This window comes from Diplotaxodon limnothrissa, linkage group LG14 (genome assembly GCF_057381915.1).
Source record: "Diplotaxodon limnothrissa isolate DT_005_m linkage group LG14, D_limnothrissa_male_GT1.1, whole genome shotgun sequence".
Lineage (NCBI taxonomy): Eukaryota > Metazoa > Chordata > Actinopteri > Cichliformes > Cichlidae > Diplotaxodon > Diplotaxodon limnothrissa.
The window spans coordinates 37,389,945-37,460,919 of record NC_140609.1 but is presented as its reverse complement, the minus strand read 5'-3'; the positions used below and the strand labels follow the sequence as shown (position 1 = coordinate 37,460,919).

At 42.8% G+C, this 70,975-nt stretch overlaps 4 protein-coding genes across 5 annotated transcripts in view; all 4 read left to right on the top strand.

Moving 5' to 3' along the window:
* Window positions 1–7,174, top strand: part of map4k1 (mitogen-activated protein kinase kinase kinase kinase 1) — a 51,575-nt gene extending 44,401 nt beyond the window's left edge. Inside the window, exons 24-33 of the mRNA XM_085370448.1 lie at window positions 52–128; window positions 903–963; window positions 2,593–2,695; window positions 2,796–2,854; window positions 4,043–4,146; window positions 5,008–5,185; window positions 5,294–5,362; window positions 6,254–6,346; window positions 6,430–6,556; window positions 7,078–7,174. Coding sequence (XP_085226574.1) covers window positions 52–128; window positions 903–963; window positions 2,593–2,695; window positions 2,796–2,854; window positions 4,043–4,146; window positions 5,008–5,185; window positions 5,294–5,362; window positions 6,254–6,346; window positions 6,430–6,556; window positions 7,078–7,174 — 968 coding nt within the window. The remainder of the gene's footprint in view (window positions 1–51; window positions 129–902; window positions 964–2,592; window positions 2,696–2,795; window positions 2,855–4,042; window positions 4,147–5,007; window positions 5,186–5,293; window positions 5,363–6,253; window positions 6,347–6,429; window positions 6,557–7,077) is intronic.
* A 3,344-nt stretch (window positions 7,175–10,518) lies between these two features.
* On the top strand, window positions 10,519–20,991 carry LOC146619367 (WD repeat-containing protein 20). The gene is made up of 5 exons (XM_085370616.1): window positions 10,519–10,535; window positions 10,706–11,147; window positions 14,646–14,828; window positions 16,159–17,568; window positions 20,910–20,991. Exons 1-5 carry the CDS (start codon window positions 10,519–10,521, stop codon window positions 20,955–20,957), a joined length of 2,100 nt encoding a protein of 699 aa, XP_085226742.1. The 3' UTR covers window positions 20,958–20,991.
* Window positions 20,992–34,143: 13,152 nt separating this feature from the next.
* On the top strand, window positions 34,144–66,748 carry hif1al (hypoxia inducible factor 1 subunit alpha, like). Of its 2 annotated transcripts, none has more exons than XM_085371202.1 (15): window positions 34,144–34,260; window positions 50,284–50,474; window positions 52,045–52,232; window positions 58,801–58,885; window positions 59,191–59,306; window positions 61,310–61,494; window positions 61,642–61,748; window positions 62,420–62,567; window positions 62,674–62,936; window positions 63,074–63,258; window positions 63,341–63,430; window positions 63,537–63,667; window positions 63,969–64,077; window positions 64,331–64,454; window positions 65,014–66,748. In XM_085371202.1, exons 1-15 carry the CDS (start codon window positions 34,226–34,228, stop codon window positions 65,079–65,081), a joined length of 2,025 nt encoding a protein of 674 aa, XP_085227328.1. In that variant the 5' UTR covers window positions 34,144–34,225; the 3' UTR covers window positions 65,082–66,748. The 2 variants fall into 2 exon arrangements, with proteins under 2 accessions (XP_085227328.1, XP_085227327.1); XM_085371201.1 differs by having other exon boundaries at window positions 63,534–63,667.
* Window positions 53,347–55,152, top strand: LOC146619366 (uncharacterized). Its single transcript, XM_085371203.1, has 2 exons — window positions 53,347–53,688; window positions 54,573–55,152. The coding sequence occupies exons 1-2, from the start codon at window positions 53,429–53,431 to the stop codon at window positions 54,841–54,843; spliced, it is 531 nt and encodes a 176-aa protein (XP_085227329.1). The 5' UTR covers window positions 53,347–53,428; the 3' UTR covers window positions 54,844–55,152.
* Window positions 66,749–70,975: the final 4,227 nt, after the last annotated feature.

Below are 70,975 nucleotides of genomic sequence, written 5' to 3'. Positions count from 1 at the left end.
GCCACCTTAAACTTCTGTCTGACCTGCCTGTGCTTGCTGTCCCTCCCTCAGACCAGCATCTGATCCTGGGGGCAGAGGAAGGGATCTACACCCTGAACCTCAACGGCTCTGAGGCCACGATGGAGCTGGTAAGCCATTTATCTACTTTAACAAAGTTTTCAAAAAAGGCAAAAAGACTCAAGTGACCCTAAAAGAGACTGTTGGGTTTGGTTTAGTTGCTATTGTCGTTTCAGCCTGACTGTCCTCCTTGAGTAGTCATGCAGAGGCCTGCGCTACAGGGCAGGCTTTGGGGCTCAGCAGGTTAACCTCAGGGCTTTATGAGGTTTTTATGAGGTTTTATCTATAGTGGTTCCCTTCTTACTCGGGTAATTCCCCACCGTAACTTGTGCTGCATACCTGACCAGTGCAGGAGATTAACAGGTATAAAATGTACCAGCCAGTTCCCTGGTAATCAGTGTGTGGTGAATCAGTGCAAAGATAGTAAAAGGTTTTAAAAGCTTTCCTTCCCAAACAAGCTCCATATAGATTCTTAATAACTTTATTCTTTGCGCTTTTGCTTTCTGGCTTTGAATTTTCAGTTTAAGTTCTCTTGTTGTGAACATTAATTATAAACTCCCAGCCTTCAAAGTATTCAGATACAGTGTCTGTGACTAAAGAAGGACAAATATTGCTGAATGGGCAAAAAGTAGAACCTTGTTTAAATCACTGCATCCTGTGTGTGCGCGTGTTACCATTATTATCCTCATTAATGTGGTATTTCAGTTAGTTCCTTCCTTCTGCATTGAGTTAAACGAATCACACTTTATGAAAAAGGCTTTTCCGTAAGTGGCCTGAATATAAAAAAGCTGACAAGCTATTACATAAATAAATGAATGAATGAATGGTTCTTCTTTCTCTTCCAGTTGTATCCTGGGAAGTGTACCTGGGTGTACACCAGTAACAACGTCCTCATGTCTGTATCAGGTAAAGCAGATCCTCATTTAGCTGGTTGTCTGTAGTAAGACTCACACTTGTTGCTGTGGACCTCATTGCTCATTTCTAAGATTTTCAGGGCCGAGTACAATAACCTCAGTTTGATCTGAATTAAGAAGCAGAAAGTTAGCGGCCATCCAGGTCTTTATGTCTTTAAGACATTCCTGCAGTTTAACTAATTGGTGTGTGTTATCTGGCTTCATGGATAGTTAAAGCTGGGTGTCATCTGCATAGCAGTGAAAATGTATTCTATGCCTTCTAATGATGCTGCCTAAAGGAAGCATGTATAATGTAAAAAGAACTGGTCCTAGCACTGAACCCTGTGGAACTCCATAATTTAGTCTATTAGATAGAGATGATACAAACCACTGCAGCACAGTAACTGTAATGCCTACAGCGTGCTCTAATCACTGTGAACTCTTAAAATAAACCAATTCAATCTGTTAGCAGTTTTACAACTACTCTTTCAATAATTTTGAGATAAAAGGAAGGTTTGTGATTGGCCTGTGATTACCTAAGAGAGCTGGGTCTAGAGATGCTTTTTAAGTAACGTTTTAACTACCACCAGCTTGAAGGCCTGCGTACATAGCTGATTAATAGATTAAGTTATCATATTTAAGATTGAAGCATTAATTAATGGCAGGACTTCTTTGAGGAGTCTTGTAGGAATGGGATCTAAAAGATGAGGATGAATGACTCCTCAGCTGTGGGTCTCCAGCTGTATGTGTGCACAACAGAGTACAGTCAAGGCTTTATGCTTCAGTCACACAGGCCTAGAGACCAGTTTGTAACGACTCTGGGGATTACCAGTCACTAGGAAAAAATGCATATTCCTCCACTGCTTGGCCAGTGGTGGCTGGAGCGTGCTGGCAGTTGCTAGAGTGCTACACCCAAACATCCTTAGTTGGTAACAGCTTGCTGCTGTCACCTGCAGTTTGCATGGAAGATGCCAACCTGTCTGCAAACACTTGCTAACTGTTCACCCAGTGGTTGTTAAACTTGAGAAAAACAAAGCAAACATTTGTTTTCAATACATTTTGAAAAGTATTTGAGATGTCAGCCATGTTTAACATGAATATCTGATATTGTAACAGCATACGTGTCAGAAAATAAGGAAAAGGTGTAATGGGTCCACTTTAAAGAACACATTAGGAAGCTGCTGGTAGACCCGCGGACACGCTTTAATTAAATGGGTCAAAGGACCTTTGATTACATTAAAACCTCTGAATGTTTTCATTAATTGTTTTTACCTTCTCTCTTTGCCTCTTTGTTCAGTGTTATTAGAACTGCTTTGGTCTGTTTACTTAAACATGTCCAGTCTAAAACTGTTAAAATCTGAATTAAAATAAGATTTTTTATTCTTTTTTCTTCACCGACTGTCTTGTCAGACTCAATTTTATCTCTTTATTTTTTTAATTTGACACTTTTACCTGATGCTTTGTCCCTTTGATGTCTCATGTAAACATTTAATGTGATTGTTGGTAAAAGTTACCAGACAAATAAGTGAGCATTGCTGTGACTTTGTGCATTTAGTGGATTTGATCTCAGGTCTGGTGATGTCGGAGTCTGTAAACAGTTTGCAGATCAGTTCGTGAACTGTGTCTGATTTTGCGTTTGCAGGTAAATCGTCGCAGCTTCACTCCCACATGCTGAAGGAGCTGCACGAACAGGCGCGCAAAGACCAGAGGATGAGCGCCTTACCGACTCACAGACTGTTGCCTAGGTAACAACCACACTAAGTTTCTCTGCAGTTCATTTTCAGTCGTGATTGAAAGATCCGCTCGTCCCATTTAAACACTGATTTTCTGCATTTTTGTGTTTAGAAAATGTGCGGTGACGTCTAAAATACCCGACACCAAAGGCTGCAGGACCTGCTCAGTCGGTGAGAACAGATTCTGTTCAGGCGTAGTTCGATACTTGGCTTTGTGTCAGAGTTTCTATTTCACTTCTCTACATCCCCTAAAGGGGAAACACCACAGGGGAAGAGTGTAAAACATGAAACTACAGCAGCTAAATTATTAAATTAGAGAAATCGTGATAGGTTTTCTTAAAGTCTGTCTAAATGTAAAACTGGAAAATGCTGCTGATGTGAAGATTTCAGTCTTAAAACTTCTTTTAAAGCTCTTTTCAGTAGAATTCTTTACATCAAACCTCTGCAGGTGATTACTTTAGTTTAGTTTTACTAAGTTTTTTAACATTTTCAGTTTGGAAATGAGCTGTTATCTCATTAGAAATGCTAATCTGAACTCTTCGGTCACTGTGTTAGGTAGGCCTGTTCAGCTTCTGATTCATAAAACTATCTATTCAGTCACAATTCATTGCATTGAGGCATGTAGACATGGTCAAGAAAACCAGCTGAAGTTCAAACTGAGCGTCACAAGGGGGAAGAAAGGTGGTTTAAGTGACTTTAAAGGCAGTGTGGTTGCTGGTGACAGACAGATTGGTCTGAGTGTTTCAGAAACTGCCGATCTGCTGGGATTTTCCCACGCAGCCATCTCTAAAGTTCACAGAGTGCAGTCCAAAACAACAGAAGATATGTTGGCAGCAGTTCAATGGGAGAAAATGCCACATGATGCCAGAGATCAGAGGAGAATGATCATACTTGTGACAGTCAGGGCATGCAGGAGAGCATCTCTGAAGCAGCAGAAGACCACACCGTTGCTAATCCTGTCAGCTAAGAACAGGAAACTGAGGCTAAAATTCACACAGGACATGTTGCGTGACCTGATAAGTTTTGTTTTTTGCTAAAATAATCAGACTTGGTGTTACAGACGTGAAAGCGTGGATCCATCTTGTCTTGTATAAACATTTCAGGGTGGAAGTGTAACGGTGTGGGTATCGTCTTGGTGTACTTTGGGCGTCTACATGAGTGTTGTTGTTGACCATAATCCTAAAACTGACCAGTGCATGAGATTAAAACGTGTTTTCCCTGTAATGTGTCATCTTAACTGTTTGACGAGGTTTAAAATATTAATAATAAAAATAAAGGATGCAGATTCCTGTGCATGTTTATGGTGATCAGTTCTGAGTGAAAACCGGCTGATCTGTTGCTTGTTTCTGCCTCTCGCAGCAGGGAACATGCAGCGAGGCTGTGCCTTCCTGTGCTGTGCTTTGGAGTCCAGTGTGGTGCTGCTGCAGTGGTACGAGCCCATGCACAAGTTCATGCTGATTAAGGTACGTGTGTCAAATGTGAATTACTAAGGAAAGCATCCTGTCCTTTCTGTTTTCACTTCTCAGAAGAGCAAAATCAGTGACAGAAACTTGACTTTTACAGCGTTGGCATCCAGCACAAAGTTAAACAAGCCTGCTACTGCATTATACTTTTTTCCCCATCATGCATAGATGCTATTGGTGCTGAAATTTTAATGCTTGATGCACAAATTGTAAGCATTAGGACCCTTAAACACCTCCTGATGTAGCTTCTAGTTGGTTTTATTTGATTTATTTATTGTCTCCAGTTATGTTCAGTTAGTGTAACATGCACAGGATGTAAAGAAGCATTTTAGTATGAAATAATTCAAGCAGTGCCACAGAAAAGTAGGTTTCAGCCACATAAATTCCCCGAACCTGCAGTGAATAAACTGTAAACCTGCTGAGATGGGAAAACCCGTTAACGCCGAAATCTATTGACACGACAAAAACACAAGAAAGATTATGTGATGATCTGAGATGTACCTGAAAGGGTGCCACAGTCATGCTGCTTTTATTAAACGTGTTTCTGTTTTGATTTTATTTTTTTAGTGGGCTGTTAACATTGACAGCAGCTTATAAAATGACTGCCGGCGGTCACACAAAGCTTTTTTATTGTCTCCATTAAATTTATGAGTTAGAGCTGAGGCCTCTAACCATAAAATTGTTATGGTTTGGAGAACAGACTCAGGTGTCCTCGGTTACTCCTTCTGTGTGGCTGAAAGCCTGCAGGTTATAAGTCCTCGAACAAAACACCGTAACGATCTGCTTTGTTAGCCGCTCCTTCAGCCGAGAAGCGAACAGACGTTAAACTCCTGATTTTTTTTTTCTCTTTCATGCTTGTAGCATTTCGACTTCCCTCTGCCCAGCCCTCTGCGGGTGTTTGAGATGGTGGTGGTGCCCCAGCAGGAGTACCCGATGGTGTGTATCGGTGTTTCTCGAGGCTCCAGCCCCAGCCATCCGGTCTATGTAGAATACATTAACCTCAACTCCAACACGTCCTGGTTCACCAACACGGGTCTGGGTAAGCTGACGGCTCGTTATCAGAAACACATCAGTGTTTATCATGAAGTCGTGCTGTTGCTGTTGTTGTTGTTGTTGTTGTTAATGGTGGCGGTGTTTGCTCTTACAGAGAGACCATGTCCAGAAGTAGTCCAAGTAAACCAGCTGGACAATAACTCGCTGCTCGTCCTCTTGGAAAGTAAGTATCACACTAAACTTTGTTGTCTTCAGAAAGAGGCCTGCGTTTGTTGAATTTGAACTCCACACTTTAAAACTTCATTCTTACAGTTCTGACTGCTGCCATGTGGGTGTTTATTAAACCAGCACGATCAAAGTTACTGTCCCTGTGTGTAGTGCACGTGTAATCTTGTCGGGTTTGAAATGTTTACTTGGGTCGGGTGCCATCACTGTGACTACTCCCTGTATTCAAAGTGACTTCGGTGCATCAAGATGCCAATGAAAGGGCAAATAACCAGCAAACAGTCTGTGATTGGTTTGTGATTGAATGGGATCAGGTTGGCATTTAAATCACATCTGTAATATGGAATATATAACTGTAATAAAGCAGCATCAATCAAATCAAACAAAATCACAAATCTGTTGTAAATCAGATACAGAATGACGAAGGCTCTCTGCAACCTTCATTTCAAATGGGATTATAACCAGATACAGCACGTTGAATAAAGATGCTCCCATCTGTGCAAACTGACACAGCTGGATTGCAACTTGTTCATTTTGTTAAAGCGACCAACATGGCAGATAATTCGCCTTTGGAGCCAGTTTTGAGTGGTTGTCTTTCATATTAACCTGTCCGCTCTCTTAAGGAGAGCACTGCTATAATGATGTTATGGTGCCGTGTTGATTCTGACATACTGATAATTTATTTGTCTTAAAAGCTCAGATACAAAGAAATTTTGAGCCTTTCTGAGTTACTTTCAGTCTGACTAACCTGAAAACAGCTCCAGATATTTATTATGTTGCCTAAGGACTATTTTAACTCCTCGTTATGATTTGAGCACCATAATGCTGTCTACCTTCATATTTCCACAAAGATATTCTAACACAAACACTGCCCCTCTCTCCTCCACAGGGTCGGTACAAATAGTTGGTCTTGATGGGGAGTTCAAGAGCGGCAGAACGCAGCACTCTGAGACCATCTTCTCTCAAGATGTTGAATCTATAGGTGAGAGGAAGGAGTGAGACCCTGGTTATGGTGAATTTCGGAGACGCTGAAGGCTCAGCACTGACTCTTGTTTGTCTGTACAGTGTATTTTGATGACACGCTGTTGGCAGTGTGGCGTCACGGCTGGTTGAGGAGAGGAAAAGGTTTCACGGAAATGCTGGAGGAAATCACGGACCACAGGAAGACCCACAGACTCGTGCAGTCCGACAGGTACAGCACGTCCTCGCTTTGAATTTTCTGTGGATAAAAAAAGCACCTGCAGTCTAGACTGTACATAAAGGATGGATGCACCCTAAAGGCACAGCTCAGGGCAGACTGGATTCTACACTGACTCACAGGCGCCACCATGTGGTACAAATGAGCATAACAAGAAAGTACTGCCTGGACCTATTTTAACTGAACTTCAGTTGACGTGTGCGTACATGGATGTTTTGGAGTTCAAGTCCCATCCTGTTGATTTAACTTGCTTTCATTCAGTTTGAAAGGTTTTAAAGTATTATAAACGCAGTTACCTACAATAAGTACTTTATAAATTAAAGCATGCATTCTGCTTATTGGCCAGCAGGTGGTGAGTCTGAGTGTGTTGAAGCTGCTGCTAATTTAATTTGTAATTAATCAGTAAACACTTTCCTGATGTTTATCTTCTCAAATGGTAGTTTCAGGTCTTATTTAATAGAACTTGTGTTTTTTTTGTGCTGATCAGTGTTTGACACGTGACCTTTTCGCCGCAGGATGGTCCTTTTAGAAACTCATCAGAGCGAGGACCCGTCGGGGCTTTCCAACCTCTACGTCCTGGAGATCGCCGAGAACTACGTCATGCTGGCCTGACTCTCCCACACCCTGCTTCTACTGGGACTTAATACAAGAGAGAAAAGACACATTGGGCTTCGACATTTGGATCTGTCATCGTTAAGTTCGATGCGTATAGACGCCTCACTGCCCCAGTATTTTAATTTCTAACCAAAGGAGAGGTAATCTGTCAGAAACAGGTGATGCCATGATGCTGAAAGTTCATTCTGACCTAAGAAGATTTCTGTGTTGTAGCCTTTATCCCTCAACCTCGGGGAGTTTGCTCTTATTTATGCCATTTTCAACTTTGGTTTGTGCGATCCAGAACAAACCAGAGCATCCAGACAGCTGAGAAAACCCTGAAGGAAGGAAGGACCTCCTCTAACACTAAAGAGGAGGGGGGCATCCTTTGTTCTGCCACCGTATTGTTGATCAGAGCAGCAGCAGCTGCCTGAGGGGACTGACACACGGGGCCTCCTGAAGACGCCACAAACAAGCTGAAAGCACTGCTGCTGCTCGCGCTGTGTGTTTAGTGACTTGAGCCTGTATGTCACACTTTTTACTGCTGTTACAGTGTAATAAAATGAGTTAACACAACATGGAAAGCTTTGTTGATTTTGGAGGCGGGTGTTGGGGCGGATGTGTTGACGGAGGGCCACGGCATCTTTAACTGCAGTGATTTCTGTTCTGTGTATCACCGTCATTTGTGCCTGTGATTCTAAGGCAGAATCGTGGGTTTGTTTCAGCACTGACGGGACGCTTTTGCTTTATTTGCAGCATCTATCGCTACCTTTTCTCTCAGTTTATGGTAGAAACGTCTGGAAAGTAATGCAGTTAGGCTCCCAGGCATTCGATATTGCTTTCAAATAATTATCCCTCCTTCCACTTCCTTAACCTCTTATCTATTGAGGTGCGTTAGGGGGCCGAAGCCTATCCCAGCTATCATAGGGTGAGAGGTGAGCGTACAATCTGAACATTTCTCATCCTGTTCCTGCTGAGTCGGCACACACATATGCACATCTACATGTTTCTTCTGGAGAACATTTATCTGGGCTTACTGACTGCAGCAGGAGTCTTCACATAAACACGGGGAAGCTGTGGATGCATCAGCGTAATTTATCCTCTTTAAGAAAATTCCCTTTTATCACCCTCTTAAGTCTCTTAAGCCACGTTGTATTTCTGCAAGGACACAATATCCCCGGATGCCCCCAAACTTTTAAAACACGATCTTATATGAACATATGGCATAAAACACTCAAAGCATATGAGTAAATATAGGCTGTTAATGAAGAAGTACTCGACTACACTGCTCATGGCTTCAGATCGTTTAGGAAGCCTTCTCCTGTGTGCACACAGAGCCAGAGGAGGAGGTGCTGACTGAGAGCACAAATCCATGGTGCTCAGGCACGATAACGTTTTAGTTTGAATTCATAATTCTGATTCAGAATTTAGGAGTTATAAACAGACGCCGAGTGATGTTACAGCAGTTTTCCTTCATAATTCCTCCCATTCTTTCGTGTTTTTATTGGAGGGAACAAATACATCCTCTACATGCTGTCTCCGGTGTCCCTGCTTCATGTGGAATATTTCAAAGCCCTACAGCTGTAAATTATTTCAATTTGTTCCTCGCTGCCTTATGAAGAAGCTCAAGCCATTAGTGCCGGCACAGATTATATTTATTTTTCAGAAATCTATCAAACTGAGTCCAGTTAAGCGTGGATGGAGAACACAGTGATGGTGGTAATGAATGTATATTTATAGATTTACAGCAAACACACTGTCACTTCTATTAGCATCTTCATTTCAGGCCACTGGATTTGTGCATAACAAATCCTTCATTTTAATTAATTTATTCTGATCTGTAATTTTCTTTGTAATTTCAGCAGCTCAGTGTGAGCAGCGACAGCGTCAGGTTTCGGCACTTCTAATGAAGCCTCTCTGCTGGCACTAATCTTTTCCTAAAAAGACGCCGGAGTTATTCTCTGCTGAATTTAAAGGTGCTTCAGAAAAACTCTTGAGGTCCTTTATTCACTGAGGAGGGAGCGTCACACGTCACCGTCAAACATTTGGCTCATTCCAGGAAAACACTTAAGATACTTGATCACAGCCAAACATGGAATTTTGAATTTCATGGCATAAACTTGTTCAGTCTGCAGTGAAATATGAGTTACAAGATCATGTGCTAATTATATGTTATGATGTGAATTTCTTAGATATCTGGGCAGGCTTGTCCCACCCTGTGTCTGTGTGTAGTCAAAGCTAAACAACACAAAAGCATCGTTATTTTATACAAAAATTGCAGTTAAAGTTGAAGAGTGACAGGGTGCTTAACAGGCATGGTTTTGAAAAAACAAAAAACAAAACCGTTATCTGAAGCCACCAAAGAGTTTCTAACAGTAAAAACATTAGAATAAAGGAATTATTCAGAGTAAATGCTGGAATTATACTATGCAATGAATGCCTTTCTTTCTTCATTACTAGCAACAAGCAATATTTTGTGGTGAAACCAATCATCTCCACCTCACACAGCCATGATTCTGCATAATGGGTACTTTTATTTATTTATTGCTCTCAGTATGCTTGTGCTGAAACCTTTGTACGGTTACTTCAGCAGGATTATGATTTTCATATGAAAGTGCTGATACATCTTTCACCCATTCTTACAAACGTCTGGCCACAAACGGTTGATGGGCCCAAGCCAACTTGATTTGACGGTCAGGCTCTTTTGGAATAACTAAAGGAAGCATACGGGACATACTTTATTTGCTAAACCATCTTGTGCTTGTTTCATTCACGTTGGAAATACTGAGCTGAGTTTGGTGGACACCTTCAGCAGCATATCGGAGAAACGGCAGGTGTAACACAGAAAAGTTTACTGTATTGTATGTGTGGTTTAAAGGGCAAGAATTTAAAATATGTAATTAAATTCAATGATTTTCCCTCTTTTGCTTGTGTCTTGGATGGGCACTCAGCCGTGCACTGGCCCCCTACCCAGAAGACCCAGTGGATAATCTGATGTTTCACCACTTTTAAATATAATTTTAAGTAGCAGTGCTACTTTTCATGTAACACACCTGTCAGCACATCATAAGTCTGAATTTATTTCTGATCAAATACTCAGATTTCCAGTGCGCCCCCTTATTCTCGCCCCCTCTGCCCACAAAAATCTTGGAAACGCCCGTGGTCCTGGCCGGTCCACTGGTTGTTAAGTGTTGGGGGTGGGGTGGTTGACTGAGGCTGACGGGGGCTGGATGTCCTCTCTTTGCCCCCCGACCACAGTGGGAGTGCGCAGTGCCAGGCCGGGCCAGCAGCAGCAGCTGACGCACCGTCACACGTACTTTACGCACGCTGGATGAAGGCAGGCAGAGACCCGGCGGAGGAGGATGCTAACACCGGCTCGGTGGGGCTGTCTCCGGGGGTTTATTTAGCAGGCAGTGGGGGTGCCGGTGTAAAATGCAGCGGGGCGGACGGGCTGTGCGGGTCGGCCTTGCTGAGCTCGGCTGCTGCGCCTCATGTTCGCCTCTCACGCATCTCTCCTAGGACTTGTGATTAGCGCGTTTTTGTTTCCAGGTCAGAATCTCCGTTTCCTGTGCGGCGTGTTTGTACTAAAATGGCCGGAGATGGCGGCGCTCTGAAGGATATCAATGAGATTAAGTCCCAGTTCCGGACCAGAGAGGGCTTCTACAAGCTGCTCACCCTCTCAGACTCGCTGCAGCGGGGCGGGCTGCCGCGGGGGCCGTCCGCCGGAGCCACGCTGGGGCCCGGGGCCGGACCGGGTCCGATACCCGGCGGAGGGGTCGGGCTGCTGCAGGGGCCCGGGGCTGCAGCCGCCGCCGCTGCCGCTTCTTCCTCCTCCAATGCCGCAGCCAACTCCTCCCCGGCTGGCTTCCTGCCGCCGGTCCGGGTCTCCATGGTGAAGCTGCAGCCCGAAGACCCGAGCGAGGAGTCGGAGCGGGTGTGCTTCAACATCGGCAGGGAGCTGTATTTCTACACGTACACCAACATCAAGAAGGTGAGGCTGGGGGCGAGTTTAGCCTGGCGTGCTAAGCTGCTAGTGTGATGCTGCTGCTTCGCATTTCGTCATCTTTTCAGGCTCTCCGAGCGGCGGCTGCTGCTGCTGCTGCACCACCACCACAGCTTTCTGCTTGTTATGCAATGCAAAATGGAGCTGCTGCTCATTTGGCTGAATAGGTGGTGAGTGGCGCATCGTGCAAACGGATGCACAGTGTCAGAAGGAGCTGAAGGAGCAGGAAACTGCGAGAAGAAAGGCTCTGACGGCTCTCCATTCACTGCAGCCTTGCTGGGAGCTGAAGCCTGGTCCTTGGCTGGGGCTGCCTGCCAGCGCTCACAGCTGAAGGCTTGTAATTTGGAGGCACACTACGAGATCATTTACTTTCTGCAAAATGTTGCTTTTTAACAACAGAACAATCCAGATGAACCATCACAGGCTCTGCAGCCTCCCTGTCCCCTCATTTACAAGGCCATGTGTCAAAAATAGACTCCATCCAGAGTGGGCTGAATTTGACTATTTTAATCATATTATCTAAAGGGACCCTGCTGTGCTTCATATTTTTGTTACTAGAGCAGCTTTGCATGAATCATTGTTATTCATGTTATCCTAGGCCTTACTGCAGCCCCTCCTCTCTTCCTTTAAACCAGCTTTCTCATGATTGGCTGCCCCTCACAAACAGAAGGTTTGTGACTGCAGGTGGGCGGGGCTTCTGTGCATATAGGGAGCATGTTTAAAGTAGACCTTTTAGTTTTTCTTGTTTAGCATCATATTTTTATTCTTCAGCACTGCTAGGAGAGCTTTGCATGATTCCTATAATCCTTAGTTGTCTTATTCCTGGTATTGGTGCAGCTCCTCTGTTTGTCCTCTGTTGGAAACAAGACACCATCAAAGCCTGCTAGGAGTGACCCTTGACACTCTTGTCCAAACTGAGTGGTTTCTGCCATAGAACAGAATGACTGGGTTTGCATCAAGAGGTCAGTGAGGGTGTTCTGCCTGTGCAGCCACCTGGAAATCGTCCTAGTGGTGATCAGACACGTCTTTATAGATGTGTATGCTAAGGTGTCAAAGCTTGTCATCAAGGGGACAGGAGAGGTTGGTCAGATGTCGTCTTTATTGGGGAAAGTGTTAAAACGGCTTTCTTCTGATTGGCTGCCCCTCTCAAACAGAAGATTTAAACAGCAGGTGGGTGGAGCTGCTGTGTGCCTGATATGACCTGTGAGGCCCTCGGACACTCGCTATTGATTCCAAATAATTATTCTCGACTTTTCCCATTTTCTGCCGAATCAAAACAATTACAGAGCTGATTTTGTCCTCTGTCCTCTTTTGTGTTTGCCTTCCACACACGAGAGGCTGAGGGCACCGAGGTGGTGGTTCTGGTTCACATCAGGACGAGGTTATGTCTTTTGTTTGAGGATGTAATCTCATTAGATGCTCATGCAGCAGCTGTTCACCACTGAAACTTAATCATTTTGACCCTCAAGTGACTAAAATGTCCACGTGCGGTCATTTATAACCCTGTTATTCTTTTTTTAATGTGTATTTATGATGATCACAGCTACAGTTTCCTGTATCTAAGATGCATGCTTTTAGCTGTTATGTCTGTAAGTTTGGTTTTATGCAAACAAACATTGCCAACAAAATTACTTTTATTTCCATAAAACATATTGTTCTTAGTTTTAATAATGCATGTACTGCAGTATGCTCATATCATTTTAATATCAACATTTAAATAACACTAGCAGTGACTCCATAATACTTTGAGGAACAACAAATTCCAATGAAGTCGTCATAGTCGGGCGGATTTTAATCACTTGTTACTCCCGTTTTGTACTCGGACTGAACAAACATCTGGTTTGCACGTGTAGAATATTTCAAATATTTTGTACAGAAAGATCAAAATTTCTGCTGAAGGCAAAGTTGCTACTCTGAGCCTGTTATGTGTGGGTCACCGCAGAACGTCACAATGTAGCGATTCATGTTAGAAAACACACATTTGTACAAAGCTTTCTGTGATCTTTGACACACAAATGGACCAGTTCCTGAAAAAAGTTGTAGAAGTAGATGAATGGTAGGAAACATTTATACAAATAAAAATATCACAACACACATAAATGTATAAATGCCTCCTCAGGCTTAACTTTGACCACTGACAGGTGATTTTTCTCTTCATCATGACACTAAGGGTTTTAGTGACAAAAGACCACATTGTGATGGCTAAACAGCCGGGTCAGAGCATCTCCAAAGCCGCAGCCCTTGTGAGATGTTCCTGGTCCGCAGTGGGGAACCAGCGACAGAGTCACGGGCGGCCAAGGCTCACTGGAGCACAAGGGGAATGAAGGCTGGCCCGTGTGGACGACATATCCACAGACCACTCAGGGGCCCATGCTGACCCCCGTCCAGTGCCGAAAGCACAGAGAAGAGGCACGCAAGAACTAGACAGAAGCTCTGGAACAAGGTGGGACAATCTAATGGATCATGTTTTCTTTTACATCACGTGGACGGATGTGTTTTGCTTACCTGGGGAGCACCTGGCAGCAGGATGCACTGTGAGAAGAAGGCGAGCCAGCAGAGGCTTGTCGTGTGGATGTTACTTTGACACATACCACCTACCTTAGCATTGTTATAGATCTGGGGTGGGGAGCTCAAAGTCTCAGGGCCGTTGTCCTGCAAGTTTTACATATCACCCTGAGTCAACACACCTAACTCGAATGATTAGTTCATTACCAGCCTCTGAAGAACTTCAAGACATGTTGAGGAGGTAATTTAGCCATTTAAATCAGCTGTGCGGCTCAAGGACACATCTAAATCCTGTGTGGCACCGTGAATGCATAAGTTATATTTCAGAACCCATTGAAGGAAAAGAGTGTTTTTGGCATGACAGAAAAAAAGAAAAGTATCATCGCTGAGGGTTTTCCCTGGAGCTGGATCTGCTTCCAGCCTGCAGCACCTCGTGCTTCTTAATGAGAAACGCTAATAACCTGTTTAAAGAAACTACAGGACGCATGTAAACAGCTTCCCCTTCCCCAAAGCGACTCGAGTAGCTTAAGCCCGCTGATCTCCATTGGAGCAGCAGTTTAGTGCATGATGATGATGATCTCTCAAACACAACCTCCTCCAGAGCATTTTAGGTCTGCAGCGTAAGTTTTCACAGAAAGGGAGTCACCTCCATAACCCTGAAAACATTTAGTTACCTCTCTAAGCTGTAGATCTTTGCAGCCCTGCCCTGTTTAACGGATTCTCTCTGTGGTTGGTGATTGTCGGTGAACACAGCGGCCCTGCACAGAAACTTTGCTCCTTCGCTGAGATGGCAAACCCTGATGTGAAAAACGTTCAAATCAAGCTCCACTGCAGCTGCCATGGAAACACTTCAACGTGTGATGATTGGATTGTCAAAAAAAAAAAGAAGGACAGAAACATAAGAATGGGCACAGAAGTGTGATGTTTGTTGTTTTGGTTCTCTGAATGTCGCTGAAACTTTCTCCTCGCTGTTGTCTGCAGGCTGTGGACCTCAGTAAGCCCATAGACAAGAGGATCTACAAGGGGACGCAGCCCACGTGTCACGACTTCAACCAGTACTCGGCCACAGCAGAGAGCGTAGCTCTCATCGTGGGTTTCTCAGCCGGGCAGGTCCAGTATCTCGACCCCATCAAGAAGGAAACCAGTAAACTCTTTAACGAGGAGGTAATAAATCTGTGTCTCGGCTTTAATCTGGGTTTGTTGCAGAGAGCCGACCTGGCAAACAGGCTTGTGGTGTGTGCAGATTATGTGGCAAATTAAAACAAAACAATATGTTCATCAGATCTCAGGGATATAATGAAGGGTGGAGGGCTGAGGCTGGTGTAGCTCTTAATTTTGCAGGACAAAATTATTTTTTTTGAATTAAGTTCAGTTTTTTTTAATTCACATGCAAAGAAACAAATCTGACCAGTCAGACCACTGCATTTGAGCCAAATCTCAGACATGCAGCTAAACGTTCTCTGGGTCAATTGGCTCTCTTGATTTCTCTGCATTCACAGATGTGGCCCCAACTCAGCTCACAACAGCTCAAACTGAGATCTTGAAATATGTAGGAAAAGCTGTCGTAATGTAGCTTCAGCTCCGGGATGAAACCACGAAACTGTCCCTGCTGCTGTGTTCTGATGAGAACTGGATGAGCCCAGCGTCTGTCTCTTCCTTTTCCTGTTTAGAAAAATCAGAATCAGCTCATCATCGCTTGATCTCGACTTCATTTTTTTTCCTAACGTGCATATTTTTGAGGACACTTTCAGGGTGTATATACTTTACACGACAAATTTGCATCTGAAAAGTTCATAATTTCATGTCTGGTTTGTTTGTTTGTTTTTGCAATGTGCTTGGTATGTAAAGGCTTTTATGCTGAAAGAATGGCTGGGTGTATTTCCACCTTAGCCCATTTCCTGTATGTTTTCCTGCCTCTACTGTCAAAAAAATAAAAACTGGGGCGCACTGGCAACTGTGGCTACATGTAGCTTGCCGTCACCAGTGTGTGAATGTGTGTGTGAATGGGTGGATGACTGAATGTGGTGTAAAGCGCTTTGGGGTCCTTAGGGACTAAGTAAAGCGCTGTACAAATACGGACCATTTACCATTGAGTTATAAACCTTACAGCAGCGTTTTGATCAATAGATGCTTTAGATAGACAAGAAAACCATGTGTTCCAGTAATGCAACTGAGTTTTAAATGAGAGGCACAGCTGAATGTCATCGGTACACAGATGATAAAAAATGGCTTTAAAACTACGGAAGGCCAGGACTGCCATAATGAATTAATTAAATACACCATTAAATAATTAATTAAAATTGTAAATAATTAATTAAATAAATATTTGACACATTTAATTAGTTATTTATTTATTTCACATTTTAATTAATTATTATTATTATTAATTAATAAACTCAACAAAACCTAAAACTCATACTTTTCTAATGTCTTTCTCCACCCTTCCTTCCCTCTCACCTTCTCCGTCTGTCCCCACCTCCTTCCTCTTTCACAGAGGTTGATAGACAAATCCAAGGTAACGTGTCTAAAATGGCTTCCCAAGTCGGAGAACCTGTTCCTGGCCTCCCATGCCAGCGGTCACCTCTACCTCTACAACGTGGACCACCCGTGCGGCACCACGGCACCACAGTACTCTCTGTTGCGGCAGGGCGAAGGCTTCGCCGTTTATGCCTGCAAAACCAAGACGCCGCGCAACCCTCTGCTGCGGTGGGCCGTCGGGGAGGGAGGCCTCAACGAGTTTGCGTTCTCCCCAGATGGCGTGCACGTGGCGTGCGTGGGCCAGGACGGATGCCTGCGTGTCTTCCACTTTGATTCGATGGAGCTTCAGGGCGTGATGAAGAGCTACTTTGGTGGGCTGCTCTGTGTGTCGTGGAGCCCAGATGGGAAATATCTCGCCACGGGAGGGGAGGATGATCTGGTTACTGTGTGGTCATTTGCAGAAAGCCGAGTGGTAGCGAGGGGGCACGGCCACAAGTCTTGGGTCAACGTGGTGGCATTCGATCCCTTCACGACTTCCCTGGAAGATGAGGAGCCTATGGAGCTCAGTGGCAGCGAGGAGGACCTCCACCAGGGGGCACAAAATAACTCCATGCACTTTGGGCGGGTTCGAACGAGCAGCACGTTATCCCGCCTTTCTCGGCACAGCTCGAAAGGCGGCGGCTCGCCATCGGTCACTTACCGATTTGGCTCGGTGGGGCAGGACACCCAGTTCTGTTTGTGGGACCTGACGGATGACGTGCTGTACCCGCGCCTGCCGCTGTCCCGCGCCTTTACTAACACTTTTGGGCCTTCGCTGTCCAACTCTGGCAGCGGGGGGATCAACAGCACCTCAGGTGGGGGAGGAAGTGGAGGTGTGGAGGGACATCATCACCCCCCGAACACTAACACCGGCACCTCCAACCCACCCACACTCCCTTTACCGCTTCCTCGCTCCCTTTCGCGCTCCAACTCTTTGCCCCACCCCGCTGTGGCGAACGCCTCCAAAGGCCAGGGCGCCTCAGAGGGCAGTGGGGGGGGAGGAGGAGGGGGAGGGAGCAGCGGTGGAGGAAACAGCACCCCCTTCAGCATCGGCCGCTTCGCCACTCTTTCCCTACAGGAGCGCAAGTCGGATAAGTCCGGCAGCAGCGGGGGCGTGGAGAAGGAGCACAAGCGGTACCACAGCCTGGGCAACATCAGCAAAAGCAACGACAAGATCAATGTGGCGCCGAGGAGCAACCGGCTGGACGCCGCCAAGGTGCTGGGCACTACGCTGTGCCCACGCATGCACGAAGTGCCGCTGCTGGAGCCGCTGGTCTGTAAGAAGATTGCACACGAGAGGCTGACGGTCCTGGTGTTCATGGATGACTGCATCATCACGGCCTGCCAAGAGGGCCTCATCTGTACCTGGGCACGGCCGGGGAAGGCGGTACGTCTCCTGTTAACATTTTTAAGTCATAGTTTTTCTCTCTAGTTGTTTAGTCTCGCAGTCGGTCTTAGATGTTAGAGAATAACTCGCTTCACATGTCTTCATAACTCCAGTCCAACATGGTTTTAATTTACAGTGCAGGGCAAAAACAGAGACTGTTCACAAAGATGGACTAAGCCATCATCACATCATCTTTTATTTTACAGGGTATCATCTAAGCCTTTAATCTGGTGTTTTAAAGCCAGATGGGACCATGTTTGGGTGAGACATCGAAGCTGCTGCAAAGAGTGAACAGCCCAGTTCATGCAGGCATTTCAGCCTCACTCTCGTCCTCATGAATTATGGCACATGCCACCAGGGACATGAAAAACTCAGAACAACCGAAGGCTCAATCAAGGACAGTGCACGCATTGATTTCCCAGTTGCAGATTTTCTACACCTGAAAGCAAACCCTACTTTATCATCTAATTTATTCTAAACAGGATTTAACCTCTTCAGAAGGTTGGAGCAAAGTGTCTTGAACCAATTTGTTAGTCTTAAAAGAGGACAGAGAAACACTGAGTGCTCGTGTATATTTCAAGAAAAGTTGTGATGTATTTCTGAGTAGCCCAAGTCTTGATGCACGCTCAATCTTTCAGGGAAGAAAATCCCAAAGGTTGATTCTGTTCGTCTGGACGTAGCGTTTTTGTGGGAGAAACGATTCGTCACTCATCCAGGTGACTTCTTCAGTCTCAGCTGACTGCAGGTTTCCCCAAATCTTATAAACAGTACATTTGCACAATAACTGAAGCTAGCACCACTGAATGACCAATGGGCTGGAAGGTCAGTTCCTTGATCATTAATATGCAAATTGTCATGATCATTGATCAACAACCACTGATCAATGGCCATGAGTACCATTCACAGAGAGTTGGGGAATGGCTGCAATCACAGCATTGTAAGATGGTGACAGATGTACCCTTAGGCCCCCTCCTCGATTCAGAGATGGTCTTTCCCTTTTCACGTAAATGGCCTCCTTGACTCCGCCCTCAAACCAGCGTTCCTCCCTGTCCAGGATGTTACATCCTCATCATTGAAAGAGTGTCCACTGGCCTGTAGGTGTAAATAGACTGCAGAGTCCTGACGAGGTGGCTCTTCTGTGTTGTGCCATCCGCTTCGCCAGAGGTTGTTTGGTTTCCCCGATGTATAAATCCTGGCAATCCTCTGTTTATGCCAGGGGACCTGATCCTTGGGGTGGACCAATTATTTATTTTTATTTTTTGTTCTGAAAAAATGAAGACGTCACCTGGATGAGCGCCACTCCCACTGAAACTGCTGCGTCCAGACGAACAGAATCAAGTTTTTGGGTAGCCCAAGTAGTGCTAAACACTTAAACAGTAGTATTTATGTGAAACACATTTGTCGTTTCGCCTTCAGCACCAACCATTTTCTTGCATATTTTTCAGAGTTCAGTGGTTTGTTGGAGGTTGTTGAGGTAGCTCATCATCATTGGAGGCTGACTCCCGCCTCTCAGACATGCTTGTCTCATTATTATGTATAGAAGGAAACCTAGCATGGTGTTGCTATAGCAGTGGTGCCCAAAAATGTTCCAGAAGACACTAGCCCCGAGGAGCCTTATGAATTAGTGGAGGTTAGGCCGAACAGACACCTGGAGTCTAAATCTGTCTGTTCTCTGAACTTTAAGGAGCAGGTGTGTTATTAAAAAAGTTGAATGCTAAGAAGTGTGTACATTTGCTGCTGAGATCAAAGATTTGGCAAAGGCAAAAATTAAAAGTACAGTTTGAAAGCGCATCAGCTCTCATTGGAAAAAATTAACCATGCTGGATAGGTGCTCTGATATGGGCTGGGTATGTGGTAGAATAGAATAGCCCTTCATTGTCATTGTAAATACATCAGGAATAGTAAAGACATCAGGAATAAATGGCCAACAGAACAGATATATACTATAATATATTCAAAGCAAGAGAAAGGGAAGCAGTGCAAAAGGACTCTGAGTATTGAGTCCATGTGTGAGAGGCCTGAATGAAGAGGGTTACTCAGACCATGGCTCAGATTGGTGAGTTGGGTGGGCAGGTGTGGGGCGGGGGGTGTTTGTTAACAGTCCGAATGGCTCAGGGGAGGAAGCTGTTAGTGAGTCTGGAGGTGTGTACCTGATTGACCTGACCCCGCAGCAGGTCAAACAGGTGGTGGGGTTTTCTGAGATAGGTTTCGGCTTCACTTCCAGATCCTCCTAAGTCAGGGTCCTGCTGCCTGTCCTGTAGAGGTCTTTGCAGGTCTCCATGGATACGTCTCCCCAGACCGTCACTGACCCACCACCAAACTGGTCGTGCTGAGCGAACCTGCTCTCATCTGTATAAAGCACAACCTCCCATTTCTGGTATTCTATGGCAAATGCCAGTTTGGGCTACAAGGTGCTGGGCAGTGAGCACAGGGCCCACTAGAGGGCGTCGTGTCCTCAGGTCACCCTCATGAAGTCTGTTTCTGATTGCTTGGTCAGAGACATTTACAGCTCTGGCACTGCTCATGCTGTTCCTCCTTTCACTGAGGAGCAGATACTGGTCGTGCTGATGGCTTAAAGACCTTCTGTGGCCTGCCCAGCTTCATAAGCCTCTTTTCCTTTAGTAGCTACTCGGATTGACTCCACGGATCGGCACTATTCGGCTCAGATTGATACTGATCAAATTCAGTACTACCTAATGTGGTTGTCGTCATATCATATCATATTTCATCATATCAACGTGTCTGAGCGTCCCTCGACGTCATTAAAATGTGACACGAATGCTAAAAAGCAGTTGAACAAGAATATACTTGCTGTTGGGTCTGTGGCTTCGTCAAATTCGTGGGAACACGGTGTTGTTTTTTGTAGCCATTTTAAAAATGGCGGTTTTAATTTTCATGAACAACAGACTCTCGAGTGATGCTACTGACCAGCCAATTGGTGGCATGCAGTCTGACGATGTCGCAGTTTAGTACCTGCTTGGATCGCGTGGAAACCCGGCGAGCAGGTACCAGGTACTATGACCTAAACCCTGAAAACCGTGGTGAACCGTGCCGAGTTGATCCAAGTATTCTAATGGAAAAGGAGTTATAGAGTAGTTCATATAAGAAACTGGGACTGATGTGGAGGACCACATCAATAATCTAATAAAGAGATAAAATTAATATTGAACAGAATCGAGTTTAGCGTATTGATAAAACCCTTTAAACAGACACTGGGTCTGGTTTGCCCACTTATTTAATTATCAGTATAATTATGAACCAGGGTAAAGTTCGGTTTGAGTGCAGACAGGAGAGGATTTTCAGTGCGTCTAACTTTGTGTTTTTCTTCTTCTCCCATTCAGAACCTGACAGCACAGAACGGGAACTCTCCGAGCGGCACGGTGGTATAGCTGGAGGGGAAGCTTTGCACTCATCCCTCCATCCTTTCCCTCGTCGTCGTCGTCCTAATATGTCAGAATTTGGGGCCAACTACCAGAGACTATACCTGACCTACCACTGCAGTATTAACCCTCAGTATAACTCTCTGTACACGCCTTCACTCAGAGGTGGGAAACTCTTCCTGAAACACTCATTTAGGAAAACTTGGGAACAAATGACACATTGAATATAGCACTAAGCCACAGTAGACCATATCAGTATATGACAGAAGTATGTGGACACCCCTTTAGTTGTTTTGTTTGTTTGTTTTCTTTTACTGCTGCTTTTGTTTATTTTCTGAGGAATGTTTTAAAGCAGCGTGGAAACCAGCCAGACCTCGTTTAGGATCAACTGGAACTATGAAATCAGTGTTAGACGCCACTAATGTGTTGGAAAAGCTGTTGCAGCAGCAGAGTATGAGTCACATACGGGTGAAGTGTTCGGGTGTCCATGTATTTTTGACCATATGATGGACCTAAAAAGCCAGCCTTATTGTTGAAACATTCAAATTTCACAACCTGTTCTGCTGATCTGGACTATTCGAGCACGTCAGCTCTACCTGGTCCCATTTTCCACATGAATTTCTTCCACTGTAGCGAAGTGGAAGTTTTTTAAAATGGGCCATTTTAAAAAACATTTATCAATTGGTTTAAATTTGCCATCACTGATAAAGTATAAACTGGATGTGTCTCTTTGGGCAGCTTTATTTTTAGATTTCTCTGTGGAAGTCTCCTTCAGAGAGTCTAAAGGGTGACCGTTCAGGGAGCGAGCACAGATGATGTTTCTGTGGGTGAAATGCTCCTCCTTCAGAGTCCTCGGGATGTTACGGGGGCCTCTAAACCTGGTTCACACATTTCATGCTGCTCAGCTTCCTGGAAAAAAATGAAGATCATCATCCGTGGTCGTACTCCTCACTTGATGTGCTCCCATCTAGCCTGGACTCTGCAGACTCTTCCACTGAAAACTGCTCGTTTGTAGCCGGATTGATAGCTCTCATCAGATGTGTACGTTTGTAATCATTATTAGAAAACTTCCACTGAGTGATCTAAAACACGCAGCAAGCCTGGAGGCGGTACAGAGGTGCACAAGGAGACAGTCTTGAAGTGCAGATTAGCCAAAATTAAGTCCAGAAAGTTGGGAAGTTTTATTATTTAATGAGCTTTTTGTCCATGATGGAAGTGAGAAAAGTGTTTCTCAGGAAGAGTTCCCCCCCCCTAAGTGGGACTGCGGTTTATTCCCACTGTTTCCGCCCTCCCTCCTCCGTGTCTCTCTGCAGAAAGACTGCTTTAACCACGTTCTTCATCCTTCAGTCTGTAACCCCGAAGCAACAAAGGAGCTAACGGCAGGCCCTCCTCCATCGGACCCCTCCCTTTTTCCCCTTCATGCTAAAGACACTGCAAAAGCCACGGCCATTGTATGTATGTTATTTATTTTATCACAAGACTGTGTAGTAATTTATACTGTAAATAATGAAAATACTCTATAAATACACAGCGGACAAACGTGTAGGGACTCGGCAGCGATGATGAGGTGAAGACGAAGCAGGAAAGATTATTAATATATGAAGATCCTTCTATTGTACATACAAACGAGACGGTTATAAATCGAATGTCTGCTGTTTTAGGGAACATGAAGATGTCGATGTGTTTTTATTTTGTGTTATAGAGTTTCTCCCTGAAAGCAGTCTGGGTTTAATCTGATGTTTTTGGTGTCGGGGTGACCGACCCGACTCGAGCACAGAGAGCAATCATTTCAGCTGACTGTCCAAGCTAATCAGTCGAATCGTCACTAATCCTCATGCATCCTAATGAGTAACGTTGGCACCAACAAACGCACACTGTTGCACATTCCAAGCACACACACACACACGCACACACAGTCCCCCTCTTGGTGTAGCATCATGTATTCTGTGTTATGGACTCTCCTGTCGCACCTGAATTGCCTCTTGCAAGAATTTGCACATAAAATAAATCCACAGTTCATTGTTAGCTGCCACATTCAGGGGTGTACTTTCTGTTTATCGATCTGACTGAAGCGGCAAAACGGCTCCCATAACGCCCCCGACACTCACTGCACACGTTTAGTTGGAAGGAATTTAATAATTGCACATCTCCGTGATGAAGTTTGTTCCCTTTGCGTGACTGAATTTACTCTCGACTTGACTTTTCCGCCTTCCTATTCCTGACGATAGAAAAGAAAGCAAAAATCTGTCTGATTTTTCACTGTCGGCCATAAACCTGCCAAAAGCTGCGCCTGAAAGTTTAAACCACGTCTAAGACGGAAAGTTTCCCTCACATTTAGCATTCACTGAGTCCCGGGATCCAAAAGGACATCTGCATCTGGATTAAGGAGCTATACTTTCACAAAACCATCTAGACAATGTTTTTCTTTTGGTTCAGCTTGATTTGTATCTGTGAAAATGGAAAGCCAACGGGCAAATTTACCCCTCCGGGAATTTCAAAAATTCCTAGATCCCAGAAAATTCCAAATTGCTTGGGGATCAATTGAGCCAATCTTAAAACTTCCAATTATTAACATTTTTGCGAGTTTGAGTTTTTACTAAGTTTAACTGTCAGGCGTGTTATTAGTATTAAAATAATTCCTGGTTGAATCCTTGCACTTCCCTGTATGATACTCACATAACTTTCAAAAGTAGATTTTTATTGATATTTCCGATAAAGTACAGAGATGTGATTGTACGTCACTTTAGTTCTTCAGTTTTGCTGATCCAGATGGTGTGTAGTGAGGATACGTTTGAGCCCAGATTGTAATCCAGACATTTCTGGTAGTAACAATTTATAATCAGCTGATTTAGAGGCTACAGGACTGCACCTTAACCATCCTCCCCTCATAATCGGACTGTATTTCTGTTCACTCTGATGCTGTGTGCATGACTACTTAAAAATTTGCTAATTTTAGTATCTCGGAGTATTTAAAGCGACACAGTAGTAGTAGTTTCTGATTGGCTACGTCATAAAGACGCAATTTGAAGAGTGAATCCCTGGGTGGGTGGGGCTTCTCTGTCTGAGATGACCATATAAGGAATAGCCTCACTTGGTGACCTCATACAGAGCCAAGGGTAGAAAAAAAATAAACTGTTACTGAGTTTTTAGTTTACAGGGATTCCTACACATACACTGACCTCATAAATTGAACCTTTGTCCAGGTTTAATAAAAGCACCCAGCATTCTAACATTAGGTATATCACAGAAAAGAAGGAAAAGGAGAATAGCATTAATAGTTAACACTGAAACTTTGACTGATGCTTCTGTGTTGTAAACATGATACGTTTTTGCGATATCAGGGCCAGATGTTGCCAAGAATCAAATTAAACTGAAACGGCGTATTCATTAACAGGTTATTGGCCTGATTTATTCAAAACCAGGTGTCAGTATTCAGCGCCTTCCTGTGTTTGATCTTAAACTTGTTCTTACCTGTCTGCCTATAAATAGCTGAGCAAACGTCCCGCGCTGCAGGAGCCAAGGTTGCGCCCTTGGAGCCCCAGACAAACCGTCGGTTTCTTGGCTTTGCGTCTGAGTCGCCGTTGTCGCAGCATGTGAATTCATTCTTGTCGTCATAGCAACAGCACGCCCGAGGAGGGTATCTTCGAATGAGCATCGTGAGCTTGTGGAGTCGGTCTCGGCTTTAGGGCCAAATTAATGTCGCATCGCGACGTGCGAGGGGAAAATCTGGACCTTCACCTGAAACACTGATGAGAGCACAGATTATTTAAGAGGTTTAACTTCTCCAAAAACATCTTCAAACTAAGTATTTCACAGCCAGGTGTTTGTTTAGAGGTGAACTAAGCCTGCTTCACAATGCAGCATCAAAAACCTACCAAACTCCCTGGATACTCGAATATAGTCGGAGATTTGCCTTTGTCTCTATGGTTTGTAAAGGTTTTGGTTCTTTAAACTTGATGATTTTAGAGATCACAGTCTCTCTGTGTGTTTGTCCTCTCTGTTGCGCAGAATTAGTGTCAAATTTTATTGGAGAAGTACAATAAAGTCACAAGTTAAAACTCGTTTTAATGCAGCTTCAAGATTTCCTGTAACAACGCAGTGCCTCTGACGTCTCCTCGCAGTGTTTCCATCCATGACAAAGAGGCAAAAATGAATCCTGCACTGCAAGAGCTTATTTAGAAATCAGCACATTCTTGACTTGAACACTCACTGGGATAAAAGATAAAACATTCAGCAATAAGAGAGTCTTCAGTTCGTTTGAGAGCTGTCTTTTTAAAAAGCAGGATTTGGTTGCGTTTTTGTGCCGCATTAAGTGGAAGAAACGGTTTAAGCAGTGAGTGCTGACAGAGGTGACATTGGAGAGCAGCGTGAAAAATTTGAAATTTTTTGTTTTAGATTTGCAGCAACTGGTGTTTGTTTGAGGCGCTGAAATCAGAAAATTGAGTGTTGTTCACTGACCTCTGTTCATTTCTGTGTTCAGACTGTCTGCAGGCAGCAAAAGGAAAACAAACAGCCCTGAGTAAACAACATGTAACCCCCCACACACACTCTCACACACTCGCACACACTCACACGCTAAAATCCAGACTTGCAGATGTTCAGCACTGAGGGAACAAACGGCGTTCCACAAATCTTTTCATCAGGATGAAGAAAAGCAAGTCAAACCACTTTAATATGTCCGTGTTTTTCTCCCGTGTGCTTGTTAATGTTGAAATATGCATTCTTCATTAATCACCACACACGCACGCACGCACGCACGCACGCACACACACACACACACACACACACACACACTCTATGCCTGCTCTGATGGAAGTTAAAGCAGCTGAATGACGTCACTGTTTGTAAATGGAGATCTGTTATTAAAACGTGAAACCTGAACCTTCTGTTATCTGTTCTTCTCACTATAACGAGTCATATTAACATACTGAAAACAAGCCTGTGCTTTTTCATGTGGATTCATGAAGAGAGGGTTTAAATGTTTCTGTGCTTGAACTAAATATAGGCTCGAAGCATGAAGTGTAGCTGAGCTTTAGTAGCTCCAAGGACAGCTGGAGGGACCAAGATGGTAATTTTGCATCTTTAAGGCCTTTAAAGTCTTTTTTTTCTTTCCTTTTTTTTTTAGCGTTTGGAAGATTTTTAAAAAAAAAGAAAGCTCCCAGATTAAAATCTTCTGCCCCCCATGTCCTAGAATAACAGGATTTAACAGCCTGCTTTTTGCACACAGACACTGGGAGTCTATGGAAACATCTGCAGAACACAACAGCTTACATATGAGGACAATATTGTGTTCGTGACGTTTAAAAGAACTCCTTATATCCTTGGATATAAGGAGTTCTTTTAAACGTCACGAACACTTTGTTTAACATTCCCAGAATCACCGCAGATCGAAGATACCCTGAACTATCTGTCTGGGGAAGTCTAGCCATCTTGTCTTTCTAACAAGGACATTGATATTCCCGGAGCTCCTCACACTCCTACGCATTAGCAGTAGAGAACTAAACCAGAGGTAAAGGACTCATTCATCGATGTTCACAGGAGTAAACTGGATCAATGTTAAATGTCTGAGCCTAATTGTATGCGTCATACTGCTATCAAGGGGTCAAAGGGTAATCCTTCGGTCTGCAAACCACTGAGTGGTTGCATTAGTCATCAGACCACTGCAGTGACATGTCACATACATGTCACTGCAATTGTCTTTTGTTTGTTCTTGTTTTATGTGTAAAAAGAAGCGCTGCTGAAGTTTCTATGTTATAAATTAGACATAGAGTCAAGGCTGACATGCTGTAGTAAAACAACTATTTCTTAGATGGAACAACAGATAAAATTGAAAAATATTGAAATCTAATGACTCCAGAGAGACAAACACCTGATTTTTGCAGTTGTATCGACTTTGAAAGATTGTTTCAATTATCTGCAACGCTAAAAGGTAAATCCACAAAAATAGGGCAAACACAGCAGAGTTCCCAGAGTTGTTCGCAGTAGCTTGTCATGCGTTCCAGCAGAAGTTAAACGCAACTGTGCTCAGATTTCACTTAAACACTAAATCGTTCACTCTTGTTGCTCAAGCCAGTGAGGAGGAAGCTGAAAGTTGATGCCAGCAACGGAAGGAAAAACTCTGAGACGCACAGGAGGAAGATGAGGACGAGTTAGATTAGGAGTCCTTTCAGATGAAATGTGAGCAACTGTGCTAGACTTTGCTTTCAGTGGCAGTGCTAGTCTCTTAGATTTATTCTCATTTCACTTTGTTCTGAGTTAACATAATGTTTAAAGAAATAACAGGAACTCTCATGGAAAGGAACAAAGGTGTTTTTCTAATGTCTTCAGCCCAGTAACATAAAAGCTTTTTGTTATTTATCCAAACCTCTTGTGAGTGCCTGAAATTTGCCTGAGTGAAAATTTTTTCCCAGTTTTTGTTCATAATTTTTCCATTTTTCTTTTTTTCAACATACTATTTATACTTGATTCTTATAATGTTGGATGAGAAAAATGTGAAACAGGCCACTTTTAAGTAAGGTATGAAGTCTTATGACATATACAAAATAAATAAAACTCAAATCTTTACCAGATGCTTTATTCTGTTTTTTTTTTCTTATGTAAGTGAGGGCATAAGTTCATCACACTGTAATAACGGAAGCTGAGGTCCTACTTCTGATTTTATCTCATACTTTTGTAATTTCTGTGGAACTGCCACAGAAAAATTCAAGTTGCATTTTCTGAGCACTGTTTTTGTTTTTCTGTTGAAGTGTGGGTGATATGGTTGCTGGGTGACACTGTGCAGATCTGAGCAAAGGTAAAACTTTGGTTTTTGTGAGTTTTACCAGAAGAGTCAGATGTTTGGTTCATGTAGTTTGTAGATTGAGTTTTGGGACATAAAGTTTGGAGATAGTTTAAAAAACTGTAAAATGTGTTTAGCCAGCAAACCCAACCTGTGAGAGGATCCAGGGAGAACACAAGCATGGGGCAAACCCCACACTGACTAGAGAAATCAAATCAGGAACCTTTGTGCTGTGAGGCAACAGCGCTAACCACTACACCATCGTGCTTGATATGAATATGAGACACACACATAAACAGATGTGTCTTCTAATCTGCTCCTGTAATGAGGAATGGCTATTTATAGTTACCCTGAAACGAAGACGTGACTGTAAGAATGAGGCAGCACTTTTTTGATACCGAGCCTATCAGTTACAAATCCAAATGTCTGAGGCTTAGCGCCTGCCCTGCAGAGCCATCAGCACAAGATGTGCATGGCAACTGGAGTACTTTATTTTGTAGAGGACTGTTACAGATTTGTATGCGTTAATGAGTAGCCATTTTTATCAAGCGTGTTTTCGTCTCTGACGATCAGTGGAGTGGCGACGCAAACGAACACCATCAGCTGTAATTCCGCTGTGAGCCTGCAGAGGAAGAAAATACCCCGTTAAACACTCGGGCTGATGGTGGTAGAATGGATCGGCCGGAGGGACGCCTTGTTCTACTGTGATTGGCTGTTCCGTCGTATAACTGATGACGTTCCACTGAAGGCCGCAACAGTGTTGATGTTCACTGTAACATTGTAGCTTCAGGCGGTGTGCTGATGTAACCAATCAAACATTCGTGTGTGTGTGTGTGTGTGTGTGTGTGTGTGTGTGTGTGTGTGTGTGTGTGTGTGTGTGTGTGTGTGTGTGTGTGTTAATGTAACAAAGCATTGTTCTGGTCGGGTGGTGCGCTCAGGCTGTAATGCAGAAACCGTCTGTTGGAAAGAGGCAACAGTCACAGCTGGTTAGACACCCTGATCCAGGCTGTTTAATCTGAACAAAGGTTCAAAGTGTTTTTATTACTTTTTACTGTTTTATTTTCTAGTATAGTTAAACTATTCATTTAAATGACGCTTTAACTCCCTCCCCCAAAAAAGTGCTCACGTCAGAGGTGCTTCAGATGGCTGCTGGGAGGCGTAGAAACATCTGGAAAGAGTTTGAATGTACAGGTGAGCTCACGGTGTCAGACTGTGTATCCACTGAAACTGTGAACCTAGAAGAGTCACGGTTTTTGAGGCTCTTCTTTAGTCTTTCTAATAAACAATATGCGTATAAAGAAGCCTGTTTTGTTAGTGTACTGAGCATGCGCAGGCTGAAACAGTGCAGCTGTCTGTGTTTGACAAAAAAGAGTCACAGTCACATCACGTCTCCATAAACAAGATTCAAAAATAATCATTAAACACCTCTGCATCATGTTCCAGTACTGTCCGACGGCCTCCAGTCTCACTTCTTCATGTTCCAATTATCAAAGACTTTTTGAAAGGTAATTTGAAAGGTAATTATCAAAGGTAATTTTTGAAGTGGTCTTGTTCCTCCAGGCTTTCTGATGGACCTTCTTTGGATGTTGGCTGCTTGTTCATTAATTTTCAGTCCAGTCCTTTTGCCTGACAATTTCAGAAAAATGTTTTTGTTTGTTAAAGTTTTCACTCCATTCCCTTTGGGATTCTTGAATGCTGAGCTATCATAAAAAAGACACTTAAGGGATGAACCAGTGCTGAGCCTATACATAACATACATGTTTTCTTTTAACACATTTGTTCCCATTAATTTTGCAAAACTAAAAAGTTGAACTATTAGAAATGGTCAGAGTGTAAGTGTGCCTGTGAAGAAGTTCTTCTTAAGTAAGGGAAACAGAGAAAAGGCTGAGGTATGCCAAATCAAAGTTGGCATGTAGGAGGTCAGGAGAGGTCACGAGTTTCCTGGAAAACATTTAAAAAACTTAATTAATTTCAGCTTTGAATTGTGGGTATTAAATGTAAATTGATTCCAGAGGTTTACTTCACTAAACCCCTCAGCTGCTTCAGTTAAGTTGCCCCCTCCTCTTCTTACCCCCTGGTGTTAAGGGGCAGGTGGCGGAGAAGCTCCATCTAAGCAAAGCGGCTGACTGGCTGTGCTTCGTAGAATAAAATGTAGTAGAATGCCTTCATTGTCACTATACAGTTGTACAATGAGATACAGAGCATCTCCTACTCAGTGCAAACATGTGGGGTGGGGGGAACAGTTCTTCAGCACTATATACATAAGAACAGTATTAACAGAGATAAAATATATAAAATGTACAAATATGCAAAAAGGTGTAAGAAAGTAAATATGTAATAAATAGTGTTATGTATATACAGTTGGGTTATTGCACATAGAATAGGGTATTCATGACTGCGTATTTACGATCAACACTCAAACCCCAAGATTTTGCCAACTTTGTCCTAAAACTAAGTTTTAAAAATATTTCCTCTCCTGGAAATCAAAATTCCGGCCTCCGTTTTCACTCCATTCCCTTCAGGATTCTTGAATGTTGTTTCTCTCTCAGGTTTCGCTTCTTACATGATCACCGTATTCGTTATGACGACACGCCATGTCACAGCGGACACGCCCCGCTCAGCGTCCCTCCAGCTGATGCAACCTAGCCGAGAGTGAAACGCAGTAAGGAGCCTCAGAGCGCCTGCGTCGAAGGGTGAAGGCAGAGACGCCAGTAATACCGGAAACAAGAACGTCTACAAAATAAAGGCACCATTCGACCGAGTGACCCACTTTCCCAATCTGCATCAAATTTCAGCTGCTAAATGATCCGTCATCGACCACTGGTGATATTTTATCAGGCATATGTATGTACTGTGTGGGATGTAAAACTATAATAAACACCCATCAAACCATTGCAAATCAAAATACCTGTAATTACAAACGAAGGTTTATTTCGAAAACAAATTATCAAGAAGACACCCATTCAGACAGATGAACAACATTAAAAACGATTTATTTATTTATTTGTTTTTTCTATTATTGATAAACCTAACGCGGATTAGACAGAAAGGCAAAACAACACGTCATGTAACCGAGTCATTAGTTAAAGCCAATTAGCAGTCTCTATCCCCGGTTAATCTTTTAAAACTGTGTCCAAACAATCAAACTGATTCGTTAGCTTCTCCTGATTACTGCTCAGAGACTAATCACTTGTTTACATCACCTTTAACTTGATCCGATCTGCTGTTTCCTTGTAAAGATAAACGGTAATGTGCTTAAGTAAAACGCAATGAAACACTAAAACTAGACTTTTGAAAAAAGATCTAAAGGAAAGTACTGTTAGCAGTGGCGTGTCTAGAAAATTTTTGTTGGGGGGGCCAGGTAGGGGCACAGATTTGGAGAAGGGTGGCAGATGTAATTGGCAGATAAAGTTTAAAAAATTCTACCAACCGTTAATCAAAGGAGCTTGCAAGCTCCTTTGACTACGATGACCTGGATGACTGAGAACCTTCACAGACCTACCAACCGTTAACCATAATTCAATAACCCTGTAAACCTAATAACCGAATGCGCTTTTAACTCTTATTCGAATGAGATTTTAACCACTATGGTGCAAAGTTTTTAGATACTGTGTTGATAAAGTACAAGAGATACAATCAGTGCTTTGTCAGTGTTTACTCAGTATTCAAGGACAGCAATATTTGCATAGTATTTTTACTGACATATAGTGCACATATGTTTTGGGCAAAAACATTTTTGAATATTAAAATACGAACATTTGTAACAAACAATTGACAAATTAGCCAATTCCAATGTAAAACTTTATCTGCCTGTTAAAAAAAGAAGATAATCTTCTCACAAACTGGTGATTTTGAAACAGGAAAAAAGTGGGGAAACAACTGAAAAGACTAACATTTGAATGAAACCTGAAAGCAAGTAAATACTTTCTATGCTGCCTTATGGTAAACTTTGGTAATATTGATCAAGAACAACACTGGCTGATGATGAAATACAGTCAGCTGGCATGGTGACACTGCCAGTATTAACCTGCAGGGCTGGACTGGGACAGAAAATCGGGCATTTTGACTACAGACCGGCCCACCAGGTATTAAAGCCATAAAGCCTTTGAATGAAAACAAATGCTGTTGTGACAGTCCCATATGGAAAAGAAATAGTAAAAACTTACATGATTTACTCATGAAAGTGGCCACTTTCTTATTACTTTCATATGTTGTTTTAGTATCCAAAACATACAAGATTCATTATATAATCTTTCAAGGGATCTTATATCTGTTTTTACTCTTGTATGCTTTTCATACAAGTTTCACACAAGACAGATACAAACTTTATAAAATTTATATATATCTTTTCCATATGTACACCGTCTTGTTGGTATATGTATGATTTCTATACATTTTACATCAGATAAAAACTTTGGTTGTAAGATTTAGATAATTATTTAATAAAAGCTAGACATTTTAAATGAGAATAAGAAAGAAAGGTATTTCTTTGTGCCCCCCTTTTGCCTGTTAATGCCCTACCTGCCCCCCTGGCAAAACTTTCCTAGACCCGCCCCTGCACAGTTACCAGCTGTCAGCTACATAAAAAAGGATCCTGGTGTTATTTGTCTCTCAGAAACAGTTCATAACTTCCCTTCAACTCATCCATGTCACCTAAAAGGTAAACCTGTTTCTCCATCATCTGTTCAGCTCTGATGATTCAGTAAGGACATCTCCTGGTTTCATCTTCATGTTTCCCTCTCACCACATAACCAAACCGACATCATGACCAGCAGGTTTACAGCTGTGGCTCCAGCCAACATCAGCTGATACTAGAAATTAATATTAAATAAATTCTAACAAAAGCTGATCAAGCTTAAACGTGCTGCTGTTGTTTAGCGCGACATCTGCTGGTTTCCTTTCTGGCGCAAAGTGGGCGATAAATAAACAAGAGAGACGATCAGCTGATCATTGATCAGTTTCATGATTGAAGTAGCAACAGGAGAGGGAGGGGGGAGAATGAGAGAAGTTCACTATCAGTAACATCATAGCACCCACCCAGCTGTATAAAAACTCCGTCAAGCTGGCTAGAACGCAGTACGAGTTATTGTAACTGACAGTAAAAAGTCAGCACAACAAAAATAAACTCCACCTAAACTTGGTTTATATCTGACCCAGATAGACTGCAGGTCATAACTTCTTACCTGAAGTTCAGTTCACCTGACACTCGGACTGGTGGCTGCTTCGGGTCTCTCCTCCTGCCTCCCCTTCCCTCATCCACCTGCTGGCCTCTGTGGAAGCCCCGCCATAGCCACCACCAAACAACTGAGTTATTTTTACACATCGACCTGCATCTGGCCAATCCACCACCTCTCATTGTTCATGCCCTTACAAAATAAAAATAAAAAATAAGTCACTGGGGATATGCCCGGTATGCCCGATGGCCAGTCCAGCTATGTTAACCTGCAACCAAATCTGCAGCTCCATACAGCAATGTTACGACTTAGATGATATCTTATAACTCATAACTCTTATGTTAGCTGCCCTCAGTAGCATACTGTCTGAAATATTCGACGGCTGCAATAATTCTTTAAGTGTTATTTTTTTCCTTGGTATTCTAATTTCACCGAAGTTTACTAAACTCAACAAACTTAATATTACTTACCGGGACATTTATTCTGTCCTCATTTTCTTTCACCGAAAAATTGTTTCGTGCAGTGCCGTCTTTCGTGCTTGGCTCTCCTACCTTTGCTAACTTGATGCACATAGCGCAGAAGCCAATGCTGCATTCACTTACACTCTTATATCTGAGCTTCACCGTGAAAACATAATCGTACATTTGATATTTGATTGAATTTTATTGTTTTGCCTTTGGGGTGGCACCTGGGGTGGCCAGTCTGGTTGGGGGGGTGGCCTGTGCCCCCCCAGGCCACCCCGCTGGACACGCCACTGACTGTTAGACACAAAAATCACTCTAAAACGAGAATAAACAGGAAATGTTTCCAGTTTTAGTCTTTGCCGGTGTTAAAAACAGACTGGCCTAACATGATACGCAATGCTGTGTTTGTGTTGTAAACCGATTCTGGGCGTTTTAAAGTTTGCCTCAAATACCTGCTTCCTACTGTTAGAATAAAATATAATAATAACTGATAGTCAGATTCATCAAAACCAAACTGAAAACTCTACACCTGAACAGAATGAAATAAAACACAATAATAAAATAAAAAATATAAAAAATAACTTTGCCTGTTTAGGTAAATTTTGCACAATATCCTGTGGTCGAAAAGTAAAGGCCTCCGAAGACATTTAACTATAGATTAAAATCCTCCTTGTTAATAAGAAATTGAGAGAAACCGTAAGCGGAAGCGAGGGACTCTTACTTTGAAGTCTCGGACGGAAGTAGCCCGTGTTTACAGTGAGTAACCTGACGCCTTTGAGGGGTTTAGGATTTTACTGTGTCGTCGAGTCAGATGAACAACAATAAAAAACCGAATCGTTTCGCTCAGCACTTAGATTGAAGATGGAGAAGAAGGAGGGGGTCGTTGCGGTCAAACGGTAAGACTTATCGATTTACGGTTACTCGGGTGAAGGCTTCGGTATGTTTATCTGTATTTTTTCGCTTTTAACTTTGAGTGTCCGGGAGCCATTAAAGCAGCAGCGGGCGGTGGAAACGACGGCGGCTTAGCTCGCACGGCTACAGGCTGTGTGGCTAGCTCTCTGTCGGCCTGTTTATATTCAAGGAACATTATTTTTAAATTATTATTTAAATAAAAAAAAAACTTCTGTTTTTCCCCCCCTCCACAGCTCAGTGCTGCCTTTTCCATGCGTTCAACACAGCCTTTTAATTTGAAATCCTATTTGAATTGCGCGTGCTGAGCAGGCTTATGTCCTTAAAAAAAATAGACATAATTAATATTACAGCATGTTTACAAGCCTGTGAATTAGATAAATATGCATGAAATGTGATATCTGCCGTACACCTGTATTACTCAGTCTGGTCTTGTGTTGTTGTTGCAGAGCACAGCCGCCGCCTTTGTTCACGCCATGTTGCTCTGCTTCATGGATGTCCCGCATCCCAGTTATGGATTTTTCTTTTCTTTTTTATTGCAGGCAGACATAACAGACAGAGATGGCTGCGGAGAGATAATATTAACGTGTTCGCGGGGTTTCTCGGGACTTTGCGTCTTATTGTAGTAGATTGTTTAAAAAAGAAAAAGAGGAAGCTTTGGTGGAAAGTGGAAGACAGTCTGGGGACATTTAGTGACACCTCAAAGAAAGGAACGGTGTGTTCTCCGAAGGCTTTAGAGCAGAGCCTGAGTACATCTTTGGTTCACATTGTTTTATATGAGATATTTGTATTTATCAGAGAGCATGGCTGCCATAGAGGGCATATTTTCATGTTATAAGAGACACACTTATGTGTTCTGGAGTAAGTGGCAGATAATTTATGGAGGATTTCTAGTCATGTCTCTTTTTTGTGTTTGTTTTTTTGTAATGCTTTGAGGTTCTTTTCAAATCCCGCTGGTGTCAGGGCAAGGCTTTAGGGTTTAATATTAACACTAAAACTGGAAGTATAGTCTTTCCTGTCAGAGCATGGGGGGGTGGTAACATGTGGGACAGAGTGGACAGCCACAGCAGGAGCTGTGACCTCCGCCTAGGAGGAAACCTGAAGCCCACCAGAACAGTGTGCTCAACCAAAAGGTGTCATGTGTTAGTACATTTATTCATATTTGTAGGTGACTCACAAGGATGAACTCTCGGTCACATTATTGATTAGTCTGTTAAAATTAGTTTGATAAAGCCCATAAAGTTGCTGGTGTCAGCTTTGATGTGTCTCATAAAAATGTGGATTGGAAAATTAGGAATATGAAGAAATGGTCTTGGACTTTAACCGCCGTTATGTGTTTGGTCCAGTCTGTGTATTTGTTCAGAAAGTTGAAGCTAGATTGTTGGGAAATTTGTTCGCGCACACTCGGCTTGTTTCCATAAATTTCTGCATCCAAGTCCAAGAAGTTTTTGGAAGGACTCTTTACTAATGTCTGATGTAGATGTTTCACATGCTATAAATTGTTTTGATGTTCTAAAGATAATCTCACAAATTAATCTGAATCTGCACACTCAGATTGTGGAGGGTGTGTGTTTGTTGGCCTTGGAGGAAGTATGTGTTCTTGGATTGCTCCTGGTACTTAATGTGTCCTAGTTCTGTTTGTGAGTTTTGTGGTCACCTGAAAAGAAGTGTCTCTGATTGGGACTAACTGATTTAAAAAGACTTGACATAAGCACATAATGTTGAAATTACATTATTCTTGAGATAAATCAGGATTTTCATCGTCTGTACTAACAGATCGGCAAGTTATTCTGAGACTGTTTTATTGGCGCGTTAGCTGAGTTTGACAGTTCTGCTTTAAAGAAAAGTTGGTTTAATGCCAAAGCAACCTGTGAGAGTAGGAAAAAGAACAGTTGTTCAAATGTGACCACAGTAGGCCAAAGGTGTGCGTCTGCCATGACAGTCTCCAGGCTGCCAAAAACAACCCTTCCCTGTTTCAGCAGTCTTGGACATTGTGTACTGAGCCAAACAAAGCTGAGCTCACTTTGTTGTTTATAGTTTAGTGCGCATGTCAGTAAGGATATGAGATGTCTGGTGTTTGTATGTGTTGGGGGAAAACTCTGTAAAAGACCCAGGAGAAATAAAGACACAATGAGACAAAGTTACTTTCTTTATCAAACGTGTACACGGGTGAGCTGCTAAGAACAACTCACACCATGCACAGTGGCTTGGTAATTTTTATAGGAAAGACAGTGAGAACAGGATAAGAAAATACAAAACAAATAAAATAAACAACTCCATATGTGGCGCTAGTCTCGTCAGCAGAGAGCTGGGAGAAGGCTGTGAGAGATAAAACAATCTAAAACAATATGTCCCAAAACAGTATGTCTTTGCTGAGAAAGTCTAAAAAGATAATTCTAAACTAATCTAACCATAGACAAAAGGGCATGCTTGCACATTTAAAAGAAGGTAAAGAAACATAGAAACATTTTACCTGTAACATTCCCTCCTGTTTTAACTTATTTTAAATGTATACAACAATTGTCTGTGAAGGTTATTTATTAAGTATCTTAAACAATTTTTTAATTTTTCAAAATGTCAGCATAGCAGAAATGGCAGTCATTTGGTCTAAAGAATAAAACAAAAGAAAATAATACAAAGAAAAACATAGTAAATGAAATAACAAGTGGAATAAACAAGAAAAAATAATAAAACTAAAACTACAAAAAATAAAGGATATATTTTAAAACGAAAACTTACAAAAAAATAAAAGGATGAAAACTAAAATGAAAACTTTATATTTAAAAATGATGAAAACCTAATATGTAAAATGAAAACTTCAAAAAATACAAGGATGAAAACCTTATATTTAAAATGATGCAAACCTTAAATTGAAAACTTTATATGTAAAATAATGAAAACTTCATATTTAAAATGAAAACTTCAAAAAATAAAGGATGAGAACTTCAAAAAATAAAAGGGTGAAAACCTTATATTATACTTGCATAAACTACTAATGTGTTAATCAGTGCATGATCACTTGAAAAAGGCAGAAGTCATTTTTAATCACCACGTCATTCATTAGCAGTTATTACAAGTTCTCCTCTAACAGAATTGCAACGGGATGCTGTTCTTCTTTAGGCACGGCAACATAAGCAGTCATTGTAGTTGTTATCATCTTTGAAATCATTACTCTTAGACATGGCGGTGTAGCTGCTCCAGATGTGTGGTCAGTGACATATTTTTGCAGAATGGAAAAATTCTGCAAAGCTTCATAAATGTCTCCTCCAGTTTCGTATCCATCAGGGATAAAAGTGCAACATGTTTCCCCGATCAGCTTGCAAACTCCTCCTTGTGATGCTGTTAGCAGGTCTAGTGTCAGTCTGTTCTGCAGCACCATCGTTCTGATGGCCTGCTGTTCTCCTGCTAAGGCCGTTCCCAGGGCCTTAGTTAAGTTGATGTGTCGTAGCAGAGCATATCGGTTGATTTCCACGTGATCCCGCACCTCGGCAACTCCAATGCCGGGGATCAAGCTCTGTAAGAATTTCACTCCTCCTCAGATGCGAAACTCTGGTTCCTTTACTGCTTGGTGCCGTCCGTGCACATCCTGTCTGGTAATGAGTCTTTGTTTGTAGTATCATTCGGTAGCTGTAGTTGGAGCGACAGTTGAGGCTCATCAGTGTCGCGTTACTGGCACAGGTTTCGTTGAGTGAACAGTCCATACACTTCCTCTCGTTCCTCGGTGGGCAGAAAGTGTATATGTATTTGCATAGCAGTCAGTTTTATTATTCCAGTAAGCTGTAGTGTTCATAAACTGCCACCAGAAATTAGTGGCATAGCCATGGGGAAACTTGGTGTACTTTCCTTTGTCATACAGTGTCTGCCTTTTCTCCATATAACGTGACTTGTTGTCCCTCACGGAAGCAAAGGTGAAGAGCCCGGCCATGGTCAAGGCCGCTGCAGTTGTTAAGAGCCACCACCTCATGACGACGGGACACACCCTCCTGTCGCGAGTAGACCCCCCGGCCAGGAAAGCTGACCCCTCCACCGGGCGAGATCACAACAAGTAGGCACGCCTGCCGTCAGCTGTGTTTAGATGGCTTCACTTACTGGCTCTGATGGATGCAAGATGGTCGTTCCGCTATTTTGCAAACTCCAGTTTTTCCTTTGGAGCACTTTGATCAGAACCCAGTCACCGGGCTGTGATCTGCAAGACACTTGATAGACATCATTACATTCTTCGTCATTTACAATCATCTCTTTATTTTCCTACAACTTAGACATACATTTTGCTACTGAAATTGTATCTGCCTTTTTCACTGGGTAGATTTCTGGCCACTTTGAGAATACATCTATAACCACTAGGGTGTATTTTTACCCTTGGCATTCATTTAGCTCAATAAAGTCCATATGGATTGTGTGGTCTCAGGTTTCCCTGAGCATTACATTTTTGACACGTCATGCACGTTCTGACAAATTGTTTTGCTGAGGTTTCAAAATTTACAGTGTAGAATTTACAGTGTAGAAATGAGAGTTGACAATACTGGTCAGTCCCCCCGTTGACAAATGCGTACAGCCATGAGTCACTAATGCCGGCATTTTGTGGAGGAATTTTGGCAACACTAGCTTGCCATAACACATCATTAAGTCGTTTGTCAGAACTGCACCGTGTTTTAGCCATTTTGCCTGCTCTGCTGTGCTTGCTGCTTTTTGTTCATTTTTCAACACATCCAGTGGAATCTGATGTGTGTTTACTGCCATCAATGTGATGTTTGCCTGTTGTGCCGCCTATTTTGCTGCTCTGTCAGCAAAATTGTTGCCTGTAGTAATGAAAGAGTCAGTAGGCGTTGTAAGAGGTTGGCATGCTGGTTTGCCAGTTGGTGTAATCATTCCTCTGTTATGCCAAATTTTTTGCAAAATGATGCACAGCAGAGAAAACATACTGGCTGTCTGTATGTATGTTTATTAGTTTGTCTTTGTGTATTTAGCTTTCGCGTATCACAGCTATCAGCTCAGCGCTCTGTGCAGGACATGAAGAAGAAAATGGTTTTGCTTCCATTATTTTACTATCTGTGGTTACTGCGTAACCTACACAATTTTGGCCTGTGCTGTAAAGTCAAATGCTGTTCTCCTAGCTTCCACACTTGCTGATCATAAGGTGGATCTGGGCCTGGAGTTTGTTTAAATCTCAGAATGTTGTGATACTCGGTCGGTTTCTGGCACTCAGGTGTAATACCAGAAAAGAATGGCATGACTGCTATCTTAAGTTTTGTCAGAGCGTCTCTACCTAGCAAATTTACTGGACACGACGGGTCATATATGCATTTAATAAAGCACCTGCGGCCACTTGCTGTGTGTACTAGTTCTAAAAGGGCAGTTAATTGTTGTACAGTTGTGTGGCCTGAAGCTGACTTTACAACTAATTTGTCCTCTACTCCTACAATCTCGTGGGAAGTGACCTTCCTCTCCACGGTTCTAGCAGGCGTTGTCTCTATGTTATCTGCTGTTTCTGCGTGGCTGTCTGCAGCCTTGGTGTTTGTGACTTTGCTCGCCTCTCTGTTCCTGATAGCCACCTGCGAATTAGTGTTTTAGTCTGTTGTCAACAGTCAGCCTTATTTTTAAGTTACAGAATGCTTCTCCTTTTTTTTTTTGTATGGGAGAATAGATGCAACTCTACATTTTCACTTAAGGCAGTTTTAGATAATTTCTAGTTCTTCAAACAATGCATGGATCTCACACATTTCAAACTTTCAAGTTAGGGTTGTTTCCCATTTATACAAATATATATATTTAACTTTGCATTGCTCACAGCTCGTAGCTCACAGCTCTAAACCTAGGCATTTTTCAATCAAATGCCTAATCACTATGTGTCACTGTGATTCTCAAGTATGGTCACAAGTTCGTTTAAATTCGTTTCCAAAACCAACAAAATAATCAAACAAAACCAAAAAACATAAACGTGTCAGGACACAAAAGAAAAAAGAAAAATGCTGCCACCCGAACAAGGCAGAAGTCTGCATATGTTGGCTTGTAATAGCATGCAGCTTGTAACATGGTAGACTAATGTGCCTGTGTTAATTCAGCTCCATATTATTGTGTGAAGTTGCACTGGGTTGGGAGTGGTTTTGTGTGTGTCACATTTTTGGTGAGCCAATGGCTGGAATGGGGTTGGACTAATTAGAGGCAGGTGTACTTGATTGCACTGATACACTGGTCTACATATAGCCCACACTACAAACGCTGCTGTGTTGTTTTGTCTCTCTGTGCAGTCCAGGGCCTATTATATGCCACAGCCTAAAGGCAGCAGAGTTCCAGAGGCTTGAGTGACCACTGACTATATGCTTGCAGGGTGGTGGGTCTCCAAGGACAACTTCTAACCCTGTTAAAGGCAACATGTGGGGTGCAACTTGGCCGTGTGGCATAGCTGGCTCTGGCCTTGGGACTGTGTGTTTTTATACAATTCATAAGTGAGACACTGGACTGTTTTATCTTTTATCTCTTGATATGTTTTTCATCAATAAATTATCTTTTAGAATTTTATTGACTGACATCTTTTTGCCCACGACTGAGACGGTTGGTCAGACCTAGAGTCTTTCTTTGGGTGTGTTACAGCAGCTTCTGCTCTAAAAGAAACAAATAAATAAAAAGAAAAGAAAATGTGGAACATGCTCATCAGCTTAGCAGTGTCTACATATTTAATTCAGCTTCTCAATCCTGTAGTTTTAGCTGTTGTCTACAGGGTTTTGCTTATTGGTTGTTATTATAGGTGTGCTCTATATCTCAGCAATGTGTCATTCTAGGATGATAAGTTTCAAGCTGGTCAAGTGCCTCTATGCACTTCATTAGTTTAGTTATTCTCTGTATTGTCTTCATCTCACATGTCATTACACTGAGTTTCAGCAAACCTTAAGCTTGATGCAGACTACTGCTTAACAATTATCCACCTCACATCATAACCGATTAAGGTGCCTCTTCATATTAATATTATGTCATTGTTAATATTATCCTCTTTGTCTTATATAACAGCAATAGCATATTATATTTTATCAGTGTGTACCACTATATTACTACTGAGCCAATTTGATAGTTAGGATCATCTTATTCAGCAAACAGATAATTTAGAATTCATCCAATCTGCGGTCACATTTGTTCTCTCTGTTGCATGGCGGACCAGGCAGGTCTATTATAATATATTATTTATATTTTATTTTGTATCCATCAAGGGCTTCAGATGACCTGCAGAATCATCCTTTTCCCAGGGTGGAGACAGTTACCTTTTCACACACTGTCCTTGGCTGAACAATGACACAGCCTTAATATACCTTATTTATTTTATTAAAATATTTTCGTGTGAATTATTTGCTTTATATTCATTTTATACATGCTGGGCATGGTCATCATGCCAACTGTGTTTCATTGTTAATATCACTTTACAGGTTGTTATCCTTGCTATTATTAATTTCAAATACTCTAAAGATAATTTCCACTGTAATTTTCCCTTTATTTATCTTTATTTCGTACTTTTTATATTTATATCTACTCAGTGGGGTCTGTTTTCAACCCTTTTAAACTACTTCAAACTACTTTGATCTCTAGTTTTCACTTAATAAGGGATTATTAAGTTCTTCCTGATATGGGTGGTGCTGCAGATGCGGCTGCAGGAATGAGTGATGGCTTTCTAAAAGGGTTGTGGGAACTGCACAGTGTCTCGTCTTCTGGTTTTACTAAACTGGCAGTTGAGTTCTATTCTTCTGACTGTTTATATTTTGTTTTCTTAAATCTCTCAGTTTACAGACACTGTTTTTGTCCGGCGTCTGGACTTTTCTTTTCTCACCACTGCTCGTCAGGAGTGAGTTTTAATTTCACTTGCTTGATTACCCATCTTATTTATGTATTTACTTATTTTTGTTTAAGTAATATATACACAACACAGCTGCTATCACCTTCGCTGGTATTAGAGACGAGAGTGGTTGCTCACACGCCCTTCTACTTTCGGACTATTTCCAAAAGCGGTGTGAACTTTACGAGACGGAACTCGACCGTTCTCTCAACTCACCAGCACGTCAGTGAACAGCAGTAAAAGAAAAACACAGTAGGAGCAGCTCAGTCTCTTATCGGACCGTGAAAAGTCAGCTTGCTCCGTTAATTAAAACAATACACACACATACATTCACATTCACACTTATTCGCGCGATCGGAACCCTTATCATAAGGGGAGCTGCCAGTCTTTCTGTAGACGAGCTACTTATTCCCTTGACCCAGCTGGGGGAGCTACTCAGAGCTCCAAACCTAACCCACAAGAGTGGGGAGCTTCCAGTCGACGAGCTCCAAGCTACCAGCCGACGAGCTACTTTAAACCCACAGAAGTGGGGAGCTTCCAGTCGCGACGAGCTACTTTCGCTATTTTAAATTCCCTGAATTTAAAATACGATTTTTACGCAAGATTGTGTCAGTGTGTCTGTATCTACCTGGTCAGTGTCGCCGGGTCTGGTCCACCTCGATCGGGCCCCACCACCGTGGGTCGCTTTCTAAGAACGTTGGCCAAGACTCGAATTTAACGCCCTTGGTCTTTGACCACACACCTAGTGTGTGGGCTGTCGACAGACGAACAACGTGGACTGGTCACGGAGATGGGACACGATGGAGGCGCTCCGGCTCCGAAGGACCAAGAAATGTTGGGGGAAAACTCTGTAAAAGACCCAGGAGAAATAAAGACACAATGAGACAAAGTTACTTTCTTTATCAAACGTGTACACGGGTGAGCTGCTAAGAACAACTCACACCATGCACAGTGGCTTGGTAATTTTTATAGGAAAGACAGTGAGAACAGGATAAGAAAATACAAAACAAATAAAATAAACAACTCCATATGTGGCGCTAGTCTCGTCAGCAGAGAGCTGGGAGAAGGCTGTGAGAGATAAAACAATCTAAAACAATATGTCCCAAAACAGTATGTCTTTGCTGAGAAAGTCTAAAAAGATAATTCTAAACTAATCTAACCATAGACAAAAGGGCATGCTTGCACATTTAAAAGAAGGTAAAGAAACATAGAAACATTTTACCTGTAACAGTATGTGTGTACCAAGTTTACATATCCTTGTGGGGACCAACAATAATGCCCGTCCCCATGAGTTTGAAGGCATTTTTAAGACTCTAAATGTGGTTTTAGTGTCAGGGTTACTATTAGGCATTCAGTTTTGATGGTTAGGGTTAGCAGCTAGGGGAAGCATTATGTCAATTAGATGTCCCCACTAAGATGTAAAAACACGACTGTGTGTGTGTGTGTGTGTGTGTGTGTGTGTGTGTGTGTGTGTGTGTGTGTGTGTGTGTGTTTTTTAGAGGAAGGCGCAGTCATGTGTGACGGCTCAGTAACCGCAGTTTGTACTCCAGAACACACACAGAAGACAGTGTTTGGTGCAGAGCTCTATTCAGGGCTTTGTACACCTCGTCCCAACACATGCACGCACACACATGCACACTTGTATTGAGCAATAAGTCGACAAAGAGCAGCGCTGCTCTCTGACCAAGGACACGGAGCTCGCTGAGGCTCCTCCCGCTGGCAGGCTGCTGGGTGCTGTGTGTTGACAGCCTGTGATAAACAGCTGTAACGCGGCTGCAGTACCTGACTGACTCGTCCAGGTGTAATTACATCGGCTCCTTTTAATGTGTCAAAATCCATCAACATAGTGTTAGTACTTTGTGTGTGGCTCTGTGGTGTAGTGGTTTACACATTCGCCTAACAAGTGAAAGGTTCCTGGTTTGATTCCAGAAGCTCCATGAAGACTTTAATTGTTCTGTTATAAAACAATGAAGAATGACAGACAAACTTTTATTGTGTTTTTTATTATAAGGACATATTTTAAAACCTTTAATATTAATGTTAGGCTGGTGGAGGGGTGATGGAGTAATCAGCCAGGAGGATCATTCGCGTCCACCTCTTGTGTTTTACAGGTTTGTCTTTAGACTCTAAAAAGTTCCTGGTTTGGTTTAGAAAACGCGGTCTGGTTTCATCAAGACCTCTCAGCAGTAGCCATGCATGCTTAACACTGACAGGTTTGGCGTGACGGACGTGTTTTGCTTTTCCCATATCCTCATGTATCACCCACCGCCATCGAAGGACGTTCTTTGTGTGAATGTGACACCTTATCAAAGCAGCATTATTTTAGGGAAATGGCCTTGAAATTGAGCCTAATCATGTCAGCGCTGTTTTTCATGGGATTTCCTCTTATTTGCACGATTGTTTAATTTGTGCACAGAGAATAAATATCTGTGAGACGATGTAGGACCAGAAAGCCGTTTTCACTCACAAACTTTGGAGAGTTTCAGGATAAGTAGGTCAGGATGTTTTCTGTAGTTGGCTTTGTTTATATTGCATGAAGCACACAGGAGGAAGCCGTCTGCTTCAGACATGTTAAAACCGCTGGAAGTGCTCCAGAGGGAGTTGTCTGGATCGAGCTTCCAGGACGCTCTTTCACTACCGGTAAATGCACCGGTAGAGCTATTACTCGAACTGCTCTCACAGTCTGACAGTCTGAGTTTTTTATGAGGGAGCTGCAGGTTCAAAACATTTTAAAGTGACTACGTCAGACATTTTTCTCACACACCTCTGTCAGGTGATGTCTAGAAGAGTTCAAGGATGCTGCGCATGTGTGGAAATGTCTTTCCACCTCCGTCTAACGGCAAAACGTGAAACGCTGTCATGTGTGAGGACACGAATTTGGCAGTTTTCCAGTACAGGGAGGAGGAATTTGACATTTAAGGAGGAAGCTTTGAGGGAACTAGGAATGCCATCATACCTGAAATTGAGTAGATGATATCAGAGCCAGTAGATTTACACAATCTGCAATACCAAAACAAAATTATGTAATGCACTTAAACATAAACATGTAGGTGTTCCCCGTCACTTCCTGAAAAGCTGCAGGTTCAGTACCTACACCACCTACAGCAGCTGAGGTCATGAAAAAACCAACTACTGGGGCGTTTTTGGAGTTTTGGTATCAAAAGGTATCCTGAGTTTCGGTTCTGGCAACTTCCTGGCGGAAACCAAGAGAACTGAACTTCTGTTTTCCAAATCTTAACCAAGTCATTCTGGCTGTTGGAAGGTCAGGGTGTGTGAAAGTAAAATGAAAGAAAATGTAAAAGTGTTCAGTCATGTGTGCAGCTCGAGCGGTGGTGTTCATCCAAAAAATGTGGACTTTCTACCCTTTAAACCTGGAAAAGTTTCCACCTGTGCTTGTGGACATGAGTCAATAAATCTGATGAAAATTTGTGTTTGTGTAAACAGCAAAGGAGGGGAAATCTGGAGCCGAGAACACGGATCGATAGATTAAATATTGGGAGTATTTAACAAACAGCTGTAATCTGTGTTATAGAGGTGAAAAATTTAAGCGTGTTTAGCTGAAGTTGTTTCCCTTCTGTTGTCTTCGGGGGAGGGAAATTAGGCTTAAACCCTAAAGCAAGTCAGCTGAGGGGAAGCACTGAAGTTGTTGGAGACTCATGAAGCTGTAGTAAATTACATGGGGTGTTTGTCTTGTTTGTGTAAGATAAAAAAAACCTGAGAGGAAATAAGTATCCAGTCCACAAGATAAAATCCCTTAAAGGTGCTTCGGGGCTCTGCGAGCAACAGCAGTGATGCTAACGCAAGTATCAAGCTAATATTGGCGACAACAACAGTTGTCTGTAGTTCTGTAAGTGGCGGAAGGACTGCAAGCAGCAGTGTTAACAACACAAAAAGGAGCTAAAACTTGAGTTTTAATCAAAACAGTTGAATGTAACAGCACAACAGAAGGACACGTTGTGTCCTCACCCGTGTGCAGCTCTGTTTTTAGTTTGTGATAAAACTGTGACACGGTTTCATGTGTCCACATGCTTACCAAGGTCATTGGTAAGCATGACAAATATTTTAAGATATTAAAGAAAACCAGGGCAGAAGAAGCTCTCACAAACACACCCCACATTAATCCCATGACCCCTTGAAGGGTCTGTGACCTCCCTGCTGGGAAGGGCTGCCTTTCAAAGGCAAAAAGAGGAATGCATTCCTCGCAAACCCCCTGAAGGGGTTTGTCCGCCCCTGGCGTCACTGAGCTGCGCTTTGGGAATTCACGTCTTGCTATTTTGTTGCTGCGAGTTTGAGTGTGAGTCGTCTAATTGTCAGCTTCCAGCGCAGCGGTTTGAAGTGGGTTTGTCAGCTTGTTTTTCTTGCACAGACGCAGCACAAAGAGACAAAACGAGCTGCGCCATTATCTCTACTGAACGGTTGCTGAGTGTTTGAGGGTGACGTAGGCTGGTGTGAAACTTTGACCATATCTGTGGCTGTCCAGCTGCACTTCACCTCCTCAAACACAGAAATGCGTTTGACTTGGGATGGCGTGCCAGAGGCTGCATGAAATATATCTGCAGTGTTGTGACCCTCGCAGTGTTTATGTACCCAAAAGATGTTGAGTGACGTTAAGCTGACATGCTAAACCGAGAGGTTTTTTTTTTGTCTTTCTGCAAGCAGCATACCAGTTTCCTGTCTTTGGTACAGTCAGTTCCTTACACACCAAAAAAAAAAGTTCATGACCCTGAGCTGTGGAAAATTACAAGGTTTTTTTTTTTTTTGTTTCTTTCTTTTTTTGGCCACCTTGTAGACAAAACGATTGAATAAAAATGATAAGTAAAAGTGTTGCAGACACCTCTGCAGGAAGAGAGCTGCAGCAAAGATGTTGCTGAATTGGAGGAAAACGTCTTGTTTATTTAATTTTTGGGTGTGCTTTTGAGCAAAATTGAGCTGAACCCCAGAGGTAAACAAACCAAATCCCTGTGCAGTGTATGGTACACTCAGTATTTCAGGCTGTGCTTTCATTCATGCTGTGAACGTGACTCTGTTTCACTTCTTTGCACGAAGATTCAGCAAAGAAACAAAGGGCTGTTCTTTCAGAGGGGGGTGAGGGGGGAGACTCTGAAAGTGTGTGTGGCTGTGTTTGTTTGCTGTCTGTTGAATAAAAGCCATCACGTGGATGCGGATGGTGTAATAAATTTGTACTCTTGTTCTATTGCCCCGTAATAAAGAGATTTGTGGTATTATGTGCTGATGCAACAGCAGCAAAAACAAAGATGTTCTTTAATCTGAGCTCAGATATTCACACGGGTTCCAGGTGGATTAGGTCCTGATACAAACAGTGTGGGTGTGCCCGAGTGTCCCGCTGGAACATTATGTGCTACTGTCTGAATAAAGGACAGACAGGTTTGTGTTCACTTTCAAATCAAAGCAGGGAGGAGGTTTTCAGGTCAGGCAGTGAATGTAGAAGATGTCCTTGCACTCACAGACCCACTTTATTTCATTTCTTTTGACTCAGTGTTGTTGTTGTTATTGTTATTATTCATTGATCACCTTCATTTGATTTTGTTTCACTCCATATTCCTCCAGTGGATGTTAAGCAGCAGTATTAGGTGAGGTCTGATCTGTTGTCTCGGCAGGTTTTGTTTGTTTTGTTTTGTTTTTGCTGCTGAAAACAGAAAAAATAAACACAAAGACTAAAACAATACTGGCAAAGTCGTAATTTTAAACAGCAGCATCGGCCCAGAATTTCACATTCGAAGTCTGCTTGTTTTAGAGGATGTGGAGGCCCCTGTAAGGAATAACCCACAATGTGAAGAGTTGTGCAACATTTCTGTCAGCGTGATTAAACACGTATTACCATAGTGTGTGTGATGATGCTGACCGTGTGTGTGTGTGTGTGTGTGCGCGCTGTGTAAAGGCGTCTGTCAGCTGCAGAAGTTATTTTTGAAGCCGTGCTCAGCTGGTGTCCTGTGTTGTGTTCTTTTTGTTCTGCGGTTTGATCATTCATTGGCCTGAGTCGGCACACTGAAAGAGGTCACTTTGTTTTAGGTAGTTATTAAAGCCTGTAGCTTTTATTATGGAGGACCCAATGTGCCAAAAATAAGTAAATAAATAAAGAAACAACTTTATTAGTTTTTAATTTATGTGTCAACAGTGCACGTGTAATGGAATGTTGACATATGTGTTTAAATAATTAGGCCTTGTATTGAATGCCATTCTTTGTTCATTCATGATTAAAAAGCACCACCAAATAAATACTTAAAGCGCGCAGTCCCGCTGTGTGTTCTCGTCAGCTAAATTCTTTATCATTATGTTTTTTTTCTTCTGCGACGTCCGTGTGATCCCACACAGACAAAGACACCCTTCAGATGCCTGCTCGCTGTTTGCTTTTTCCAAAAGTGTTTTACTGTTTTTCAATAATTTAATATTTGTTGTACAAGAAAACCACCTGTAAATCTCTCCCTATTAAAGTGAACTGCAGAGCCAGACAGGACTAATACACCCACAACTTGAAAACTAGAAAAATCCTGTTTTTCCTAATGGAAGATCAATACACTGTGTGCAGTATTTCAAAATAAAAGCCCTTAGCTAGGCTAGCTATAGGAATTTTCCAGCATGCTTTACAGTGCAAGTTTTTCAAAATAACTTTTTATAGTATAAACATTAACTGCTGACTCCATTCAGCTTTTTCAGGCAACCTGTTTACCTGCAACTTCTTACACATTGAGAAGCAACCATCACACAGCAGTCGCCCCACAAATTGCATTTTCTAATCTATTTCTAATTTACTTTTATATTGTTTTATATTTATTCAGAACTAAATGTATCAATAAGTGAACATTTAGAAATCCATCATTTTCTTAACAACTTATCCAAATCATGATCATGAGGGGCCGCCACTATAAATATTCTCTTTAATTTTTCTTAGTTAGGGTCCTCCACAGCAGTGAAAGAGTGTGTTAGGTGACACTGTGTGGCCTCAACATGATTGCATATCCACCCACAGCTGCAAAACGCAGTGAATGGAAGAGAAGTGAAACCTGGCTTTTGTCCTGTCAGCACATGTTTTTTGATCTCGGCCTGAGCGGTGCAGAGCGAGCTGACGGATGGATGAAGACAGAGCGAAGAAAAGACGAGCGGGGGAGGGAGCCCTGTAGATCTGGACGTTTTCCTGGCTGCTGAGATAAAAAAACCATTTTGTTCCCTTCAGTTTTTGGGTGCTTCTCCCTATTTTTGCTCTCTTCTGTTCCCACTTTGGAGTGTTTATAGAGCTGAAACTTGTGGGCACGATCACAAAGTAAAGACATGAAGGAGTTTATGTCTCGTTGCCTTTAAAGTGGGATTAACCCTCTAATTAAACGCCTTCTCTTTACAGAATCTGTACATGCATCTGTGATTAGTGCGTTATATATTTGATGGTTGGGTTGTTTTGCATTAAAAGCATCTGGTCCCGAACTGCTCCTCAAGTGTGTTTCAAAATCCAGAAGACTGGAAGTTGCAGTTTGAGTTTATTAGGGCACCGAGTGTTGCTCATAAAATTCCCAGCCTGACTCGCAGGTCACTGCTGGAGGCTTTAAAACTGCACAGCTGCAGCACTGAAGGGCTTTTAGGGCTTTATTGGGGCCGTTCAGAGTTTTCTAGATGCATGCCTCTTTTAAAAATAATCTTGAACTGGCTCAGTGCAGGTATTTGACGATGTATTTTAAATTAAAAATTAACAGCCAAGAGGATTTTATATAAAGCTATCTGCAACTGAGTGTATAGAGCTTTGGCGCTCACAGAGATTCCTCGTACAAACTCTGAGGTCATCATTTGAAGCTTTAGCCATGTTTGTTACGACCTTCTTCCTTGTAGTTCTGTGTTAACAATAAGAAGCGTTGTCAGCAGAGGAAAGGAGGAACACATGGTGGGGCTGGAGTGGGGAAGGAAAGTTGGTTACAAGTGAATTGTTGATTCTGGGCTCCACACAGAGGTCTTATTTTTTTTCTTTTAGTCCCACTTCAGCTCCCCCGTTCCTCCCCCACTGCCCCACATTCCTTCTCTGCTCTAATCATCTTTTCCCTCTCCTCGTCCATTCTTCTTTATTTATTTCTGTCACATAATGATTATCCTCCCTTCCTCCTTCACAGCTTCTTCTTTCCACATTAGTCTTCTGCTCCTTTTTTAAAATTTTCACCTCCTGATCATCTTCCTCTTCTCCTTCCTCCAGGACCAGCACAGAACAGAGAAAACTGCGCTCTCGTGATGCGGCCAGATGCAGGCGGAGTCAGGAGACCGAGGTCTTTTATGAACTTGCCCACACTCTGCCGCTCCCACGCCGAGTGTCCACCCACCTGGACAAAGCCGCCATCATGAGAGTGACCCTCAGCTTCCTGCGAATGCACCACCTGCTTCGATCAGGTAAGAAGCACAGAGTCATGTGACAGTATGTCCCAACAGGGCCTGAAAATCCTTTCTGGATCAATAAGCATTGCCTGATTAAAAATTATTAAACGTTTTGTGTTAAATTCAGGCTAAGACGCTATAACCAAAGCTCATGCATGGCAGGATTTGCGTTGGTGCAAATGTGCTGCTGTGCACAACAGTGACAAAGCAGGTGTTTTCACACATTCTCTGCAGCCCCGAGCCCTGAAAACAGCTTAGGATGCAGTGCACTTAAATGTCACCTGGTCTGAATCGCGCGCCCCAGAGGATAAATAGTCATTTCACCATCAGCAGATCCGGTTTTTGGTTCGACAATATAAACTACAAAACAGTTAAGCTCCATCTATACTGCTTTTTTAGTGCTAATAAGCAAACATTGCTGAAGCAGTGCGGTCGAATTTGTAAATATTTGACCTGCTTAACAGCAGGATGTTAGCATACTGAGCACAGCTGCAGACTCGGTTTGGTTCTTTTGGTTTTGTTTTTCTGCACATGCTTTAATTTCATGACCTGCATGCTTCTTTTTTCTGTTTTCTAATGGCAGAAAGCATAAAGACTGGTTTAACTCAGGTAAATAATGCAACTTCTGAGTTCCACGGGACGAGTTAAGAATGAGGAAAGACGTGAAGGTTATGCTTTTATGACTACAGTCAAATATGAGGCTTGATTGTGGCTCAAGTGGTTGTTGTTGCAGGTGAGTCAGGTTTGGATAAAATGTTCCAAGTGGTGAAGTCCTTTAAAAACAGCAGTGTGAGTTCTAATCCTTTAAACGGCTTCTCGAGTGACCGTTTGAATGATGAACTCAGTCAGGCATGAACGCTGCGTGAATGTGAATACAGCTCTGGCATGTTGCGTGTTCAGTGTTACTACTTAACAAGATGAGTCGGCTCATTGCCTCAGGTGTGAGAGCAGAGTCATGAACTCCTCCTGACTGGTTTATTGATTGAGGTCAGAGGTGAGACATTCTCATAGCTGGATCGGATTTTTGAGGGGATTCAAATATGACGCGTACGTCAGGGTTTGAAAGTGTGTTCCTGGATTTACTGGAGGAAAAATCCTGCAGGAGTTGATGATGATCATTTCCAAAGAGGTCTGCATATCAAGGACCTTTAATTTGCGCTGTTGGTGTGAATGCCCACACCAGCAGAGCCATGGGGAGGAGATGCAGGCAGAAAGTTGGTGAACTGATAAGAGGCTTGCAGCTACAGCAGAGTACGTTTCTTTGAGCCAAATCTCAGAGAGCAGCTCACATCGCAGCAGAGGAAACTCCAAAGCAGGATTTGAAAATGTGGCTATGCTGACAGCTGTAATTACACATAAGAACGGGTTGGCTCCAGGAGTGACACAAATCACCATAAACACGGCAGAGTTTACAGGAAGAGATTACAACATGGTCTGCTTGGTGAAAATCCAGGAGGAGACTTTCAGGCAGTTAAAGACGTGCGAAGTCGAAAAGAGGTTTAACCTTAAAGACTTTGGGTTTAAGTAATCCTGCCTGATCGGCCTCTGGTAATAATAATAACCTTGTTGTTTTCTTCTGCAACAGATAAGAATCTGAAAGAAGAGCCTAAAGAGGTGGCGGAGGAGGTGAAGGTGGAGGAGGAGGAGAAGGATGAAGATCCGATGGATGCTTTCTATCCTCAGGCGCTGGCTGGCTTCATCATGGTGATGACTGAGGAGGGAGATATGATCTACCTGACAGAGAATGTCAACAACCACATTGGCATCACACAGGTACACACACACACACACACACACACACACACACACACTGTCTTGATGTTTTTAAATGGTAATCTTCTGCTTTGTGGGTGGCACAGAAATCTTAAGGCATTTGTTTTTGTGCCGTGCAGGCGTGTCCAGGACATTTAATCCTGACATCTGTTGATTGATTTTTGTGTAACAAGCCAAGTACTGATTGTAGGTAGAGGCGAGGACGGATAACGTCGCCGTATGAGTCGTAGTTTGTGATAAAGAAACCAAAGTATTCGCTGCCAAAGCTTCACCACACTGACTCGTCCTTTGATAAATGGAGAAAGTGAGGACTGTGTGGATCCATGGCTGTAAAACCTCCTCTGTAACCATGGTGATATTATGATTTCTGTCGCTACGAGTTCTTGCTCGTAGGGGGCTTTCTCTGTGTTATTGTAGGGTTTTTAACTCGCAATATAAAGCGGCTCGAGGAGGCCGTTGTTGGGATTTTGCGGCGTATAAATAAAGTTGAAATGAAAAATTGATGCTGTAACTGTGGCTTTCAAAGCTTGTTGGCAACCTGTGTTCCTGCCTGCCCCGTCGGTTCTTCGGATCGTGTTGTCTAACGAAAACTCTGCCCATTTGCTGCGTATCCCCGGCCTCCTTCAGATACTTTTACACAATCTGTGCTGCATCTGGTTCGGTTCCAGCACTATTGAGAACGAGCCAAGCTCCTCTCCGGAGAGGTGTTTGGTTTCCAAGTCCCCTTTCAGCTCACTTGGCATCGTGTTAGCATTTGCCAAACTTCTCCTGACAGATGTCATGGCGGGGGCGGGGGACTCGTGATGTCCTCGGTCCAGCTGAAGCCAGTAGAGGGCTGGCTTTTCCACTTTTTTTTTTTCTTTCTTTTTTTAAAAATTTGAACAGTGGGTCACACCGCTGCTTAATTGTGCTTTGCTTCACATAAAAAAAGATTAATTTCCTTGTTATCCTTAACGGTGTGTTCACACCGAACGCGATGGACGCGAATAAAACGCCCCAAACGCCCCTAATTTGACGCGTGTACATTCGCGTCTCAACGCGTGTCCAAGAAAAATCCATCGCGCGTCAAAATATGATATTTTGACGCGCGTGAACCGGAAATGTGGGAGGAATGTGGGAGGGAGTTGTGCCAGACCGGTATCTTTGCAAGATGGCAGCTATCGAGCTAGCGCTTGAAGAGAGAGTCTCCCTTCTCTATGTACTGTGGAGAGCAGAGCAGCAGCGTAAAAGACGTCCTCGCCGTACCTGGGTCCATCAGGTCCTCCAGAGGCATGAGCAGTTTGGTGAGTTTCACCACTTGCTCCAGGAGCTGCGCCTGGATGACGGCCGATTCCAGCGCTATCACCGTCGGCCAGTTTGAGGACCTGCTTTCCCTCGTCGGTCCCAGCATCGCCCGCCTAGACACCAACTACAGACGCTCAATCCCACCTGCAGAGCGCCTGTCCGTCTGCCTGAGGTTAGTAAAACTATTTAATACGGTAGTCCTTTATTGATATCTGTGCTAATATGCTAATCCATCCAGTTATACACTGCTAACATGGATGTGCTATGCTAACAGTGAATGCTGTCGGTGTTTACTGAAAGCAAACTGTGGTACAGAGACGACTCTTTATAATATTTCTAGTGATACTCAGAAGGTCTCATCAAGTCCCGATTTAATTCGATTTATGCTGTTATCAGTGTTTGCATGATAGCATGGCTGTGGTGTCACATCAATGTATGCGCTCGGTGTTTGCTGATATCAAACTGTAGCATTAGGACCACTGAGTTAACCTTTGTAGTGATACTCCTTTTTATTTAGACCTGGTTTAATTCTGGGATAGTTGAATATTTGTATATAATCCCTGCAGCTGTCAGACTCTATAGCAGGGGTCCCAGCCTTTATTAAAACAGAGTTAGATAAAACTGTGAACAGTTTGGTTCATCTCTAGTTACATGGTTCTATCTTGATAAGCTGTCTTATCACAGATTAATTTTTCAAAAATATTAATGATTTAAGCAAGGAAAGGGCTACATGTCAACATACAACTCTTTATTTCTATTAATGTCTTACTTCATTCCTACCTGATTGACATGTTTAGGAATTATGAGTGATTGGCTCACTGTAGTGGCAAAAGTTGCTACCAATCAAATTATGATATGTTAAAGTTAAAATAAAACACAACTGTTTTAGATATTATCTAATATACATTTTGTAATTATCCTTATAATTACAAAATGTTTTATGTAAGATTTAAGTTTTGTGATTTATATCTGACATCACAAAAGTATTTTGGAATTTGAATAATGTATTTTGTAACTGCAGTACACATAATACTGATTTTGAACAATTTTGTCCAGGTTCCTTGTCACCGGGGACTCCTTCAGGACCATCGCGTTCAGTTTCAGAGTCGGTGTGTCCACGGTGAGCCAGATCACCCCCCAGGCAGCGACGTCCATCTGGGACTGTCTAGTGGACGACTTCATGGCTGTGCCTTCACCTGGAGACTGGCGGTCCATCACAGAGGGATTCCAGGAGCGCTGGAACTTTCCTCTGTGCTGTGCAGCTCTGGATGGGAAGCACGTCCAGACAAAGGCACCCCATATATCATATAGGAGACACACACATTGATATACACTAAATATTCATTTCATTTCTTTTTTGTGGTGCCCAAATTGATGCACCTGCTTGATTTTGTTTAAACAATTATTGCACACTTTCTGTAAATCCAGTAAACTTCTTTTCACTTCTCAAATATCACTGTGTGTGTCTCCTGTATGATATTTAACTGACATTTTTTATTGTAACAACCAACGATTTATACAGGAAAATAATGTCTATTAACAAGGTTGCCCAAACTTCTGCATCCCACTGTATCAGTATATTTTGTCATTAGTATAATATGAAATAAATTCTACATGTGTCAAGTTGTGTGCCAACATTTGCTGTGTAGTAGAACTGAAACATTAGTCATTATAAACATTTATTTGAAATAATATTAAAAGTCTCAAACAGAAAAACATTAAACATAAATATATAAAATATAAGAATTTACAGAGAGACAGGAATAAAAAGGACCAGCTGCTCTCCAGAGCAGGAACAAGGCTGAGGAGGAAATGCTCCATTGGAGACTGGTGTGGCCTCTTCAGGGACTCCAGGATGGCCAGCTCCACCGCCGATGGACCGTCCTGGGACCCGTCCCTCATCTGCCTCGGAGCCGTCCTCCTCTGTGGGCCTGTAAAACAGCACAAAACACAAAGAAATGAGAAGGCTGCTACTAGATTTTAATTTCAACATTGAAAAAAAAAAAAAACAATAACAGGATATAATCAGATTGGTTGTAGATATTTAGTAAAGGTGATCACAAGGGAATCCCACCGACTAAAAAGGTATCAGTGCTTGCTGTACATATCTGTGGGTGCAGCAGCAGGAGCTCAGGGACTGGGGATGCTCTGCTGCAGAATCAGTTGGTTCTATCAATACAGTATTAAATGTTAACAGGTTGGATATAATAATCGTAGAGTAGACAGTGGTCCCTCATTTATTGCAGGGGTTCTCAGAATAACTAGCCCCTGGTCACAGTTCTCACAATTGATTCTCAAAGTGCAAACCTTTGTAGATTGCAAAACGTAAAAGTATTATTATGCCGCGGTTTGTCTTCATCTGCCCGCCACTTTCGTGTGCCTTTTTCCCTCACGGTGCAGGTGTCTATTTCCGAATGAGGCTCATAGTTATGGGTGTTTTTGTGCTGTTTTTTCTATTGGACGCGATGGTTATCAAAACCAAACGTGATAAATTTGGCAAGCGCAGGAGATTTGTCAATCAGGCTGCAGAATGCAATGCTGTACTGTGCAATAAAAAATCAGCGAAAAAGCAAAGCAGTGACGGATGAACAGCGGGACCACTGTGTGCTGTTTATTAATAAACAATAAAATATATTCCTAAATGACAACATGCATAAAAGCAGAACGGTATTTGTACGTCAGTGGGAAAATAGCGGTGGCTTGCTAGCTTTTGTGCGGCTTCCCCGGGTCAGTGAAAACTTTCAAAAGAGAAATGAATGAACTTACCAGGTTGCCCGATCTCTTCACATATCTTCCTCCAAGCTCGGTCCTTTTTATTCCTGTCTCGGTACTGAAAGCAGCTGGTGTTGTACAGCTCCGAGTTGTTTGCTACCGCATTGATTAGCCTTCCCCTCCATTGAAGTATGAAAGGCTTTGGCTGGATCTGCCCCTTTGACCTAGGTAACAGCCACGTCACCAGGCTCCTGATTGGTTGTCGCGGCGCGATTTGACGCTGGAGTTCAGATTTTTCCAACTCGAGCGGTAGACGCGAAACGCGCGTATGCACAAAATGCAACACAAAAACTCACGCGCGTGGTTTTATTCGCGAGTCAAACGCGCCAGACGCGCTACACTGACGCGCGTTTCACGCGTTTTCGCGACGCAAATCTGCTTCCGAATTTTCGCGGGACCCGCAATCGCGCGTCATCGCGCCTTTCCATTGACTTTACATGTAAACCTGACGCTCTATTCGCGTCCATCGCGTTCGGTGTGAACACACCGAACGCGATGGACGCGAATAGAGTCATGCTCACATAATTGAGATCATCCATCAACTGCTCCAACACACCAGGCTCTTTATAGCAGAAGGATTTTATTTCAGGATGGATGCATGAATCTAATGACTGGAAACTTTTTATGTAGTTCGAGTATTGCTGTAATAACCTATAGTTTGCACACAAACAGTTTGGTTTGTTTATATCAAGGGTGTGAAGGTCACTTTAGTTAATGGACCAATAAAACAATTATGTGATAAGCCACCTTTCTTTTAACATAGAAGTAAACAATCACGTATATTGAGAAACTGCTTAAAATATCCTGCATGAATTTTAAACAGACCGTCTTTATTACAGGTGCATCCAGGATCAGTGTAGCCGTGCAAAAGCACAAAGCAGAGCTTAACGCCTGTATCATATATCCAGATAAATATCTTTTAACTCTGATTAAAAGTGTTTTTAACATTTTGATACCTGTGCTGTTGACGCAATAAAAGTGCATCGTATGTAAAATTATTCGCTCCCCGATTTAAATTTCACATTTTGCAAAGTGAATTATTTACTCAGTTTGTTCTAATCAGCGAGGCTTCTTTTTCGAGAGGCCGGAGAGCTCTCGTAAACACATCGAGTAACAGGAGACCGCATAGCTTCTCCGAGGCTAAAAACATTCCCTCCACACCCTCCATGAGCGAGTCTCCGTTGGCTTAGGATCAGTTTGCCTTTTGATTTTTTTCCTCCTTGACGAAATTGAAATAATGTTTATCTGTAAATGTGACATAAAATCAGAGCAGGGTAACAGGCTGCACCTCTGGTAAAAATTCATGCAAATCCATCCGTGTCTCTGCGAGTAATCCTGCTGACAAACAGGACAAAACAAGCACTCGCTCCGCAATCACTTTATTTTACCATTTATGATTCCAACAATTGATTAAAAATGTATGAATATTTCTAAGTTTCCAGAAATGTGCCCTCCTGTGTGGTGATGCTTACTTTATGAAGACTCTTTGCTGGTTTAATGGCTGATTGGGCGCTGGAGAGACGTAACTGTGACGTTTAATTTTCCAGACTTTAGTCTTAAATCTTTTCCTTTCATTTCAACCGTGCCGGCTTCAGTTTCCCACTCAGCTGCCACTTCGTGTGACGGTCTTGTGATCCGTCAGCTTGGCATTCCGGTTATTTTCCAAGTCAGTTCTGGTTTTCCGTGCAGTGTGTAACATTAGGAAACCTTCTACACCAGAAAATAGATGTTGGTCTCCAAACATCCATTTTTGGCGGTGTTGGTCATTTGAAACACTTGACACATCACCCCAATCCCCATAAATACATATATAAACTTACTGGGTTTAGAAACTGGACTAAACTGAAGGCATTTCCTGTGTTGCATTTATTGTAGTTTATTTCTGTAGTTGCGCAGCAGCGTATTTGCTAAAGTGTCATTTTTATTTTGGGTAATTACAGTGTCTTGGTTTACTTTCAGTGAACTGTAATAATGTTGTTTCAGGGTGTGTAATTAAACCCCAGAGGTACTCGTTGGACGTGAGAACGCCATCATTATTGCTTATATTGTAGATGTGTTGTTTGTCATTCCTGACCTACATCAGTTTTTAGTACACTCAGCCCTTACGAGCTTTTCTTAGATAAGAGTTGTTTTCTTTTTTATTTCCTGTGAGCTGCCAGGATAGTGTGTCTATGAAAGCTGAGCAGGAAAAAGAATCTGTTCCTTGGATCTATTCTTAGCCCCGTTTGAGGAGGTTATAGCGAGTATTCACCGAGGTCCTGAGTGAAGCATGCTGTAACAGCGGTGGCGATTTAACCCGACCTCGTCAACTGTAATTACAGTCGCTGCTAAACACAAAGAAAAATTGATTCACCAGAGAAAATAAAGTACAGACAGACTTTTAACCAACACGTCAGGTTCAAAAACTACATGTTTGTGCTTTAACAAAAAAAAAAAAATCAGGGGTAGCAGTTGATACTTGTGTTTGTCGGTGTGTGACTCAGCGGTTTTGTTGGTTTCTTATCGTCCACAGCTGGAGCTGCTGGGTCAGAGCATCTATGACTTTGTTCATCCCTGCGATCAAGAGGAGCTCAGAGACCTGCTGACTCCACGTCCAGGTAAACACGCAGAGCCGGGGATCAGGAGCCCACTGACACCTTTATTTTGGAGTTCGGTCATGTGACAAGAAGACAAGCATCTTCTTAATTTGATCTCCAGAATTTAATTACAGGTCAGATTGATTGTAACGAGTTAATTTAGTGCGTGTTGTCGTATTAGTTCTGTTTGTTTGTGGTCACAAAGACTCAGCAAAGCCCGTCTGTGTGCTTTCTGAGCTCAGCCGTTCTTTGAATTTTTAAAATGTTTTTGGTACCTGACAAACTTCTGTGAATTACCCACGTTAACAGTGTCGTGTTGCTTTCAGGTCTGAGTAAGAAGGCACGGACAGAACAGACGAGCGAGAGGAACTTCTTTATGCGAATGAAGAGCACACTGACCACCAGGGGGCGCACCGTCAACATCAAATCTGCCACCTGGAAGGTTTGTATTACACACAGCTGTTCATAGATAGTGTTAAGGTTCAAAATATTGGGGATGGAGACAAGAGAAAAACCACAATAACAACACTGGTCCGGTCGGGTTGAGTCAAACGATGATTTAATGATCACACACGTGGGAGATGGACACTGATGCAGACAGCCTCAAAATCTCAAAATGGTGGAGCATTGCTCAAACTTTTATAGCCTCTGGTGCCTCCACCTTATCATACAAAGCCTAAACATTCACATGCTTTCTCTCACACAGCGCCTAAGCTACGACCTTGGCTCCCTGTTTATCTGCTCCTGCTGAAATGGGGCAGAAAACTCCAGCACACTCTGTTCTCTTCTACTCAGACAAATTAGATTTCTTATAACTCAGCAGTATAATGCATCATAAAACAATATCATTCATTCACAACAAGTCAGCAGTTTAATGTAATGCAAATCAGTTTCTTCTAATTCAGGAGAATAATGCAAACTAAAACTACATAATAATTCACAATCTTTAATTAGGGGTATAACATGGCATAAAATAATATTATAATCTAACAATAGATATAGAGATAGATATGCTCACTCACCTCTGACTAACCTCGGACTAGCCTTAACATTAAAACTATAGCCTGTATATAAAAGATGGACACAGCTACCATGCTGTCATCTATTAGTTTTTATTTAGAAGCCTCAATATTAAAGTTTTGGCTGGATCCATGTTGCATTTTGATCCAGAAGTAGTTGTAAACAGTGCAAATGCTTAGAATAGTAGGCTGCATTCATAAACTGTAGGACTGCAGCTACTAGCTAACTACTGCTCAGCAACAGAGTAATAATATACTAGAATACACCAACTTGCTGAACATGCAAGAGTGTCAAAGTGCAGTTTGCAGTGCTGTAAAGAAATGTTCTCTGTTTTATTCATAGCGCCAGGTCCAGCTGGAGCATGTCTTTAACCCTTAAAGTGGACGTATTCACCGCTTCCTTATTTATTCCTATGTAAATATATACTTTCACAAGTGAAAGCTGAACTTTTGGCTCATGCACTTGATTGGCTGCAGGCCTCTTCTAAATGACAAGTGTTCCTGCTCAGGAAAAACAAATAAATCACAGCCTTGGGGCTCGAGCAGGAACAGAAGATTGCTTGTACTCTCCCCAACACATTCTTACTGTTTGCAAAAAAAAAAATTGGGAGGTGCACGACGAGCCCAAACGACAGCAGTGCACATTTACTTTTGGCTGGTGTATAAACTACCTTCAATAAGGACGTCTCGAGCTCACACCTCTGGCTTTGAGCACATAAGCTTCACCCACCTTTACCCAGGTCTTCGGTTTATGATGGGCAGCCAACCACAAGAAAGGAAGAGGAGTTAAAATAATAAATTGTCAGCTGGAACGAGCAGAATACGTCCCCTTTAAACAGGCCTTAGAAGGTGTGTCACAAAGTGAGGGACGGCTAGTTCTGAAGCTATAATTGGTCCTCATAAAAATAGGCACAACAGACACACATGCAGCTAAAGTCCAGTCTGAAAGAGATATGGTCAAATTAACGCTGGCAGCCGGCCTTCACGCTGTAAACGGTACACCTACTAGTTCAAACACATACACACACACTACTTTCAATTCATGCGCTCACGTGTACTTGCTGCACAGTGGCACGTGATCTGATGTTACCATTCCTGTCTAAAGTGCTGCACTTACATTTTAAAACCTCTGGAAGAGTCAGAGGGTTTCCAGCACTGACGTGTCTTGGCTCCAGCGCCACAGAGCAGGGACTCTTTTAAAACCTCTTCTGAGCATTTAAGGGATTACAGCTCAAATTTGAGGTTTTATTCTTTCTGAATTTAACATTGGCAAAAGCAGAGCAACACAAACTGAATACTTTTCATTAAAAGGAGCTCACTACAGCTAAGCAGCATGAAATTGAGCAAAAATAAAAGTTTATTTCGGTTGTTTGAAGCGTGCTTGGTTGATGAACTCTGCTTTAAATTCCTCGCCCTCTTTCTCCAGGTCCTCCACTGCACAGGCCACATTCGTCCCTTTGGCAGCGGCTCTGCGTCGCCCCCTGCAGGCAGAGTCATGACCCTGCTGTGTGAGCCCATCCCACACCCATCCAGCGTGGAGTTCCCTCTGGATACTTGCACCTTCCTCACCCGTCACAGCATGGACCTGCGCTTCACCCACTGCGAGGGCAGGTGAGACGGAAAAATGTAACCTATCTCGACCTTTGACCTTCCCCCCCGTGGATGGGAAGCAGGAGGAATACCATTCCACTGTAGCGCGAAAGAAAGGGGGAAAGAAACCTCTGAACTCCTGGTTTTCTTTTCTCACGCTGTTTCCAGGGTTGCAGAGCTGGTGGGATACAAACCTGATGATTTGATTGGACGCTCAGGCTTCGAGTTTCTTCACGCACTCGACTCAGATCACATCAACAAGAGCCTGCACACATGTGAGTGTCAGTGTGTGTCTGCGTGTTACAACAGTGTAATATTTTCAATCATTTTCACCGCTTACCTGGGTCTAAACGGCTTTCATATACGGACGGGTGACGAATTAAAGAAAAATCCAGCATAAAACTCTCAGCAGGGTATTTGGCTCTCAGCTGTCGTCAGAACACCTTCAGTGCATTTTGGCCTTTAAAACAAAGTCTGAAAATTTGAGAGAGCACACGGGGACAAAAGAAATTCTCTCATTTGGCGTCTAGATGATGAAGGCAGAGAAAGAGAGGGGTGTCCAACATGAATGTCCAAAACTGGTTTTTCCTTCTAATTTTGAACATATTTATGCCTAAATATTTGCTCCTCATTTCTGATTACTACTAATATACTAAGGAACCAATGTCTGAATTAAGTTCCATTAAACGTATTTCACCCTCAAAGTGCCTGCTTGAGAAGAAAAGTTGGCTTTGATCCACCTGAGCTCATAAAACTAGTTTAAGGGTGTTTCTTCGATATGTCATCAGTCCATCGCTTGTATTTGAGGCACAGGTTTTACTACATTGCAGCTGTTATTAAAAGCTGTGTTTCAACCAGGAGCTCCCAGAATTTGTGTTTTAATGAAGTGAAAATGTGCTCTGGCACTTCATCATCATCCTCTTTCTCTTCTGTCCACACTGCGCAGTGCTCTCCAAAGGTCAGGTTAGCACCAGCCAGTACCGTTTCCTGGCAAACAACGGTGGCTACGTGTGGGCGGAGACTCAGGCCACGGTGTTGTACAACAGTAAAACGTCCCAGCCGGATGCCATCGTCTGCCTCAACTTCATCCTCAGGTACTTTAAAAAGCAGCAAAGTTGTCTCGCAAACTGCAACATGAGCGAGGATGGTGCGCCCATTTACTGTTCCCAATTTTAACGTCATCGTGTTCTTCGTCTTTAGCTCTGTGGAGCAGCCAGATGTGATTTTCTCCATGGAGCAGACCCGCTGTAGTAGCATCCCTAAAGTTGAACTGGCAGATGAAGACTCCGGGACTGCCGACATGTGTGAGTCTAAAACTGACAGCACTGTTTCCACTGAGGCTGAAGATGTGGATTCAGATTCCAGCAGCAGCGCGAAGCTCTTCATGGAGCTGCGGGAGAAGCCGGAGGAGCTGCTGCAGTTGGCTCCTGATGCCGGAGACACCATCGTACCTCTGAGTCCAGGTGAGGCCAACAGAGGAACCCCCCCCCCCCTCCTTTTTTTTTTTTTAAGTATATAAACCTAAAAGCCTCGTTTATGTTACAGTTGAGGAAATGTCGTCGGTGGTTATTCAGAGTAGATCTTTCCCCCCCTCTTTCAGGTTCTGTCGAGCTCTCATTTGCCAGTCCACCCAGTCCAAACTTGGTGCCCGAGCACCCTCAGGATCTGTGCACCCCGCAGCTGAGAAAACTCCTCGCACCCATCTTTGACCCCATCACTCCTCCTCCATCTGCATCCTCATCCTCTTCTTCATCATCGCCAAGCTCCTCACCTAAACCCGAGCAGGTAAATGTCAGCCTTAAGTCTTTGTGCATCAGTCGAAGTGTCTGCGCCTCCCTTTAACCATTAATCGATGTTTGTGTCTCAGAGCCGCAGTGAAGAGGTGATGGACACCAGCGAGGTGGAAAAGTTCTTCGCCTTTTGGCCAGAAGATGCCCAGAAGAAAGATACCCCGGTGGTAAGAGCACGAACCGATGAGGCATCAACAAAAGACATCCTAATAACAACTATTCAGTCAACCGCTTTCTGCAAAATATTCAGTCCTACCTGCATTTTCTCAGAAGATTGAGGGGATGGACCTGGACATGTTGGCTCCGTACATCTCCATGGACGATGACTTCCAGCTGACCTTCCTCAGCAGTATGACCGAGGAAGCTGAGAAACCTTCCGAAACTTCAGCAACAAGCAGGAAACGGTAAGCTAGACCAGCGTTATCTATAAAACTATTGGTGCAAAGGTGTGCTTAGAGCAAACAGGAAGCCAAGTTTCACCTTGCATTATTGTAACTGAGCACAACGGCCCTATGCCAAGATGGGAAATTTGTCCTGAGGGAGGCGCCAGTAAGAAGGCCGTGTTCTTGTCCTCTGTACAGTGGCCCATTCAGGACATTGTAGAGTTCCAGCTTTTTATTGTAGGTGAAGACACAGCTAAAAATTTATATCTGAACATCAAAACAAAGATTTACGTGTTTTACAATCAGTCTGTCTCTCGTTCAGGACTCATGACTCTGCTGAAGAGATGCTGTCACCAGTGATGCTCCAGGACAAGAGACAGAAAAAGGATCCTTCCATGGAGGAGGAGCTTCTTCTCACCCACAAACTACTTGTGAGTGGAAGAGGAGGAAGAGCCGAGAGGGATGATTTTAAGACGTTTAATCCAAAATGTTCTGTCTTGATGACTTTTCACTGCCTTGATTGGAGGTTGCAGTGTTCAGTTTTTACCTTTAATAAAAAACAACAAATTAGAAAATCTGAAAAATCAGTATTTAGTTGGTTTCTACTAATAGATGCTATGTAATGATAATTATGTTTTCAGAACAAACTTTTTCACCTGACCACACGTTAACCTCCAATTTCAGGACAGTCTGGACGAAACCGACCAACCAGATCTGATCATGGACCCGGGACCGGAGAGTCGCAGCCATCTGCTCACAGACAGAGATCCAGTCTTAGGAGGCATGCAAGGACTGTGTGACACTGCAGGTAAGATCTCTAACCTCAGCTCACATTATCAGACTTGCTTCAAATTAACGTCAGAGGATAACGGGCACTGAGTGACTTCCATCCCAAATTCAGGTGATTTGGCACCATCTAGTGGTCATACTGAGATAATGTTTGGGAATTAGGCAAAATATTCCACACAGTTCAATAACTGATCATGTTGGTGCATAGGCTACTTACAGATTTCCTGTTATGATAATGTTGGATTGTAAAGGGAGTGATCTTTTTCACTCAGGTATTAAACGTGATGGGTCTGGAGCATAAACTGTACATCACAGATGGCAGTTTTTGCTCTATTCTGGCTCCTTTCAGGTTAGATCTTATTTATCAGTGGTTAGCTCACAGCGAAAGAGTGCTTAGTTCAAACCCCTGCAGGGACCTTTTGTGACTCTGTGGGGTGCTTTTTACCTCCTGCTGTTAAAAACAAGCCAGAAATCACTGCCTGTGTAGGTCTGAGACACACAAGAGATTCTTAAGCTTAAGAGTTTCAGCTGTGAAGTGTCCTCTGACCTAACAGTGTCTCTCTCTTTGTGTCTCGCAGCTCTGATGAAGGACATATTTGTATCCCGCCCGACTCTCCTCTCGTCACCTCTCTCACCTATGACCTAAAGGAATTCCTGCCAGTCACGAGTTGGCCCGACTTCACCGCTTAAAACGAGCAAGTCGACTTTGGATCTGCCTGCAAACACTGCATCCTGAGCACACACCTACAGACATGCACGCAAAAGATTCGAGACTCACACACGCTGCATCACTTCGTCATCGGATCGTTGATTGTAGCCGAAGCCAAACGGTCTCTTGATGTTGGCTTTTCCCGTCCGTCTCTCACTGTGAAACAAGCCGGCGACCCGCTCTGGAGCCTAGAAAAGTCAAAGCGAAGATGCTCCAAACTGGCTTCCCGCAACCCGGCGCAGCTCAAGCGCTCGCTTTCCTCCATCATCACTTACTTTTCGTCAGGGATTTAATCTGAGAAGTCATCACTGAGGTCTGTCCGTTCTGACGGAAACGGCAGGTGGTGCTAATTTTCCTCATGCGAACGATGTGAAAGATTGATCATCCCGAATGGGTTTAACGGTGAGACAGAAAGAGACGTGTTTCTCTGCAGCTAAATTTCTCACAGTTTGATCCAATTTGTGTACAGAACAACCATGTCAGCAAAAATCACCGTCATCCTTCTTCAGTCAGTGTCTCAACTAACAAAAAATAAATCACTCGCTCTTCCACTTTACTCAGAAATAAACAAAAAGAAACAAACTTGCGAAATCAGTGGCATGTCATTTCAGTGGCATATTTTTATGTGTTTTTTATACACTTGTAAACATTTTTTTCTTTCTATTAAATGATGCAATTACTAGAAAGTTCTGATAGTTTTACTTCAGCGTTCTCTTCAGATCCTGAGTCGCTCTTCGTCGCAGATTGTTCTTGATGTCTAATCTTTAATCCCGAGGTGCCCGGTCTGTGCGCTTCATCTTCTCTTACACTCTATAAGCTAATGTGAGGTGATCAATTGGCTTTCAGACGCATAGCCGTGGATAACCTGCTGAGGGTGTGGTCAAAGGCCCAAAAAAAAAAAAAAAAAAAAAGCAAATTTAATGGGTATTGCTTTTTCCTTTTATCGTGGTTTTGAATATATATAAACGTATATATATTTCTATAATCGATTTATCTTTCCATTATTGTTAGTTAAAGCATCAGTAGAGTATGCTTGTTTATATGCTGGTAGAAATGTGATGAAACACTAGAATTTAGTTTTAGTTTGTTTTTTTTGTCCTTAAGATCAAATTTTATGACTTCTAACAAATTTTACCTCAAATTAAATGAGTTGAAAGTAGGCTTGCATCCTTCAGTTGCAGTGTTTGATGAAATATTGTGATTTTGATGTTAAGGATTGTTTTCATTTGGCCACAATCATTTTTACTTTTCCACACGTTATCTGCAAACTACGAACTGTCTGTGTGTCCCCTGTAAAACTGCCATTTTATCTCAAACGTGTTACCTCTTCTAGAGCTGTCTGTGCCTTTTTCTCACCCGCTGAAAAACATTGTTTGGCCTGTTACCGTCACGCAGGATCTGTTCATTATCTCCCCCTGATGATTTACACAGAGGGAGAGGGGTTGCATACTGTTTTCTTTTCTTTTTACTCTTTATCCTGTATGTATTCTTGAGCTAAATAAAGCTGATGAAGCAAAAGCAGAAGCTGTAGTGTGATCTGTGTGGTAAATCCTGATTACCTGAGCTTCTTATGATCATTACCCACAGAAGGACCTCGAGCTTCTGTCCACGACCATGGAGGTCACGTCATACCAATGAAAACAGAAAAATGTTCTTTGTGTCAGAGCGCACATATCTTTTAATCCTGAACGTGAAGTTTTTAACCAAAACTGGTGTTTCATCACTAGTGGTGCAACGGATCAAAAAATCTCACGGTTTGGATCGGATAAATTTTCGGATCAGCAAAAAAAGAAGACAAAACTCATTCCATGCAATTATAAAAAGAAAAAAGGTACAATATAGGGCAGTATAGGTCTTTGTATCTACCACTCAATTCAATTTTACTTATAAAGCGCCAAATCACAACAACAGTCGCCTCAATGCGCTTTATATTGTAAGGTAGACCCTACAATAATACATACCGCTCATTATATCGCAGTCCGCTGTGATATAATGAGCAGTCACGGTCACGTAGCCCTGGAGATCCACCCGTTTGTAGTAGTTAGGCCAACAGAAGATGCCTGGGACAGTTCAGCCATAACTTAAATCCTGCTCATACATGCTTGGAACGATCTTGCCACTAAAGTGGACACGAACGGGATATCACAGCGTTGCTCAAGCACGTTCATCATAGTTTAAACCCCTTGTTTTGCACAACGGAGTACGGCCTCCCGTTCCACAGAGCTGCTCAGAACGATTAAAGGAGCACATCACCTAATGAGATGCTCTCCCTGACCTCAGGTCACCCTCATGAGATCTGTTTCTGGTTGCTTGGTCAGATACATTTGCACCGGCGGCCTGCTGGAGCTCATTTTGTAGCTCTGACCGGGCTCATGCTTTTCCTCCTGTCACACAGGAGCAGATACCGATCCTGCTAAGGACCTTCTCCAGGCCTGTCCGGCTTTCCTAGAGTAACCGCTTGTCTCCTGCAGTCTAGTCGAGACACAGCAAACCTGGCAATGACACTGTAGGCTGTAGGATAGGGCAGCTCACTAATCTGCGTAACCATTTCTGTTTTGGGAGTTGTCTCATTGTTGCCCCTCTAGTGCGCCTGTTGATAATCCAGCTGAAACTGATTAACAACTGATAGATCACCGACCAGATCAATATCCCAGAAGTTTAACTGACTCTACGCTACACTCTGATTAAAAAGTGTTCCTGTATGTCTGAGCTATGTACTGCAAGATATTAAAAAAAAAAAAAAAAAAAAAAAACCTGTGCTGAAATGTTCACAAAGATTTTGCGAATAAACCCACATTTGCACAGGTTTCACAAATCATTATTACGCAGCAGATTTTAGGAAACGTGTGTATGAAGAAAATCAAGCCAGGCAAGCCAAGCTCGTTTGCATCATCGTGGGGTTGTTTTTCTCAAGGAGGAGGCAAAAAATGCATAGAAGCAGTAGATCGGACACAAACACCACATTAGTGGGAACGTTTAGTAGCAGGTGGTTAGCTCTGACACCTCACAGCAATGCCTGATTTAATGTGAGTGTGTGTGGTTGTCTGGTTCACACATCTTTAAGTATTAAAAGCAGCATTTATACTTAATATTGTTAGTTTGCCCGAATACTTTTGAGCGTCTGACTGCGCGTGAAAGAAATGTCTTTAATTCCTAAACAGGTGATGAAATATTTTTGTAAAACCCCTCAAATTACAGCTGAAAGTCTGCACTTCAGTCACATGTTGACTGTTTGATTTTAAATCCAGCGTGGTGTGGAGCAGAGGCAAAAGTACCAAATTATCTCCAAGGTTCAAACGACCTGCTAAAGGAGGCCTCATCGGCTGTGTCCCAGGGTCTGCACGCTTGAAGTACGCGCACTACGCGTACTATAAGTACGAGAAGTGCGGAAGTGAGAGGCTTGTGAAATGGGACGGCATACGCTTCGTCGCACTGTTCAGGTTGCCTAGCAACCACATACAGCTTTGTTTGACAGAAATGAAGGAGAAAAATGTTTTGTTGGTCATTCATTTTTGTCATGACATCACTTTAGTTGAGTATCTGAGGCTGAGACCACAGGACTGTAAAACATGATTGTTGGGCTTCATTTCTGTGCTGAACAGTCATTTAAGATTAGTTAGTAAATAACAATTAGCTAATGTTGTTCATGAGACTAAAGTCAACTCACTGTGGCAATGTAAATATAATATGGCCAATATTATAGTACTGTCAGATTATTATGATGTGTGTGTGTATATACACACACACACACGTTATACACACACACATACACACGTTATACACACACACATACACACACACATACACACGTTATACACACACACACATTAGGGCTGCCACAAACGATTATTTTGATAGTCGACTAGTCACCGATTATTTATGCGATTAGTCGACTAATCAGATCATCATCCACTGGACGTAAAACTACAGCTTATTGCACCAGCAGCATCTGCTCTTATATAACTATCATTAGCTTACAGCTTTAAGCTTTTAAGGTGCTAACTAAAAATAAAGACAAGATGATAGTTTATTCAATTTTAATGAAATTTGCAGATTGTTTCGGTAAAGTTTAATAAACTCCTTGCTATCTAAAATATAACAGGACAACGGAGTATATTCTCCAGCATCTCACACTTCTGATAATCAGCTGTCTGCTTGACGTTTATTCAGCTGTGTAAAAACTATAACTTTAATCTCAGCCAAACCGATTTACTCAGGAACAAATAAAATACTAAAAAAAAAGCCAAACAATAACATTTTTAATTTATCTAAGTGACTCATATATATTTAACCTGAGTCGCGAAAGACGGCGGTGGGTTTGAAAACAATTTGCCGGGAGTCCGGTGTTCTCACGGCGCTAGTGACCTAGCCCCCGGCTAGCTATCGAGCTAGTGGGTAACAGACGTCTCCGAAAACGTCGGAGCGCTTTTGAAAATATGTGGTGTCCTGATAAATTGAGCAGATATTTGAGGTTTACACAGCTACATTCTCGCCTGAAAATATGTTAAACGTTTATTTTGTGACCCAGAAAGAATAATAAGAGTAATATTAAAACTAACTAGCTGCCGCCATTGTTGGAAACTAAGCTGGGCCGCGCTATGAATTCTGGGACACAGCTGCTTCTTCTTCTTCGGGGTTTAACGGCAGCTGGCATCCTTGTACATGCTGTGCTGCCATCTTCTGTTTCAGTCCGTTATTACACTCTTAAATCCTGCTATTATTCCTGCGTCTTTTGCGATCTTACAAAGCTTCAAACGACACGTCGACTATTAAATCAGTCGTCGACGATTTTGATAGTCGACGTAGCCGGTTACCAAGATTACGTGAAGTACCCTCAGAAGGTCTGCTAGATGATGTTAATGCAGCACTACGGACAATACCTACAACCACGATTACCGACACTAACAAGCTGATCTACAATACGGCAGCAGTGATCAGTGAGATGCTTGGCTACAAGTTGAACAGCCACAAGGGGCAGTACCCTCCATGGAGAAGGAGGCTAGAGGGCAAGATCAAAGTAGCACGGAGGGAGGTTAGCCAACTAACGGAGTTGCAGAAAGGTGCGACAAAGAAGGTGCATAAGAAATACAGCAAGCTGTCCATACCTGAGGCCTTGGAAACTGCCAAGCAAAGACTCACAGCCTTGGCCAGCCGCTTGAGGAGGTACACCAGAGAGATAGAAGGCAGGAGAATAAACCAGCTGTTCTCCACAGAACCAGCAAAGGTGTACTCTCAGTGGCAAGGGAACAATAATAAGAGAACAGCACCACCAAGGCTGGAGACGGAGCAATACTGGAAGAGCATATGGGAGAAGGACGCAACCCATAACGGCAATGCTCAGTGGCTAGTGGATCTGAGGGCAGACCACAGCGACCTCCCTGAACAGGGTCCAGTAACCATCACAGTGGCAGATATCCAAGAAAGGGTCTCCAGTATGAAGAGTTGGACAGCACCAGGGCCCGACATGGTTCACGCCTACTGGCTAAAGAAGCTGACTGCACTCCACGAGCGTCTGGCAGCACAAATGAACCAGCTGCTAGTTAACGAGAGACACCCGGAATGGCTAACCGAAGGTCGGACGGTCCTGATCCCCAAGGACCCCAAGAAGGGACCAGTCCCCTCCAACTACCGACCAATAACCTGCCTCAGTACTACATGGAAGCTCCTGTCAGGCATCATATCGGCTAAGATGAACAGGCACATGGGTCAATACATGAGTGGGACACAGAAAGGAATTGGCAAGAATACCAGAGGCGCAAAACACCAGCTACTGGTAGACAGAACAGTCAGCCGAGACTGCAAGACCAGACTGACCAACCTGTGCACTGCCT

Coding starts and splice junctions, on each gene's coding strand:
- LOC146619367 (XM_085370616.1), top strand. Junction 14,829..16,158: donor GTAAACTCTTTAACGAGGAG/GTAATAAATCTG, acceptor CCTCTTTCACAG/AGGTTGATAGACAAATCCAA. Junction 17,569..20,909: donor GGGCACGGCCGGGGAAGGCG/GTACGTCTCCTG, acceptor TCTCCCATTCAG/AACCTGACAGCACAGAACGG.
- hif1al (XM_085371201.1), top strand. CDS start 34,226: ATGGAGAAGAAGGAGGGGGTCGTTGCGGTCAAACG. Junction 63,259..63,340: donor CCTCACCTAAACCCGAGCAG/GTAAATGTCAGC, acceptor TTTGTGTCTCAG/AGCCGCAGTGAAGAGGTGAT. Junction 64,078..64,330: donor TTCTCACCCACAAACTACTT/GTGAGTGGAAGA, acceptor CTCCAATTTCAG/GACAGTCTGGACGAAACCGA.
- LOC146619366 (XM_085371203.1), top strand. CDS start 53,429: ATGTACTGTGGAGAGCAGAGCAGCAGCGTAAAAGACGTCCTCGCCGTA. Junction 53,689..54,572: donor CGCCTGTCCGTCTGCCTGAG/GTTAGTAAAACT, acceptor AATTTTGTCCAG/GTTCCTTGTCACCGGGGACT.